General features: G+C 37.6%; 6 protein-coding genes across 7 annotated transcripts; 3 read left to right on the forward strand and 3 right to left on the reverse strand.

The window, feature by feature from the left end:
* Window positions 1-5032: 5032 nt before the first annotated feature.
* LOC127130176 (uncharacterized) lies at window positions 5033-6571 on the reverse strand. The gene has a single exon (XM_051059241.1). It carries the CDS (start codon window positions 6569-6571, stop codon window positions 5033-5035), a length of 1539 nt encoding a protein of 512 aa, XP_050915198.1.
* A 658-nt stretch (window positions 6572-7229) lies between these two features.
* Window positions 7230-10473, reverse strand: LOC127125961 (elongation factor G-2, mitochondrial). 2 transcript variants are annotated; one of them, XM_051054821.1, is made up of 2 exons: window positions 8152-10473; window positions 7230-7416 (listed from the first exon to the last, which is right to left on the reverse strand). In XM_051054821.1, the coding sequence occupies exon 1, from the start codon at window positions 10405-10407 to the stop codon at window positions 8167-8169; it is 2241 nt and encodes a 746-aa protein (XP_050910778.1). In that variant the 5' UTR covers window positions 10408-10473; the 3' UTR covers window positions 7230-7416; window positions 8152-8166. The 2 variants fall into 2 exon arrangements, with proteins under 2 accessions (XP_050910778.1, XP_050910779.1); XM_051054822.1 differs by lacking the exon at window positions 7230-7416 and adding an exon at window positions 7507-7676.
* A 4048-nt stretch (window positions 10474-14521) lies between these two features.
* LOC127130177 (uncharacterized) lies at window positions 14522-15780 on the forward strand. Its single transcript, XM_051059243.1, has 2 exons — window positions 14522-15383; window positions 15599-15780. The coding sequence occupies exons 1-2, from the start codon at window positions 14522-14524 to the stop codon at window positions 15778-15780; spliced, it is 1044 nt and encodes a 347-aa protein (XP_050915200.1).
* Window positions 15781-21855: 6075 nt separating this feature from the next.
* LOC127129011 (uncharacterized) lies at window positions 21856-22906 on the forward strand. The gene is made up of 3 exons (XM_051058342.1): window positions 21856-22063; window positions 22169-22209; window positions 22340-22906. The coding sequence occupies exon 3, from the start codon at window positions 22354-22356 to the stop codon at window positions 22846-22848; it is 495 nt and encodes a 164-aa protein (XP_050914299.1). The 5' UTR covers window positions 21856-22063; window positions 22169-22209; window positions 22340-22353; the 3' UTR covers window positions 22849-22906.
* Window positions 22907-32114: 9208 nt separating this feature from the next.
* On the reverse strand, window positions 32115-32501 carry LOC127130178 (uncharacterized). The gene has a single exon (XM_051059244.1). The coding sequence runs from the start codon at window positions 32499-32501 to the stop codon at window positions 32115-32117; it is 387 nt and encodes a 128-aa protein (XP_050915201.1).
* A 2543-nt stretch (window positions 32502-35044) lies between these two features.
* LOC127129012 (uncharacterized) lies at window positions 35045-36287 on the forward strand. The gene is made up of 3 exons (XM_051058343.1): window positions 35045-35133; window positions 35210-35497; window positions 35568-36287. The coding sequence occupies exons 2-3, from the start codon at window positions 35231-35233 to the stop codon at window positions 36138-36140; spliced, it is 840 nt and encodes a 279-aa protein (XP_050914300.1). The 5' UTR covers window positions 35045-35133; window positions 35210-35230; the 3' UTR covers window positions 36141-36287.
* The last annotated feature ends 35802 nt before the right edge of the window (window positions 36288-72089 follow it).

A 72089-nucleotide genomic window follows, 5' to 3' on the forward strand; every position in this document is an offset into this window, starting at 1 on the left:
ATTTGTTTTAATTTTTTTTATCTTATTATTTGGGCTCCAAGCCCCTCATATGTTTAAATACTCCATTTTACTATTTCATAAAAAATTTTGTAAAAAATAATTAATAGATATAAATTTATTTTAATCGTTGAGCATTTAATATAAGTTGTGATAATTTGACTGTTTTAAATCTCACCTTTTTATAAAAAAAAATTGGATAAAAAAATAATTAATTGAATGTATATTTTTTTTCTCGTTCGAAATCAAGTTGTATCGCTCGCTTGTTCTAACGTTTGTCTTCCTCTTAAAAACAATCACCGCCAACCAAAGAACAATGTTTTATCCATTCTAAACGCGATCAACGAACAATATTTTTATCCGCGCTAAGGCGACCTACGAACAATGTTTTTCCGCACTAACTCAATCAAAATATTTTTTTTCTTTAAAATCAACCAACTCATCCGTTTTTTCTTCTAAAAACTACGTAACTTTGAATTCTCCATCGCACTGGGAGATACGTAGGAGTAAAAATCAAATCTTGTCAAACACAATAATAGTAAAATCATCTTTTCTTTTTCTATTTAAAAATAAAAGTTTTTTTCATTTAATAAATTAATTTTGATTCGCATTTAAAAATAAGGAGAAATCAAATAAATAAGATTAACAACGTTCTTTTGCAAAATTAATTAGAGGTAACCATTTTATTTAAGGGATGTTGTGGGGTGTTAATACATTTCCTATGCATAATCCACTACTAAACTTAAATTTGATCGCGATGACCATTTTTTTGTTCTTTAAGAATTTTATCGACGTTTTTCCTTCTCAAATAAATTTTGACGAAGACTTCATTATTATTTTTTGAGTGTGTCTGAAATATTTTAGATTGCAACAGCTGATAACTTTGCTTTGCTGGAAACATTTAAAGAATCAAACCTTACATAATTAATTGTGCACAAATTGTTAACTTTGCTATATTTGTTCCTCTATTATTGTTAATATCCAAATACTTTCATTCACTATATTTGTTCAACAATTTTTTTTCCTTTCCTTGACATACTTCACTTCCAGTTTTACAAATACTTTTGAGTGAGGTTATATATCTGAGTATGAAAAAAACTTATGTTTAATTTAGAAGTTGTGTAGTTTGATCTTTGAGACATATATCTCGTTTGGTTAGCATGTAAACCTTACTTAAAGTAGATTTTTTTTGAGAATATTATCGTTTAATAGTTAATCCGTTATTAATGATAATATTCTCGAATAGAGTTTAAATAGGGTATGTGAGTCTAAATTTTTTGTTTAGAACTATAGAGCTACCCTTTGAGAGGTCAGTAGCTCATAGATCTATCAAATTTAACTTGTGTAGGTCACACATAAAAGTATATATTTTTCTCTCTTCTTCTGACTCATTTTCCATACATACAATAAAAAGTCTCTTCATAAAGAGCAAGTGACATTTTCACATTATATATTGTGTCAGATATTTTCTCATGTATGTCCAAAAAAATCTAAAATTTCTCATTTTTGCATTTACACATATCTCTCATGTTTCTTTACCATTCATTACATTTACAAACATGCATTATCTTTGCATACTCATGAATCATTTATGGTCTTGTATAAGCAATTGCATGACGATCTTTTGTACATACTTATCTTCATATTTCCATTCATTCATGTCATGATTTTATCTTCAATAAAGATCACACGTGAGTAAAAAAAATAGAGAGCATTAAAAAGACTTTGTTTAAATTCTTGGGTAATGATGTTTGCTTGAAAAGGTGCTTATTTGTTCAAATTTGAGTTTTTAATAAACTTTGTGAAAGCCTCTTCAAGTTTTCTTCCTGATACTTTTCTAGTCTACTCTTAAAGTTCCAAATGTGAATTATCCTTTTGCAAAGATTAAGTGATTAACTGATACAGTCACATGGATAGGGTCTGCACTCGTGAAATAAATTGCCATGTGTGTTGCTGTTGTCTTTTTGTTGAAAAATATGATTCCTGCTAGTAGTAACCATTAGATCAAATTGAAGTATTTAGACTATGGGTCTATATAGATTTATTGTAATTTCAATCCCATCAAATTGAAGTTTTTGCAATTGTAATAAGTCAGAGAGAAACTAAACTTTATCAAGTGTTTGCAATTGAAGCTGTTATTATTGGAAAAATATTATTTCTTCTTTGTAGAGATCATTTCTTCGATGGACGGTGCAATTGTTGGAAATAAATCTTTTTTGTATTTAAGAAAAATGTGTGGAAATATTAGAGACTTGAATAGAGACTTGGTAGGTAGGAGAATTATTTATGGAAGATAGAACTTTATATTTTTGTTTGATACAAAAGTGTTGGATTACATCTCTATTTATAGTACTCTAAGGAGAACTCTAGACGCACTAATTCTAGAGAGTTCTCAACTTTAGACATTCAAAGAGTATTCTAGAAAATATTACAATCTTAAGAAATATTTAGATACTCTAAATACTACAAGACTTTTCTAGAAACATTACCCAATATAAACTAAGCCCAAATAACCAAGTCCAAAATCAAATAATAAAATTAGGCCCAAATCAAGTTTAATATTTCAACATCCCCCCTTAAACTTGATTTGTGACTCCAAGCATATTCCTTAGCTTCACGAAAGTTTTTAATTTGAGTGGCTTGATGAAAATGTCGGCAACTTGATCTTTAGACATCACATACTTCAATTTCATCTTCTTCTTCTCGATGCATTCTCTTATGAAGTGGTAACGAGTGTCGATCTGCTTACTTCTTTCATGAAATACAGGATTCTTTGCCAAAGCAAGTGCTGATTTATTATCAACACATATTTCGACAGGATCTTCTTGTGGCATTTTTAATTCTTTCAACAAATTCCTTAGCCAAACTGCATGACAAACACATGATGTGGCAACAACATACTCGCTTCATAAGTTGATAGTGTGACGATAGGTTGCTTCTTTGACATCCAAGTGAAAGCAGTATCTCCCATGAAGAATACAAAACCAGTAGTGCTTTTTCTATCATCCAAGTCTCCACTCCAATCACTATCACTATAGACAATAATCTCATAATTATTAGAAGAGTAATAGTGCAAGCCAAAATTTGTTGTACCTTTGATGTATCGAAAGATTCTTTTTTCCACCTTGAAGTGAGTTGTTGTTGGAGCTTCTATGTAGCAACTTACGACTCCTACAACATAGAGAATATTCGGCCTTGTACTTGTCAAATAACGCATACTTCCAACCAAACTTTTGTAAAGAGTTGGATCAACAAACTCTCCATTTTCATGCTTACTCAACTTGCTTCCACATTCCATCGGGGTGCCAACTGGATTGGCATCATCCATCTTGAACTTCTTAAGGACTTCTTTGGCATAACCTTCTATAAAAATTCCTTTGTCTTCTTGCTTTACTTCGATGTCGAGATAATATGCCATGAGCCCCATATCTTTCATCTCAAATTCATTTGACATGTCTTTCTTGAACTCTCCGAACATGCTTAAATTGTTCCCTGTGAAGATCAAGTCATCAACATATAAGCACACAATCAAAATATCTCCACTTTGCGCTTTAATATATATTGCATGCTCATATGGACACTTGATGAAGTTCTTGTCTTGAAAGTACCTGTCGATTCGAACATTCCAAGCTCTCGGTGCTTGCTTGAGTCCGTACAATGCCTTCTTCAACTTCAGGACTTTTTCTTCTTGCCCTTTTACTTCATAGCCTTGTGGTTGCTCGATATAAACTTCTTCTTCGAGAAAACCATTCAAGAAGGCCGACTTCACATCCATTTGATAGATCTTCCATTCATTTTGGGCTGCCAAAGAAATGATCAGTCTAATAGTTTCAAGACGAGCAACGGGGGCAAATACCTCATCATAGTCAATTCCTTGTCTTTGACTATATCCTTTCGCCACCAATCTTGCTTTGTATCTCTCCATGTATCCTTTTGCATTCTTCTTCGCCTTGTACACCCATCTTACTCTGATTGCTTTGTGTCCTTGTGGAAGTGTAGTAAGTTCCCATGTATCATTATTCGTGATTGACTTTATTTCTTCTTCCATGGCGTCTCTCCACTTTACGTTTTCAACTGCTTCTTGATAGCTTAGAGGCTCGCCCAAAAGGCAAAAAAGGTTAATGTCATTTATGTTTTCGGTTACCTCATAAAGCTCTTCAATACTCCTTAGTCCTGGTGTCCTCTCACTTGAGCTTGTTTCATCCAACCTTGGTGTCGGTGAGGCCGGTGGTGTAATATTTTCTTCTATCATTGGTTGTTCCATTTCGTCTTCTTCTTCAAAGTAAGGAAGAAAATTGTACCTGTCTTCTTGAAGACTTCAATCCCAACAATCTTCTTCTTCGAACTCCACGTCACGACTTATGACGATCTTTCCACTATTTGGATTATAGAGCTTGTACCCTTTGGAGCTTGAGTCGTAACCGACGAGTACATACTTCTCACTTTTATCATCGAGCTTTGTTCTCCTTTCATCAGGAACGTGAGTATAGGCAATGCTTCCAAACACTTTAAGGTGAGAGATCCCAGGCTTCCTTCCACTCCATGCTTCTTATGGTGTCTTCTCATGCACGCTTCTTGTTGGGGAACGATTTGTCAGATAAACTGCACATGCCACTGCTTCGGCCCAAAACTCTCTCGGCATCTTCTTGCTCTTAAGCATGCTTCGCACCATGTTAAGTATGGTCCAATTCTTTCTCCCTGCTACTCCATTTTGTTGTGGTGATCTTGGCACTGTTAGTGGGCGGCGGATTCCATGGTCTTCACAATATTTTTGGAACTCATGTGAAATGAACTCTCCTCCTCGGTCAGATCTCATGGCCTTAATGAAAATACCACTTTCTTTCTCCACAAGGGCTTTGAACTTCTTAAAGTTTTCAAACACTTCTGACTTCTCCTTCAAGAAATAAACCCATGTTTTTCTAGAATAATCATCAATAAAGAGGAGAAAGTATTTACTCTTGCCAAAAGAGTTTGGATTGATTGGTCCACAGACATCAGTGTGTATGAGCTCTAGCGGTTTTGTCGCTCTTGACGTTTATTCCTTTGGAAATCTTTTCCGGAATTGCTTCCCGACTAGACATCCTTCACATAGTTGGTCTGGGTGGTTTATACTAAGCAAGCCTCTCACCATTTCCTTTTTTGACAAACATTTTAGACTATCGAAGTTGAGATGTCCGAATCGTAGATGCCATAGCCATGAAGAGTTGGTATAACAAGTCTTGAGACACTTTGCAACATCATTTTGAATGTTCAAGAGGAACATTCTATTATTTGACATAGGCATCTTAGCAATCAAGTTATGCCTACAATCTCTTAAGAAAATACTATGTTCTTTCAAGTGGATGTCATAGCCTTTCTCTAATAATTGTCCCAAGCTCAAAATATTATTCTTCATGTTAGGAACATAATAGACATTGGATATGAATTGATGACTCCCATTCTTTAAGCGTATAAGAATTTTACCTTTGCCTTTGACCGGTATCTTTGAGTCATCTTCAAATGAGACATTGCCAGTTGTCGCTTCATTGATATCTACGAACATGCTCCGATCGCCACACATGTGATTGCTTGTGCTGGTGTCGAGGTACCATTTGTTTCTTTTCTCTTCAACTTGGTTTTGGCACGCGAGCAACAAAGTTTCTTCTTCTCTGCCTTTTTCTTCTACAAAGTTAGCTTTCTCCACAACTTTCTTCGAGAATCTACACTCAGATGCATATTGACCGATCTTGTTGCAGTTGAAGCACTTGATTTGTGATTTGTCACACCTCGACCATGAATTTCCTCTTCCACGACCTCTTGTTGCTTGTGGATTCCAACTTCTTTCTCCATTGTTAAAGTAGTTGTTGTAACTGCCTCTTCCTTCTCCTCCATGTCCTCGTCCACACCCACGATCTTGGCCACAACCTCGTCCTCTTTGACTCTTGTAATTCGCATAATTTGCTTCCTTTATGTTGAGTTGTAGTAGTTGCTCCATAGCCTCCTTTTGTTTAATTTTTCTCTTTTGTTTTTCTTCGTATGCTTCTAAGGAACCCATGAGTTGCTCAATAGTCATGGTCTTTAAATCCTTGTTTTCTTTAATGTTGGTAACAATGAAGTCAAAACTTGGATTTAAAGTGCGAAGTATTTTCTCCATGACTTTTACCTCATCAACATCTTCACCATTTCTTTTAAGTTGATTGATTACGGCCAATACTCGAGAAAAATAATCAGAAATTGACTCGGACTCTTCCATAAATAAACGTTCAAAATCACCTCTAAGAGTTTGAAGACGAATCTTTTTCACCTGTTCCACTCCTTTGTTGCAAGTTTGAAGTTTGTCCCATGCTTCTATGGCCGTCGTTGCGTTGGAGATCTTCTCAAATGTATCTTCATCCACCGATTGATGAATGAGGAAGAGAACTTTCTTGTCTCTCTTTCTTGACTCCCTCAATGTCTCCTTTACACCTTGGCTTAGCAAGGCTTCATCTTGCTCATTGAAGCCTTTATCAACGATATCCCACACATCTTGAGCTCTTAGTAGCGACTTCATCTTGATACTCCAATTGTCATAGTTGTTCTTTGTGAGCATCGACATTTGAAAAGGAAAACCTCCATTCGCATTTTTTTAGGACCTTGAAGCTCTGATGCCATTTTGTTGGAAATAAACCTTTTTTGTGTTTAAGAAAAATGTGTGGGAATATTAGAGGCTTGAATAGAGACTTGGTAGGTAGGAGAATTATTTATGGAAGAAAGAACTTTATATTTTTGCTTGATACAAAAATGTTGGATTACATATCTTTTTATAATACTCTAAGGAGAACTCTAAACACATTAATTCTAAAGAGTTCTCAACTTTAGATATTCAAAGAGTATTCTAAAAAATATTACAATTTTAAAAAATATCTATATACTCTAAATACTACCAGACTTTTCTAGAAACATTACCCAATATAAATTAAGCCCAAATAATTAAGTGCAAAATCAAATAATAAAATTAGGCTCAAATCAAATTTAATATTTCAACAACAACAACATTTGGAAATGATGTTAATCTTGACGATTGAAGTCATTTGTAAATTCAAGTTTCTAATTGACAAGTATCTTGTGTTTTTAACTATCTAGTATGTACATTGAGTTTCTACATAGCATTCAGTTATTAAAGGAGAGGAATTAAATTGTAAACAGTTCAGTTCAGTTCAACGCAAAATTATAATTTTTCAGTTCGGTTCAATCAAAACCAATTAAATTGAAAACGGTTCGATTCGGTTCTAACGAACCGTAGAAACAATTCGGTTCGGTTCACATGCAGTTTTGGTTTTAAACCAAACTTTGCGCACCCCTATAAAATTACATGGGTTTTTCTGCTTCAAAGCATGTGGGAAGAATATAGTGAAGACTAGGTGCCTGCATGTTTACCTCGACTTTTGTTATAACTTCCATCTGTAAACATTGTAACGTATTACTTAAACAATTTTTTTTATTAATTACACAAATACAATTAAATAATTGATTAATTTGTTACATCAGAATCGACAAAGGACACAGCAATAACCAACCCACGGCCATCATAGACGAAACATCTTTTCCAATATTCATTCACTTGTGTTTCAGCAGAAGCAACAAAGGACACAGCACTGGTTTTTCTTCATGATTCCGCGACTATCTTTTTTCAATATTCTCACTACTCAAATTCGAATAATCTACACGATGCATACAAAACCAGTGAATAAGAAACACATGCAAATGAAATTAGAACATACCATCATATATTGAAAAGATAAAAAGAATAACCAATCATTCAACTATTGACTTGACAGTTGACACTGATTATTGAATATGAACCAACCTATTTTTGCTTCTCCATCATAATTGGAATATCACTTTGAATAACAGTTTGAAGTTCACAATCAACTACTGCTACTGAACCTAAAAGTCAATGTTTGCTTATAAAAGAGAATGGAGGGAGTAACTAAATGAATCTACGAAAACTTAAAATTGAATATAATTCATGTAATTAATGTTACATACAAGCCTACATACCTTAAACCTTCTATTTATTTGAAGTTGCATAACTTACATCTTATAGAAGCCACATTACTCAGCAACTTTTTATATGCTTTCAAAACAAACCTATATCCCTAAATTGTTGTCACAATTCTATTTAGGACTGCGTACCTCAACAAGGCCAAATCATTCAGCTGCCTTATTGCCCTTGTATGTGTTTATCAATTGGGTTTGAACATCATGAGAAACAGCTGAATGTTCCTTATATTCCATTGTGAATTCACCCTTTCCCTGTGTCATCGAACGAAGAACTGTAGAATACCCAAAGATATTGTTAAGAGGGACATGAGCTCTAATGATAGAATCATCCCCATCTTGATCATTGCCAACAATCACACCTTTTCTCTTGTTCAATTCACCAGCGACAGCTCCTTGAAATTCTGTGGGTACTTTCAACTCAACAAGCATGATAGGTTCTAATATAACTGGTTTAGAAGCTCCGTAACACTGTCTAAAAGCACAGATAGAAGCCAGTTTAAAGGCAAGTTCACTGGAGTCAACAGCATGAGCAGCGCCATCTGTCAAGACAACTCGGAGATTGTCAACTGGATGTCCGATTAAGGCACCAGAGTTGGCAGCTTCTTTAAAGCCTTTTTCAATTGCAGGCATAAAATTTGATGGAATAGCTTGACCAACAAGCATGTTTTCAAATTCAAACTTAGCTCCAGGAAGTGGTTCAATATAACCAATCACCCTTGCATATTGTCCTTGTCCACCGGATTGCTTCTTATGTAAATAATCAAAAGTAGCACGTTGAGTAATAGTTTCTCTGAAGTTCACACGAGGTTTTCCAACTGAAGTAGCAATGTTGTACTCCATCATAATGCGTTCAATATAAATCTGTAAATGCATTTCTCCCATACCAGAAATGATTGTCTGCCCACTCTCCGGATCCAAGCCAACACGGAAAGTAGGATCCTCTCTCTGGAAACGGTTCAAAGCTTTTGAAAATTTCCCTCCAGAATCTTGCAAGACAGGTTGTACCGCTAATGACATCACGGGTTCAGGAATAGCCATAGAAGTCATTGTGTACTTAACTGACCCATCAGTAAAAGTATCTCCTGATGCACATTCCGGCCCAAACACCGCAACTATTTGACCAGCATGGGCCTCTTGAATGTCATGCATTTCATCAGAATGCATTTGAAACAGACGAGAAATCTTAATATTCTTACCTGTGTTGACATTAAAAATAAAACCACCCTTACGAATGACGCCGTCATAAATTCTTAGATAGGTTAACTGTCCCGACTGTGTTTGCTCCAACTTGAAAGCCAATGCTACAAGGGGTGCATCAGGACTTCCGGTAAGCTCAACCTTCTCTTCATTGTTAGATTGGTCAAGAGCATAATTTCTAACTTCAATTGGACATGGCAAATAACTAAGTACACCATCCAAAAGTGGTTGTACCCCCTTGTTTTTGACAGCACTGCCCATGAAAACCGGTATAAATTTCCGAGCTATGGTAGCCCTGCGAATTGCTTCGTCAAGATCAGCATCTGAAATGGTGTCGTCGCTGAGAAAAGCTTCGGCAAGTATATCATCAACCTCTGACACTGCTTCTATGAGTTGGCGTCTTTTATCGGCCACGAAAGCTTCCATGTTTGAAGGAACTTGTTTAACGACAACGTCATTGCCATGTGGACCTTCAAAATAGTAGGCCTTTAACTTGACAAGATCAATAAGTCCCGTGAATTCATTCTCCAAACCTATTGGAACTTGAACTGCAGCAGTATGATGGCGAAGCTTAGACCTAGCCTGGTTTAAAACTTTCCATGGATCAGCTCCCATTCGATCAAGCTTATTGATAAACGCAATTCTCGGAACTTGGTATCTTCTCATTTGGCGATCAACAGTAATGGACTGACTTTGCACACCACCAACACTACAAAGAAGAAGAATGGCGCCGTCAATAACACGCAAAGCCCTCTCGACTTCAATGGTGAAATCAACGTGACCAGGCGTGTCAATTATGTTGATCTTAGAGCCTTTCCAATTACAATAAGTAGCAGCAGACTTAATGGTGATTCCCTTCTTTCTCTCCAAAACCATACTATCCATCCTCGCACCACAGCCATCTTTCCCGCGAACTTCGTGCATCTTGTGGATCTGACCAGTGTAGAACAGTACCCGCTCCGTCAACGTTGTCTTCCCGGAATCAATGTGCGCTGAGATCCCAATGTTGCGAACCTTTTCCATAGACTCCTTCCACCAAGGCTCCTTATCAATTTTCGCCGCCGTCGCGCGAGCCACGTTCCCCGCTGAAAACTGTCGTGGGTGGAAAGTGCCACCGATGAGGGACCCCGCCGCTGTGGCGGAGGAGGAGCAGAATGCGTAAAGAAGACGTTGCGCGGAGAAGCCTGCCATGGTGGTGTGGTGTGGTTCACTTTAGGGTTTAACAGCATGGACTAAAACTACGTGCATAAATTTTTTATACACACCAAAAATACATTAAACCCTAAATTTTTTATACACACCAAAAATACATTAAACCCTAAATTTTTTATACACACCAAAAATACATTAAACCCTAAATTTTTTATTTTTAAATAATTACTAATTTTATTTTCCTTGTAAAAGAAATACTAGTATCTTGCGGGTCATAAATTTTTTTTATGCAAGCAGTTTTCCGGTCCTTTTGTTTTAGCTTTTTTAAAGAATGATTTTTATAGAGGAATATTTTTAAAAAAAGTTTTTAATAAATATTTTTGTAAAAAAAGCTTCAAATGAATAATTAATTTAAATAATTAATTTTAAAATATGGTTTTAAGTATTTCATCATTAAAAATTTGTTTCATCATTTTATTATAAATCTTTTTGAATCATAAAATTTTATAAAAAATCTCTAAGAAAACCTATTTAAAATAGTTTTTCATAAAAAATATTTTTTAGAGATACTAATTTTAAAAAATTGTGATTTTTATTAAGTTGAAATCTCTAACTTGAATATTTAAGTTATTAAATGTCAAAATCACTCTTTTAACAAACTCATCCTCAGGTGGAAAGTTTTATTATCTTTTTGTTAGCTCTTTCATTTGTTAACTCATTTTACTTTAGCTTGGGAATTTCCGTCTTCATATAGCTTTAAGACTTGAATACCATATTTTAACTAAATTCTATTGTGAAATAAAAAATAAAATTGCATGATATAAAACCTGAATACTTGTCTAGTCATCTCATAACATGTTTATATCTCATGGCTTGTTAAAAGTTTGTTTTCGTATAATAGATGTATAGCATATTTACTCGTCCACCAAGTTTAACCTTTGGCAGTTTTCTCTTAAAATGAATATAAGACCTGGAGTTTCGCTAGTTATATAATTGGTTGGTTATACTGATATGCTTTTTGTGGTTCCTCATTATGTAAAACTTCTACTCTTTTTTTAACAAGTATATATTGTTCAAAGAGTATTGCTGGAACCCAATTACATAAAACTCCCGCAATCAGAAAAGTTAAAGAAGCTTAAGCCAAAGAAAATAATTTTTATGTCAATCATAAAAATTACAATTATGATTGGGGAACCTTAATATTGAAAATAATCTCATTCATATTAGTTATAGCCCCTCCAAAAATAATGTCATTTCTTTTGTTCCAAATCAACTAGCAATATACCATCTCATTTTAAGTCAATCCTTCCAAACCAACAAGATTTGTAGCTGAAAAAATGCTCTATAATATTGTCTTGATCAATATGAGATATTGGATCGAACTCTAGTATGGTTGAAGTGTAGCTTTTTGGTTTGACAATTCAACATGACCTTAGCATGTCGTCGAAGACTGTTCACATGATGTAGTCGAAATATGTTAGGATTATTGGCAATGTCGAATTGCGCCTGTTTGTTATGCTCAATTGTTTAAGTTAGCTTGTTCTCTAAGTTATCTTGTGTAATGGGCATGTGTGTAAAAGTACATTAGTTTAATGTGTTAATTTTCTTATAAATAGTATACTAGTCTCTCATCATTGTATACACCCCTTTCTTGGTTATCACACCATAATTTAGGTTGACACCTTCATGATTATATACCTTTTATATTAATTTTTGGGTTGACACCTTCATGGTCATATACCCCTTTTCTTGGTTCTGACATCTGATCGGTCACCATTTCCATTGAATTCCCACCGTTAATCCGACATATTTTCATCACTTTGGTAAGATTTATGTTTGTTTTTAGTTGCTTCGGAGTCATTTATCATGTTTTGTTGGTTTGGTATCGCATTGCATTCGACTACAAGTTTATGTCAAAAAAAGATCTTGTTTATGCTTCGTTTGGTAGTGTCATTGTTACAGGCCATTGCACAGGTTTAAAAGTAATAATGGTGAAGTTATGAATACTCAGAAAGGCAAAAATATGAAGAAACAGCAGGTCAACACGGGCACCCGTGTGCCACAACACTGCCCGTGTTGTTGATCAGGCAGGGCAAAATGGGAGAAGAAAAACAGAAATCAACACGGGCACCCGTGTGGTGACACACGGTCGTGTTGTTTAAAACAGTGCATTAACACGGGCACCCGTGTGGAGGAACACGGCCCGTGTTGTTGCCTCTGTAGCTTGTGTTGAAAATAATTATCATGGAGAGCAACACGGGCACCCGTGTGGTGACACACGACCGTGTTGTTGGGCGCAACTTGGAAACCTTAACTTTTGCTTTGTGAACCGATTCTGCTCATTAAGGGTAGTTTGGACCTTTTGCTTGGAGGAGATTCATCTGAAGCTATAAGAAGGCTTGGAAGAGAAAGGAGAAGGGACTTTTTTGGGACGGACGAAAGAAAACATTGCATTGGAGAAGATAGCTACTACGAAGGATTTGAAGACGGCGAGATTCAAGGGCATCAACCATTGAAGATCAAAATCTCTTAATTCTTTGTAATGTCTAATCTTTACATTATGCTTTCTTTGAATACTATGAGAGGCTAAACCCCCTATGTTAGGGGGTGGTCCTGATTTGATCGTATGTTATGAATTTGAACAAATGATTTCCTTATTGCTATGTTATTTATTTCAATTCAATTGTGTGATGTTATTATGCTTTTGTATCGGACAAATACAAATTGATCTATGACTATCAATAACAGAATTGTGATTGTTAGGGTTTTTACACAATTAGGTTTATGATTGCATCATCTAGGACTAGTAACTGTTGTAAACCACCGCAAACCTTGATATTATTTATGATTAAAACCAATGATTAATTGAATGGACATTTGAGTAAGAATTGGTAGTTTAATAGTTTCTTCCTTAAGGGCTTAAGGAAGAACATTCTGAGGTTAGGTAATTGAATGTTTCATATGTATTAAGGAAATCTTGACTGAATTCATAACTGGTTAAATCAACCACTTCCCCTAGCATATTTTATATTAATCAGTTATATTTTACTGTTTGTTGTGTTTATTGTTAGAATTCCAAAACAACCAAACCATTATCTTTTTGTTCTGATAGAATCAAAATAAAATAAGTATTTCCTACGCAATCCTTGAGATCGATACTTGGAGATAAAACTCCTTATTACTACATCGGTAAAAATAGTACACTTGCTATTTTTCCGACCAACATCATTCCTTTTTCTTTCCCTTACCATGTTAGTCCCAGTTGCTTTAGTAAGATCCTTGTCATGTTAGTCCCAGTTGCTTTGACAAATTCATGTTTTCCTTCCCTTGCCTCGTTAGTCCTAGTTTCTTTCGCAAGCCCTTTCCTTTCGGTTTAAACACCACCCTAATCTTTCTCTCTTTCAGTCTTAGTCCTTCGAATTACGGAGCTATGACTACCTTATTGCACTATGAGAATATGTAGATACGAGGATGCAAATCCTTGACGAGCACTTTCTTCATCTCTCTTTCTTTCCTCTATTTTCTTCCTCTAGTTCCACGAATTACGAGACTCTGACTTCCTTATTGCACTATGAGGATACATAGGCATGGGGTCCTCGAGCACTCTTTTCCTAAGCCATTTTTCTGTTTTCCAGATACATGAAGATAGCAACACCCATCCAAGCAATAGAAATCAAAACGGTTCCCATGGAGTACCATTAATGTGAAGGGTGTTAATACCTTCCCCTTGCATAACCAACTTTCTTATCCGTTTCTCTTTTCTCTTAGGTTTTATCTATATTTTCTCTTCCCTCTTTTTGGGACAAATAAAGTTCGATGATGACTCTGTTGTATGTTCGATCGTGCGACGTGTTCAGGTATATTTCTGCTAGCTTCAGTGTGTCTGACCATGCCCTGTTGTGGTTGAAGAATCAGGAGAAGGTTCAATTTAAGAGAGATCCTTTCAAATTCATTAATTGTGTTATGGATGTGGAAGGTTATGCAGAAAAAGTCACTAAAAGCTGGAGGTAACCTTTGATAGATGTGGGAAAAGTTGAAAAGATTGCAAAGTGTCTTGAGGAATATGAGTAAGCTTCTACTGAACTTGAATCATAATATTCTCAAAGCCAGGTATGATATTTTGAAGGCCTAAAAAGAGCTCATTAATGATAAGATGAACAACCATAGGATTGGGGAGGTCAAGAAATATACTAAAGACCTTATCAAATGGAATGAGCTTGAGGAGAGTGTCCTAAAGCAAAAGGTTAAGATTGAGTGGTTGAGTTTGGGGGTGGAAACAACTCTTACTTCCATGCATCACTTAAATCCAAACATAATCCCAAAAGTATGTGAATGTTGTATAAAGAAGATGGAATCAGAGTTACAACATAATCTGAGATTGAGGAAGTTGTGGTTGGAGTACTATGAAGGGTTAATGGGGAAGAATGATAGTAACATGATTCACATTGATGTTGCAGCCATGAGAAATAATGATGAGTTGAGCATGAAGCAAAGACATAGTCTTATTGCCCCTATCAGTGAGCAAGAGATCCTAAAAGCTCTGAATGGTATTGGTGATATGAAGGCACCTGGCATTGATGGTTATGGTGCTAGATATTTCAAAGCTAGCTGGCAGACTATTAAAGGTGACATGATTGCAACAGTTATGAATTTCTTTGAGAATGAGAGATTGTACAAAGTTTTTAATATTACTATGGTTACACTTATTCCTAAAAGTGACGAGGCTACATCCATTAAAGATTTTAGGCCAATTGCTGGTTGTACTATCTTGTACAAGATCATCTCCAAAGTGCTTATAGCTAGACTAGGGAAGGTACTTGGTAGCATTATAAGTCCTTGTCAGGCTGCTTTTATCCATGGACAACAGATCTACAACCACATTTTGCTTTCTTATGAGTTGATCAAAGGCTACACTAGGAAGGGAGGTACTCCTAAGTGTATGATGCATTTGGACCTACAAAAAGCTTATGATATGGTAGATTGGAGAGTTTTGGAGTGCAACCTTAAAGAGATAGGTATGCCTAATCAATTTATTAGGTGGACCATGAAACTTATACCAAAGTGATGCAGGTGAGGAGAGAGACTAGGCAAGGGGACCCCATGTCCCCATTGATTTTTGTTATCGTCATGGAATACTTTAATAGCCTGCTACACAAAATGCAGAGGGATCCAAACTTTAACCATCATGCAAAGTGTGAGAAGTTGCACATAACTAACTTGACTTTTACAGATGCTGTGCTGATGTTTGCAAGAGAAGATTACAGGTCATTAGAGTTAATGATGAAAGCCTTAAATAAATTTTCTATGTCAATTGGCTTGATTATAAATCCTAGAAAGTGTAGAATCTACTTTGGGGGAGTTGACGAGAATACTAAGGATGATATTAAAAAGATGACAACTTTTATGGAATGACCACTCCCTTTCAAATACTTAGGGGTTCCCCTGACTAGTAAACAGTTATCCATACATCATTATATGAATCTTGTTGAAAATATTTTTTGGAGAATCAAGCATTGGAGTAATAAATTATTGAGTTATGCAGGGAGAGTACAACTTATAAAAAATGTATCTTTTTCCATTGCTAACTATTGGATGTAATATTTTCCTCTTCCTAAGCATGTGATTCAAAAGATTAAGGCTGTTTGTAGATCCTTTATGTGGGCAAATGGTTCATACATTAGAAGGAAGAGTCCAATTGCTTGGAAGAAGGTATGGAGTCCAAGGAAGTATGAAGGTATGAGTATTATTGAGTTGAACACTTGGAATAACATAACTATGATGAAACTATTATGGAATTTAAGTGGTAAAGCTGATAGTTTCTGGGTGAAGTGGGTGCACACTTACTATATAAAAAGAGATAGGCTGATGGATATGAAGAGCTATCCTAATTACTCGTGGATTATGAAGGCCATTCTCAAGCAAAAATAGAACCCGGTTAGTATGTAAAATGTTTGGAATGAAATGATGAACAAGAACATGTTTAGTATGAAGAATGTGTACATGAAGATGAGAAATGCTAAGTGTACATCCCGAAAACTATTTGGTTGGGTGAGGTATGAAACCAGAATTTCTAACTTAGCAGAGATATCTATTTTTGGGCGAGATAGGTCATGTAGGAACCTTAGACCGACACACATAGACCGAACCCTGATGTCGATTAGCCGGATTGTGATATGGTTGATGTATAGCCCGGGATTCTTAGAGGGATGAAGGTCTGTACTTGAAATATAATCGATATGCTACTTAAAAGTAAGAGGTCGGGTCATAGAGATCTCAGAAGCAGGCTCTTAGAGACATCCATATCGGATTCTAGAAGGGCTAACCAAAGATCAATCATCGGTTATGAAGTTAGGAGATTATCCGTTACAACACTCTTCCACAAATTATGGAGTCTTATAACATCCATTGAAGGGACGACTGTAACTATTATCCTCCTAATGATCATCAAACCCTACTTATGTCATAAAAAATAAATAAAGAGTCTCTTGAGATCCTATAGGGAGGGAGAGTAACCGTATAAATAATAAGGTCCTAAAGACCAAAAGGAGAGACATCTATACGATGAATAACATAGAAAGGATGAAGTTTATCATAAACCTTGGATCAGTAACAATGGTGGTCATGAACCTATTACCCATTACAGACACTTCAACCATGTATTTACGACCTTTTTGACTAGCATCAGAAAGATTACTCTTTTATTATTTTTTAGCAAAAACATTTGACGTCCACCTTGGGGCAGGAATATGTCAAAGATGTACGAGAAAAAGGAGATAGGGACGTGATGTGATGCATTGGGACAAAAATGTGATGCATTGGGACAAAAAGAGCACAAAGTGTCGGACAGAATGCCCGAATGAAAACTGTAACAGTTCCTCAAAGGCTTGAGAAGACACAGAGCTTGGATCACGAAAATTAAGTCACATCGACATCAAAACGGTGCCCGAACCAGTCGATCGCATTGCTAATGCCATCATTCAAAGATAAGTCACCTATATCCGACCTGGATACCGTCAATGGCTTCCCGGAATCGTCATTGATGCATCTTTGAGGAAGAAAACAGGAGATTATTTGGCACACTATCAAGAGCAAGAGCTAAAAAGTCTGACTACACTGAACGGATCTCGCCATAGTCGAAGCTTTAGATGATAATTATAATTGGAGCGTAGGGCTTTCCTATCGTTACACTTCTCGAAGTCAACAAGAACCACAGGTTTACATCACAATAGGTTGTTAAGTCGCGTTTCTGATAATTTCAAATTCCTCGACAGCAACATCAGAAGATAACAGTGGAAGCATTGTTAGCAAGAAGGGGCCGAATCGTAACCGTAATTCCATACCAACTTGCTTATTACAAACCGAAACTAAAAGATAAGTGATCCTCGTACATACGACGTAATCGTGTTGATTAAAATGTTGTTATATGTGATATTGTGGTGGTGATCACGTGTTATATGTGACTATGCTGTCGTGTGATAATAATGTAAGTGTTAAACCGTATCACACGGCTGTATAATGTAGGCTTATTAGTAAAAGATTGTCCACCTGTTTATGTTGAATACGGCTGCTACCGTTGTACCATATGTTTATTAGTAAAATTGTTCACCTGCTTAGGCTGCGTTTTATAATTTCTATGGTTTGAATTTTCAAAATGTTCTAAACAGGCAAATAACTGAAGCGGGGAGCACACTGATGTCAGCAGTATCCGATTAAAATTGTTAGCAGGGATAATCGAGCAATCACTGAATTGTGAGTCAAGAGGTGGAGACAGGACATTGGTCCAATTAACAAAGTAAAGGGCCTTTATGCTATAATGTGGTACATCAATTGGATCTCATGACTGATTTGCTTGATACTCATCCTCCCGAGTCCATTGCGAGAAGTCGAAAGGAGCAAGCTAGAAGTGTGGAGAAGAAGTTTTTCCAGATGCTAATTGTAAGGTGTGTTCAGCTACTTGTTCATCGTGCATACATCCTAACCAGGCAGAAGAGTTTTCTGATGAAAATGGACGCTCAGCGGTGGCTGGTTAGAGTTCTATGAATGAAGGTAATATACATTCTCTTAGTAGAAGAGCTTCTGAAATCGTGCAACTGGAGGTCAGTAAAACCAGTAATTTGCTTCGCATCAATTCAAGTCATGATCTGAAAATGTCGAGAGTAGACAGATCTTGATGAATAAGTATCAGGACACCAAACGTCATGGTGACAACACATCTTGTATCAGTAGAGCATTTGATGCCAATTTAGTAAATGATAGCCATCAAAGGATTGCAGACATAATAAATGTACCTTGTAGTTCAGCTTCAGCCAGTTATTTTGGGCAAAACGATATGGAATATTTTCATCTGTTGAGATGTTTTGTTTGGAGACCCCATCTTCTAAGGATGTAGACACTGACCATACTGCACCTACGATACAAAGGCCGCATAGACAATATTGAAATGATAAATCTCTTCCAGATAAGCCAACCTCAATTCACATGGAAAGGGACTCGAATTTTCATAATGCTCCATAGTGAACTGCATATATCCAAAAACCAAAGATTGTTGGTACTGATAATACCAAGGAGGTTGATCTAGTTGTTTCAGAAGATCCAAATATTGCTGCTCGAAACTCAATGGTCAAATAGAGTACTTTGTTGATGAAATTTTGCAGCATTTCATCGGATTACACACATAATGGTTATGATGTTATTGGGAATCTTCCGTTTGCGGTAACATATGAATAACCTAAAATAACTACCTTCCCTAAGAGCACACATTTGTACTCGGTCGATCAGGCACGGAAAAAACAACAGTTCTTTCCACAAAGATAATCCGAAATAAGAAGCTGCGCTATACTGCTACTGAAAATGTTTATGGCCCCTTTGGCAATGCAAATTTGTCTAATGAGAATGTAGTGCAGTTTAAGAGACCAATATTACGACAATTATTTGTGATGCTGAGCACCAGACTGTGTCAAGAGATCAAATGTTTCTTGTTTCAAAAGGTCTCTAGGTGAGAGTACCGATGAAGATATTGATGTTGCGCCAGATTCCTTTTCTGATCTTCCATCCAATTTATACCCTCTTGTGATAACGTTTGGCAAATTTTGTGCGGATACTGGATGCAACTTTGGGTAATTCTTACATTAACCATCAAAAGAAGGAAGTGAACTTAGAAAGGTTTGATTCTTATCTGATATTCACTGAGATAATGTCTTCCATAAAAGGAGGCGTAAAAGGAGCTGTGATAGGCAAGTTGAGTCACAATGACCAAGAGGCGTAAAAGGAGTTGTGTACTTTATCTGAGAGTCGACCATCGAGCTAGATCATCAACAAAACCAAGGGACTTCACACATGAAACTCTATATTATAATTAAACATTTTTATTATTTTAATTATTTAAGACGAGCTAATGTATCTTTCGTTTCTAAACTAATTTAGAATTTACATTAAGTATATGGGTGTTACTGTTTTTCCTGTGAAGACGGAAAACACCTCTTCTTTTTTAAATTTGTAAAGTTATGTAGGGTAGTGGTCGGAGTAGAGACCAGACAGAGACTTATCTCCAATAAAAGCAAGGATCGAGAACGACGAAGACCTCCACAAAGAAGCATAATCGGCTTCGGTCGGATAACGTTTAATAAAATCTCTGGTCTAACTGAAGTTTAAGCGCACTTGAAGTCTCTGGCATAATCGGATTCGGCCGAATAATGTTTAATAAAACCTCTGGCTTAACTAAAGTCCAAGCGCACTTGAAGTCTCTGCATAATCGACTTCAATCAGGTCTTGCAAAATAAAAGTCTCTGACCTCCATTTAACGTCAATCCCCCATGGCACTCTGAACGTCGGTCATGCAAAATAAAAGTCTGCGACCTCCATTTAACGTCAACCTCCCATGGGGATCTGAACATCGATCATGCAAAATAAAAGCCTCTAACCTCTATTTAACGTTAACCCCCCACGGGGCTCTGATAGTCGGTCATGCAAAATAAAAGCCTCTGATCTCCATTTAACGTCAATCCCTCATGGGGATCTGAACATCGATCATACAAAATAAAAGTCTCTAACCTCCATTTAACGTCAACCCCCCATGGGACTCTGAACGTCGGTCATGCAAAATAAAAGCCTCTGACCTCCATTTAAAGGTCAACCCCCATGAGACTCTGAACGTTGCTCATGCAAAATAAAAGCCTCTGATCTCCATTTTAACGTCGGTCATGCAAAATAAAAGCCTATAACCTCTATATTAACATACGTCCGCATAGATAGATTTATTTAATACGAGATAGATTTTATTTAAATATACATGTATGTTTGAAATGAGATTTTAAATTATAAAATGAATAATGATAATATAAACTCAATTGGTAAAAAAGAAGAAAAAAAATGCTCGTGGAATGAAGAAAGATTTTTTTTTTTAATAATTGAAAATAAGAATTTTGTATCTCAAATAAATATAATTGTTGATTAAAATAAAATATGTATTTTGTTGATACTGGCATGTAAGAAAAAGAGAAATTTTGACATTTTAAAATAAGAATTTTATGTCTCAAATAAAGATAATTGTAAATTAAAATAAAATATGTATTTTGTTAATAATGGTCCATGAGAAAAAGAGAAATTTTGATATATTAAAATAAAAATTGTGTCTCAAATAAAGATAATTAATAATTAAAATAAAATAGATATTTTGCCGATAATAACCCGTAAATTTTTTTTTTAATATTTAAAAATAAGAATTTTGTGTCTCAAATAAAAATAAAAAATAAAATAAATATTCTATTGACAGTATGATATTTAAAAAAAGAGAATTTTTGACCTTTAAAAATAAGAATTTTATATTTTAAATAATAAAAATTATTAATTAAATATAATAGATATATTTTTTTATAGTCTTTTTATAGTGATTGAAAAGTTAATTATATGTATGTCTATTAAGTATTACCTAATTTTATAAAATAAATTCTTAATTTTATTAAAATTTAAAAATAGATTAATTAATATTTTTAATAATAATAAATAAATAAAATTAATTAAATTTATCTTAAAAACAAAATTAAATATCAACATTGTATACATTCATACACCAATAAATATTTAATATAATAATCATATATTATAATTAAATATTTTAATATATAAAAAATAATTAGGAAAAAATAAAATAATTAATTAAAAATGATAAAATAATAAAATAAAAAGAGAAAGAAAAATGAGATGATGAGTGAAAGAGTGAGAAGTGTAGGATAAAATGAAAGTTGAAAAAGTATAAACTTATCCGTGGTAGCATTTGGTTGAATTAAGGTGAATTAATTGAAAGATTAAATTTTTATTATTTTAATTTTTTTTTGCAAGTCTAAAAAAAATTTAAAACTTTGTATTCATATTATTTTAATAAATATATATGTGAACATCTGCTTTTACATTTTTCCACCATATTGACTATTATAAACTCCTAAAGAGACTCAACCGTCGTTTAACCGCTTATAAAAGAAAATGAAAACTAACGGAATTCCAAACACACTCTCTTTTCATTTATGCTTATTTCTTTCTCTTCCTTCCAGCTTAGCCTAAGTATCGGAAACATACACATTGAAATATTCAGATGCACGCTCATCATTCACCTTCATTCTTCCGTTTTCATTCTCTCCATTCGACACACACTTGTTTTCCTTCAATAGTCCCAAGCAAACAAACACCCGTTCTTGACAAGGCAAGTGCAACTGCATCGTTTTCTTGAATTCTGATACTCACAAACTAGTAGATCTTGATGCAAATCTATTGCTGTTATCTTTATATTCTTTTTGGTGTTTCGCAGCTATCCAGATTTTCATCTTTTCATCTCATTCATTCAACAAGGTTAGTGCTATATTCTTTCTTGAGTTTATATATGGAGTATCATGACTTTGAAGTTTCAATATTATTGCTCTCATGTCATAAATTGAATGTTTATGAAATTGTAATTCGGCATAAATTGAATATTTTTCAGTATTGTCTACGAAAATGAATTTGTTGAAAGAGCCAACTAGGACCGATTATGAGGATTGGGTTGAGTCTTTTAAGAAAATGAAAGTCTTGGAAAAACCAACTAGAACTAGTACCAATTATGATGACTGGATTGAATCTGAAGAGAAAATCAAAGTCTTGGAAAAACCAACTAATACTGATTATGAAGATTGGGTTGAGTCTCTGAAACATTTCCTTAGCGTGTCTAAAGTGGACATGGCTCTCACTGAGGACGAGCCTGCCAAACCAACTGACACATCTTCCGATGCTGACAAGTTAAAGCATGACAAGTGGCTACACTCTGACAGAATATGTTTGATCACTATGAAGCGGTATATGGATCCAAAAATGCTGAAATACTTCAATGCTCTTTGTGATATTGAAAATGCCAAAGAGTTTCTTGAAGCTGTTGGTAAGAGAATTCGTGAATTGGTCAAACGGAGAAACAGAAGAAAAAAGAATGACCGAGAGAAACGTCACATTTGGGATTAGGGCTACTGTGGAAGTTGAGAGCATATACGAGTTGTTTTCTTGTAATGGTCACCTGCAGTGTAACATACTGGACTTTTGCAAAATCTTCATTCTACTTTCAGTTTCTTTTGTTCAACTTTGTAAATAAATTTGACATAATTGATTGTGTGCATTGTTTTCTCTGTGAATCCTATCAATAAAGTTGTCAATTGCTTTTGCTAAAAGTGCTTCAAGTTTCATGAAATTGACATAACATGTTAACTGATGTTAGGAAAAATATTTCAATTTAAATATGGAAAAACATTGTATTTTCAATAGTTAAATTTCCCTCAAACATGCTAGAATTTTGATCTACTTTGATGTCAACTACTTTTGAATCCTCCACATTTTTGGTCCCTTGCAATAAACCTTTATAATTTAATAACTTTATCAATTTATTCTCTATGTTGAATAACTTACTACTTACATATTTGGCCCCTAACTCTTAAATGAACTAATATAGTTTGATAAAGTTGATGACTTTTTTGAAATGTTTATAATATTAGGAGTACCTTTTTAAAAGTGGGCTAATACTTTTTTTTTGATTGAACTAATTTCTATGTTTTTTTAGTTATTAGTGTTATAATAATTTTTGTTCAATAACCAAAGGGGTAGCCACATAATTAGATTAAGCAATCAGAATGCATGTTGCTAAGAAATAAACTCTTCTATTTCTATCAGGCCAGTTCTTCTATTTCATTATTATTTATTTCTTCCAAATTCAAATACAACACAATAACGGTTGAAGTCAGTGGCTATTTACTTTATTTGTTTTTCATTTCTATTAATAAATCCTATGAATTAGGAAGTGGAGTTGTTTTGTTATTCTATTAATTAGGTTGATTTACTCTATTAAGATGTTCTCTCTTTATAGATAAATTGGGTTAATGTTTCATACCAAGTTTAAATGTGATAGTTGTGATGTAAGGGTGTTTGAAAGGGTCATTTGCTTTCATTCAATAGCAGAAGAGAATTTCCCTTCATATTACTTTGTTTTTCTATGTGATACTTAATATTTGGTAACAGAGTTCCATAAGGGTCCTTACTACATGAAGCAACACTCCTTTTTAAACATTGACAACTGAAAGGGAGCATTAGCGGTTTTGTGCATCCAACAATTCCAAAGTTTCATCATTGATGCATGTTGATGGAGAATTTTTTGAAATCGAAGAAATATTGGAGATTGATTTGATAAGAAATTAAGACACAATAATAGACCAATACACAACGGATAAAAAATTTCTCAAATTTGTAAGAACTTTGAGGATCAACAACAAATATAAGACGACAATCGAACAAATAAAAGCACAAAAGAACATCAATATTTTTAACGTGAAAAACCCCTCAATATGATAGTAAAAACCACTTATCGTCCAAACCAAAGAAATAACTCCACTATAATCAATTAAGGGTACAAGAGAGTCTTAAAGTGATTCACAAACTAGTGCTAACATCCGCAAATCACAAAGCAAACTAGCTTATAAATAATAATCAAAAGGTTGAATTTTTTTCCAAATCTACAGCTTCAGTGTGAAGCAGATAACTCTCACCTCAGTCGTTGTTTTGAAATTCTGAACGATCAAAAGTTAGATACATGTGCTACGAACATGCCCTTCAAATTTGAGCTCGACCAGACGGTTAACGAATCGGACATCGTCAATTTAGTGAGACTTGTTGTAGAAATATGAGAATGAGTTTCTCTCCTCTATTCTCTCTTTTGAATCCTTATTTCTCTCAATGTCTCTCAACCCTAAATTGATTCTCCCCACTTAAATAAGTGAGACAAATGAGCTAATCATATTTGGGTCTTTCTCCACATAAGAAGGGAGCTCAATCCCAACAAATCTCCCCCTCACAACTATATGGAGGAAATCTCCAAACTGATGATATCATAACAAGCTTCAAATTTCCCTCGCCAAACCGGATTCTTACCAAGATGAATAACGCTTTGACTATAAACAAATAACACATATTTGTCTTGAACAAAACCAAGCTCCTGCAAAAATAACCATAGTAACTATTTATATGCTTTGGTAATTGCAATAAACTCAACCCCTGTAGTAGATAATGCTACACACTTTTGCAATCTGGATTGTCAAGCCACAACTCCCCCTGTAAGTTTAATCATGTAGCCCAAAGTAGACTTTCTGGAATCAATATCTCCAACTATATCAGAGTCAGAGTATCCCACTAGAGTAGGCTTATCTCCTCCAAAATAAAACTTCGTAGAAGTAGTACCGCGAAGATACCTTAAAATCCATTTTACAACATTCCAATGCTCTCTACATGGGTTTGACAAAAATTTACTGACTGTACTAACAACATGTGCTATATATGGTCTTGTACACACCATTGTATACATCAAACCACCCACAGTAGACGCATAAGGAACATGTTTCATATCAAACGATTCATCTTCACTTGAAGGACTTAGATTAGAAATCAACTTGAAATAAGTAGCGAGAGGAATGTTTACTGCCTTAGAACTTTCAATTTTCAATCTTTGTAGTACCTCTTTCGATATAATATTCTTGTGACATCCAAAGTTTCTTCTCTTTTCTATCACATATGATTCTAATGCCAAGAATATGTTTAGCTTCTCCAATGTGTTTCATGACAAATGACTCTCCCAATTGCTTTTTTTAACTTGTTGATGTTAGAAATAATTTTCCCTACTGTTTACCATGAAAATTGGTAAGCAACCGCTGATTTTCCAAATTACTATATTTGGTTACTTACAGGATCGATCAAATTGATCCTAGGACATGTGCTAATTGTTTTTAAAGGTGAATTCTAATGAACATAAACACTTCGACGGTGTTCATACCAGTAGTAATTCGTTAAAAGATTCAATGAAAATATAAAATGAAAGAGGGAAAAAAGAATGTTGTAAATCGAAAGTAAATGGCAGTAAAGATAAACTTCTGGGTAAAATTACAATTCTAGAAATAAAGAATTGATTAAATTACTTCAAGTAAAAAACAATGGTGTAGCATCAAACATATATTTCTCAATTTACTATTTCGCTGCACACAAATACTTTGGTAAAATTGACAGATTTCGTACACACTTGAACACACACCAGATCCTAACACTAAGACCTCCTATTTATACTAATCGAAGTAACCTCTTCTAACGGCCTCTCCACCAAATCGAGACAAGTGATGCTTTGCATGCATGTAACTATTCACTATGCTTCACGTGTATTTTCAACAGTTTAGATAAGAACAAAAGTTCCCTCCTTTATTTGAATTTGAATCCATCGTCGAACCACAAATGGTGACGTCTCTGTCGAAAAACACCTTAAACTACTAAAAATATTTCTAAGTCCACGCACAATCATTACCATTTTCCTAACATGTCTTTTCAGCATATACCCAAATCTTATTAATCATCACGTTTCCTAGACTCTAGGAGATCATGGGATTAGGCATTAATTACCACCGTTCCACTATGTAATCCTGGAGAGACACGTGTCCCACTCACTTGTCAACCATTAATGCCGATTTGAACCATTTCTCTTCCAAAAAAACATTATAAAAGGCGCACTTCTCACTCATTTCTCTTTTTTACGCTTTCTGAAAACCTCAAGCACTTAGCTTTTTCATCTTCTTCCAAAAACAAACTAAAAACAAACCCCATATTTTATTCAAACTCTCAATAACAATGGCAACTTCAAGCAAAGTTTCCAAAGAGACCATCAAAGCTGCTAAGGTTTATATCAAATCCACGAAGGTCCCGAAAAAGATCTTAAATCTCCCCCCATTCGCCACGCTCCCTGGTCACGTCGAATATGGCCCCATTTACAGCCAGAAAGTATGGCCTATCATGGTTCAGAAGACCTTTTCCATCTCCTACCACGAAACAAGAGACATAATCCCTTCTTCTTTGGGAAGCCTTTCTAACCCCAAAACTTATAACCCTTAGGCTACACCCATCGAAGATCCAAGTTACCTTAATTTCTTATCAACCCAACCTCGTGGCTCGACAGTTTGGATTAGTTCAGGCTCTCCTAAAGTGTCTTTATGACAAGAAAATCAATCTTCTTTTTGACAATACAATCCACAATGAACCACTATTGTCAAACAAATAGCTCGATATATTGGTAGAACACATCTTGCTCTAGTTAAATTCGAGTCATGCTTCCTCTGTACTCCAGAATTTGAGAAGTGGTGGTCGAAATACTATGCTGAAGAATTTTATGATGTTTCTTCATTTACTCAGCATATTACTAAAACTTTCCTCTCTGTGCAGGAACAAGTTAAGAAAGGTACTTACACATACATCAAAGAAATCCAGGCTTTCCAAAACTACTTTGAAACTGTCTATAGGCCCGATGATCTTAGTCAAACCATTCGCGAGGCAGCTGTCATACTAAAGGAAATTTTTTCAAAGAAAATGGAGAACTTAAAAATCCCTTCGTACGTTCCTTCTAAGAAATGCTACGAAATGGATTTAAAAATGCATCATCTTAAGTTTCCTCGACTGCCAAATGATGATTTTGGAGTGGCCCTTGCCCCTCCATTCCCAGACTGGTTCATCTGTGGGGATTCTATAAAAATCCTTCGACAACAATCACAGACAAAAAGCCCAACTGGTGGTTGCGTAAGCATACTTTAGACAGTTTCAAAGGGCATCTTCATATAGGAATTGAAGATGTTCGCATCGAATCAGGTATATATGAAGGTGTGGAGTGGAAGGCCTTTTCGAATCACATCTCTTATTAGGATATTCACTATTGACTTGTAGTAACTGCTTCATTTTATTTCTTTTAGCTATTAGAGTTCCACCTAGGAAACCAGCAACCAAGAAGTTGGTCGAAGAAAAAGATGAGGGTGGCAGCAAGACCATTAAGGTACATCTTTATTCTGCCTATTACTTTTTGTTATATATAATGGTATTTCTAAAACTTCAATTTTTTATTCAAGGTGCTTGAAAATCTCCCCCTACTCCTAAAAAAATCAAAACAAAAACAGCTGTATCTCCTGTGGTGATAGAGTTAGACGAAGAGGATCTATCTCCCGTCTTAGATCTGACTCTTAGGAAAAGGAAGAAACAACCCAAGGTTGTCAAAGCCTCCATTCAGCCTTAGGAAAAAAATTCCAGAGTTATAAAACGACCTGCTGCCCTTTCCATTCTGGAGCCTACTCTTGAAGAAATGTCGAAGATAGCAGCAATGCAAGTCGAAAGTGACAACTCCAGTCCTGGAGTCGAAGGGAACAAGGTAATAATCATACATTACTTTTTTTTTTACTTTAACTAATTTATCTCTTAACCTTTGGCTTTTAGATGGCGCAAATGCTACCACACAAACCGCATGCAAATCTTCTTCTATATCAGATGTTCTCAACAGTGTCGGCGAACCCATCTATCGACCATCATCAGAGAAAAGCTCAATGAACAAAATTAACCAACCCATTGTTGAAGGGCTTGAGACTTCGCCATAAAAAAACACCACCTAACACTCTCACACCAGTGGTTCTGATCGCGAAGATGACTTAGGTCAAGAAACCCAAGTTGAGGTGAACAAAGATGCCATAGTGGTGGACTAAGAAGTCTAAGATGTCAATGTTTCTAAAGGTGATTCACCTGATGTCGAAGGTGCAGATAAAGATCCTCAAGGAGGAAATGACGATCAAGATGAAGAGGTAGAAGAAGTAGAAGTCGAGGAGCCTCCGATATTCGATGCTCTTGATGCTGCTGCTGATGAGGAGCTTGAAGACCAAGATGACAATGGTGAGGGGGGCCAGGGTGAAATAAACGAAGGACAACCTCAGGGCCAAACTCCTGCAACCCCCATAACTGAAGCTATTCCTGAGGGTACCAGATCTTTGACAAGAGCAACTGGGGGTCTCTCTTTAGAGGAATTAACAACTCTAAACTAAAGCCAACCCCTTGAGTATCTGAAGGTTATGCTGAGTCGAAGAGAAAGCTCATCTAAAAGAAGTCTTAGCACTTCTACAACCTTTGAGGATCAATCTTCGAGCAGAGCCGCGGATGAGGTACTCTAAAAAATTAAAGAGAAAATCTTTAAGGGTGACTTATTCCTACTCTTGATGGATGATCCTTCTGCCCTCTTATCTTTGAAGGCTCTCCTCAGCCAAGTTAATCTGTTGGATGTTCTCCTGAAGTTTCCAATATCATCTTGGAGTTGGTACCATGATAGAACAGGTTGTCGAGGATAATGAACTGCTTCCCCAAATTACCAAAGAAATCGAATGTGTAGGCATCGAACTTGCCATAAATGGTACCGGTTCAGACACGGGCATTGTGGCCGTGTTTTCCCCTGTCGAAGAAGAAAGGGGTGGTACAATATTGTTTGGATTTTGAGGATTTTGGTTATTTGGTGCATTTGAATTCACCATTCTCCTTGGTCTATCTTCGTTGGTTGTGGCCACTTTACCACTTATTAATAACATACAACGAATGTTTCAAAAGGGACAAAAGTGATTAAACGAAGAGAATTATAATGAATGAAGAAAAATTCACTTTTTCAAATGTTAGCGCTGTCCCACTGGGCGTGCCAATTTGTTTAGTAAATAATAGTTGATCTTCCAAATTACTATATTTGGTTACTTACAAGATCGATCAGATTGATCCTAGGACATGTGCTAACTATTTTTAAAGGTGTCTTCTAATGAACATAAACACTTCGACGGTGTTCATACCAGCAGTAATTCGTTAAAGGATTAAATGAAAATATAAAATAAAAGAGGGCAAAAAGAATGTTGTAAATTGAAAGTAAATGACAGTAAAGATAAACTTATAGGTAAAAGTACAATTTTGGAAATAAAGAATTGATTAAATAACTTCAAGTAAAAAAACAATGTTGTAGCATCAAACGTAAATTTCTCAATTTACTCTTTCTTTGCACACTGATACTTTGGTAAAATTGACAGATTTTGTACACACTTGAACACACACCAGATCCTAACACTAAGACCTCTTATTTATACTAATCGAAGTAACCGCTTCTAACGGCCTCTCCACCAAATCGAGACAAGTGGCGCTTTGTATGCATGTAACTATCCACTATGCTCCATGTGTATTTTCAACAGTTTAGATAAGAACAAAAGTTCCCTCCTTTATTTGAATTTGAATCCCTCGTCGAACCACAACTGGTGACGTCTCTGTCGAAAAACACCTTAAACTACTAAAAATATTTCTAAGTCCGTGCAGTATCTTTACCCTTGTACCAAGACATCTTCGACTAGAACTTCAAACACATAGTTTTGTCGAAACATCTTCACATGAAACTTTATTCTCTTAATTTATATGGGCCTCGAAATTGGGAGCTAACACCTACAATAATCATATCATCAACATATAACAACAGGATAATGAAGTCATCGTTAGAAAATTTTCTAACAAAGATGCAATGATCTGAAGTAGTCTTCTGGTATCCTTGGTCACACATAACATACTCAAACTTCTTATACCACTGCCTTGGAGCCTGCTTCAACCCATATAAACTCTTTCTCAATCTACACGTATGATCCTCTTTACCTTTAACTTGAAAACCATCAGGTTGTTTCATGTAGATCTATTCCTCCAAATCACCATGAAGGAAAGTCGTTTTCACATCCATTTTCTGAACCTCTAAATCAAGAGTAGCAGCCAAACTCAATACAGTTCTAATTGATGACATCTTTACAATAGTTTAGAAAATATCATTAAAATCAATACCCTTTCTTTAACAGAAATCTTTCACCACTAATCTGGCGTTATATCTTGGAGAGCTAGAGTTGCTATCATATTTAACTCTATAAATCCACATATTTTTCAAAGCCCATTTTCCTTTAGGCGGCTTCACTAAATCACAAGTGTGATTATCATGTAAGGATTTCATCTCATCATGCATTGCATCCATCCATTTTTGATTTTCATCATTTTCCATGGCCTCTTGAAAACACTCGGGTTCACCCTCACCAGTCAAGGTCACATACTCATCAGAATTATACCTTGTAGAAGGTTATCTTTGCCTGTTAGACCTCCTAAGTTGAACTTGAAATGATTCTGTAGCTTCACCAAGATTCTCATCCAGTGACATATCGCTCTCTCATTCACCATCATTAGTTTGAATATTTACCTCATCTCCAAGTTGTTGATCATTAACATAATCATATGGCTCAACATAATCACCACCAATAACATCCAGATTATGACTAGGTAACCGAACTAGATCAACATTAGACAAACTAATATCTTATCTTTCTTGGGTGTATCCTTCTCTACCTTATCAACTTCTTCAATAGCCTGGTCTTCCATAAACACCATATTGTGGCTTCGAATAAGCTTCTTTCCTACAAGATCATACAACCTGTAACCAAACTCATGAGATTTTCTGCTAATAGGAAAAGTCCACAAGAAGTTTGTAAAATCATCTAAGAATAAGACATAATATTTATGACCAGCAGAGCTTAAAATTGGAGATGTCCATAAATCACTATGTAAAATGTCAAAAGGCATCAAAATCGTAGTTTGAGAATAAAAAAATAGCAATTTAACCAGTTTGTCTAAAACACAATAGTCACAAACGATAGAAGAATTAAAAGGTTCACAACATATGAACTTTTTTTTGCGAAGGGAATTCAAAACAGACACGCCAGGATGACCAAGACGACTATGCCAAAGACTGGATGTGAGACCGGCAAAACTGGGAGGAGTGGTAACTGGATAAAGATCTCAACGACTGTCACATCTGAGAAGGGTGATCCCCGCTTGAAAATCAGAGACAGTAAACCAACAGGATCAAAGGAAACAGAAACATTATAGTCAGTGGTGATTCGTCTCACAGAAATTAAATTTTTAATAATTTTCGAGGCATGCAGGATATGGTTATGATGAAGTGGTTGGTGAGATGTGGTTATTTGTGTGTGTCTGGTGCCGTGAATTGGAATTCCATGGCCACTGCCAACAATGACTTTCTGATTTGAATTACTTACTGGAAAATAAGACGAGAGATTACCTTGTGATGAGGTTGTGTGAGATGTTGCGCCCGTGTCCATGTACCACTGATTGTCAAGAGTGTGGAGTGATATGGTGTGCATTGCAGTCTCAATGTCTGTCGGTATCTGAGATGAGGTAGATGTTGCATACACCTGAGGACACTGTCCTAGAATGCCTGGCTGCTTAGGAGGACCGACAGGGCGTGTCCATTGAGAGGTGGGATACTGACACGGTGGCATAGTCCATGGTGGTGGAGTCCAACCCCATGGTTGTCAGGTTGGGTACTGCTGTTGTTGTTGCTAAGGAGAAGCGGACAAAGGTGAGTGAGCGCTGGGAGCTCCCGATTGAGGTGCGCTATAGTTACCACGTCCCCCTCGGCAATCCTGGTTGCCACGGGAGCGAGAACGGTTGTCGGGGCGGCGGTTTCCACGCTGAGAGGTGTCTTTAGTAGATTTCGGCTGAGTGGTGTGCATAGCAGCATGAGAGCCTGTGTTTGCCATCTTAGCCATATCAACTTCTTCCAAAGTGAGCATGGAACGAGCCTGATAGAATTCCGGATGAGGGTTGATCTGGAGAATCAAAGTAGCAACACTGCGGTAAACTTCTAGGAGACGAGTGATCAGCTGAAGGACCAGACGATGATTGTTGACAAGGAAGCCGACATTTCTCAACTGATCAGAAAGCATCTTAAGACGCTGACAGTAAGCATCTTAAGACGCTGACAGTAAGTTGAGACATTGGGAAAATCCTCCATACGAGTGTTAGAAAACTTTTGCTCAAGAGTGACAACTTGAGCATTTTGGTTGTCCTGAAAAATATCTTCAAAGCGATTCCATGCTTCCATTGCAGTGGAGTTGAGTTATAGAATAGTGGTTAGCAAATCAGTAGAAACAGTGGAATAAACCCACTGAAGAACGGTGACATCAAGAGTGGACCATTATTCATGGTTGGTGTCGGTAACGACTGGTGGCTCTTTTCTGATAGATGGAACGATGTGATGCATGACTCGATGTGAGCGAGCATGGATGCGGAAAAACTCAGCCCAGGTACCATATTGATCTTTTTCCATCTCAAGAATAATATGAATGTGGTTCCTAATATTGGAGACAACAAGAGCGGGATGAAACTCTGATTTGCAACCTCGAAACGTGGTGTTCTTGGGCTGTCCGGAATCACCAGTATCGACGGATTTGTGGGTATCGGCGCCACTGTGTTCTGAATGGTCTGATTCTAAAATGACTGCAGGTGCGACGCCGACGGAGGGAACATAGGCGGAAGGCGAGAGAATAGGGTGGTTCTCGTGTTCGGCGGCGGCAGTACAGAGTACGGTAGTCCTGTTGCGGCGACAAACTTCAAGGAGGGAGAAGAAGCATGCGGCGGCGGACTGTAATGAGGAAGAAGAAGAAACGCATTTTTACGTATGCTTTTTTTTTTAGAGATCGAGATTAGTTATGATTGATACCATGTAAGATAATGGAAACCGTGTCCTTCTCATTTATCAGAATAAAATATATATTCATCAATGTAACATTTGATCAACTATTTAATTATGATACAACATAATTATAAAAAACTAATTATGACTAATTATAACAAAATATTCTATTCTATCACTACTAAGTTTAAGTTTAAAGATGGTTGTAACTCAGCAACTTGGATGTTCGAAGTCACTTCTTCGATAAAAGAAATTGAATTGGGGATTGATTTTAGGTGTACAAAAATTCAAAATTCTACTATAGAAAGAATTTTGATGGAAAAAGTATAACCTAACACTTTTCACCATTACAGTTTTCTTACGTGTAATGATTCTTATGGCCCTTGTTTTAGGAGAAACAAAGCTCTTATTGCAGAACTGAGCATTTCGGCTCCTGATTCTGATGATCTTCTTTTTCCTTCAAAGTACTCAAGGCCCCTTTCACTCAATGCAAGGCTTTGTTATGGAAACAGCATTGGTCTTGCTGGCGGAATCCGCGGTACAATGGATTAAGGTTTCTTCTCTTCACAGTTGCTGCCTCCATATTTTTCGGGTGCATGTTTTATGGCATTGGTTCCAAAATGTAAGCCGAAAACTAGAAAAGTGCCGTACCATTAATACATGAGTAATGAGTTTGGTTCTAAGAAAAAGTTCATATCAATAAATTGCAGTGAAAAGCGACAAGATCTCTTGAACACCATTGACTCAATGTTGATTACTGTTCTACTTATTGGCATTAAGAATGCTAATTCTGTACAAGGTGTAGTTGGTATTGAGAGAAGAGTCTTATATAGGGAAAATGCTGCTGGAATGTATTCTTCTCTCGCCTATTCTGTTGGTCAGGCAAGTGATTTTTTTGTCTTTATTCATATAAATTACTTACTTCAGTGTATGTGTTTTTTAATCTACTCTTCGTATTTTGATGCAGGCTCTAATTGAAATCCCTTATGTTCTAATACAAACATTGGTATATGTACTCTTCACATTTTTAATGTACTCTTCACCTCTCTATACTTTACCTACTACGGCATGATGTCACTAGCCATGACACCTCACCAAAACGCCACCTCTTTCCTTACTCGTCTGTCCTATGTATTATGGAACCTTTTCTCAGGATTCCTAGTCTCACCACCACCAGTAAGTTTTTACTTCCTTTGATGAAAAGTGCCTATATATAGTTCCTTAATTTTCATTTTCTTTGGCATGTGGTAAAAGAAAATTCCAATATGGTGGAGATGGTTTTATTGAATAAAAAGTACACACGGTTCTCCATTGTTTAATATTATCAGGTTCATTTTCTTTATCATTTGGGATTATAAATTATAATTACAGGAAAGTTGCTCCTGATAGGATTTATGGTCAGTTTTTGTAATTAAATTCTGTTGCTGTAAAGAAACTTAAAAAGATAATGTAATACAAGTTGAACAAAAGTGACAGAATCAGTTGCAATACAGTTAGAATGTATGAGTAACAAACAAAACGTGAGTTAGTTAATCAGTTTGGCAGTTAATTGGTTGAACAGACTTTCTAACTAACTAACTAAGTAACTTTTTGCTTCCTTTTCATTAACATAGAGAACATAGCTTGCTTATATATATAAATTCTCACAATTACATTCTCATCATTCATATTCATTCAACACACACTTACTCACTCCCACATAATCAAGAGTTCTTCACAAGGCAAGTGCTACTGAATCATTATCATCTTGAGTTCTTCTATTTACATATATATCTTTATCTTGAAAAACTCACTTTCTTTTATTTCTTTACACAGCCATCCAGGATAAGAATTGTGAGGGAGAAGAAGAAAGAAACCAAACTCTCAATCTCACATTGAGCAAGGTTAGTTCTATTTCAAAATCTATATCTTTCTTGTATAGAAAAGGAAATGATGATTTTGTTTTTATGTATGTAACAGATCCAAGTGGTGTGTAGAAAGATGGAGAAAGAAATGAAAAAGAGATCCAAAGTCAAAACATTCACTGATTTTGATGCGGATCGTCAAGCGGGCCCTCCGATAGTAAGAGCACTTGTTGTGGACAATGATGAGCACATTCGAAAGATTCATGAAGATATTTTGAAAACACTTGGTGTGGAAACTTGTTCAGTGGAAACTGGCCAAGAAGCCTTAGAAATAATTTCTTATGATCGGATCTATGACCTAATTCTGATTCGTAGGATTTTGCCTGTCATGGATGGACTTAAGGTAGCTACATTTGTATATTTCTTGTGGCATATGTATAAATGAATGAGATTGATTCGTGTGTTGTATGCAGGTGACGGAGATGCTGCGAAACATGGAGTACCCTACAACGATAATTGGGGTGACGCATCCGCTTACAGAATTAGAAAAGGAAGAATTTTATAGTGCAGGGGTAGATGGTTGCATTGATTATGAGATACCATTGAGAGCTAAAACGGTTGAAACACTGGTTGCAAATATTAATCCTCCCCGACCCTGGAAGAAAAGAGTTGAGTATAATGCAGTTTACAATACTTTTTTCCGTCCTGATTCAAAGTTTCGTCGTGGCCAGCTTTATCATTCAAGTTCTGGTCGTGGCTCAGGTTCAAGTTCTGGTCGTGGCTCAGGTTCAAGTTCTGGCCGTGGCTCAGGTTCAAGTTCTGGCCGTGGCTCAGGTTCAAGTTCTGGCCGTGGCTTAGGTTCAAGTTCTGGCCGTGGCTTAGGTTCAAGTTCTGGTCGTGGCTCAGGTTCAAGTTCTGGCCGTGGCTTAGGTTCAAGTTCTGGTCGTGGCTCAGGTTCAAGTTCTGGCCGTGGCTTAGGTTCAAGTTCTGGTCGTGGCTCAGGTTCAAGTGCTGGTCGTGGCTCAGGTTCAAGTTCTTGCAAATAGTTGATTCTGTGAATTGCTTCAATAAAGTTAGAATGTGTTTTTACAAACATGAAATGGCAGCTGATCTATATATAGTTATATGCTTGTGTTAATGATGAATGTAAAGACTATACAAGTTGTTATATTAGTTTTTTCTAAAATGTGATACTTAAAATCCAAATACAATACAGAAAAAATCATAGGTATATTTGCAGGAAATTGTAAAATTTCGCATTTACATCCGATACTATTATCTACAAAATAAAAATCACCAGAAAATTCAAGCTTAAATTCTACAAGAAATACTGCAGAAAATCCTTGTGTTCGATTGTTAATTTCCAAACGCACTCTGTTCCATTACCTTTGGATACTATCACATATATATATATATATATATATATATGAAATGTTAAATATTAACCAATAATACAAAAGTTGTTGCGAAAATTTTCAAGATGTATTAAAAAATGATTTCAGAAAATGGAAGGGATATTTTTTTGGATTTTTATAGGGTTTTAGAGAATACATGTTGTATACTCATACAGTATATGTTATCTATTGTTATAATAAAATTAAATCGATTAACTATAAAGCAATCTAGTATTGAGATTACGAGGAATCAAGTTTTAGTTGAAACAAGCTTTGACAATCATTAACAATTTGTTTCAATTAAAAACTTTCACCAACCACGAGACTTTGAGATGTCTATCACTTTCAAAATAGCCAAAAATTTTGCAATTATCGAAAATCTAGTGTGTAATTTCTCAGCATAAACAAGCAAAAAGTCTCCATTTTTGTTTCTAAAAATTCCACCACAAACACTAACATTAGTATTAGGACAATAGGCATCGTCACAATTACACTTATACCACCCATATTAGGGAGGCGACCAAAGGATTTCTGTGATGTTAAGAGCACGAGGCGGATGAATTTAAACCTCAAAGACTTTGATCAAAGCAAACTTGGCAATTCAGATGAAAGAAAAGTTTATAACATTGTTTTCGGATATCATTTTTTGATTCGGACTAAACTTGACGGAGTATCTTCTGTTGGTCCTCAGGTTATCATGGTTGAACTTACTTCTAGGTTATCATGCCTGAACTTATTTCTAGCATCCCAAATTTGGTTGATTGTAATAATGATAGCAACTTTCATCCCAAATCTGAAACCAGTCTTCTATTGAGTTAGAATCTGAGTAAATTCCGACCTTCCTCCTGAGCCAATTCCAAAGAAACTTTGCATAAAAACATTGAAAAAAAAGATGATTTGCACTCATCACAAGAGTTGCACAAAAAGCAAACAATATAGTTAATAGAGAAATAAATTTATTAACAGTCCTCACTAAAAAGATGTTAATTAATAGTTGATGTTATATATATATATATATATATATATATATATATATATATATATATATATATATATATATATATATATATATATATATATATATATATATATATATATATATATATCGTTTGATCGAGTGCAATTAACGGTTAAGATTTGTTGGGAATCCCCCAAAATCTATGGAAAATTTCAATCAATCTTGATGAACAAGATTGTTATCACCCACATAATGACAACGAAAAAGAAGAATAATGGAGAAATAAAGAAAGTAAAGAATGATGAAGGAGAAGAAGAATTAAAATTCTCTCTGCCCACAATGTGGAAAACTTGTTATTCACTTTGCAGCTGCAAAATACTATGAATACAATGTTATGAATATTCTATTCACTTCATTACAAAAATAAGGGTTACTCCCTCTATTTATAGATTTAGGTTAACTTGGACCTCAAGCCAAAGCCCAAAACTATAAAAGCCCAAAATAGCTAAGACTACTAAAATAGGCATAAGTCGAAATCCTGTGTGAAGCAACATGTTTCGACACTTCGACACACTAACACAACTCAACACACTAGATGATTCGACACTTCCTTACACTATCGAGCAACCTGCTTCGACACAAGGAATTATAATTCAACACACCACCTAATTCATTGTGTCTAAGCTATCTAGATTCACCATAACTCTTAGTCTTCTGAACACTTCGACATGCACTCCCTTCGTCATGATGTCTGCAATCTGATTCTCAGTTATGCAGTGTTCCACATTCATCTTTCCATCTCCTACCTGCTCTCGGAGATAATGGAACCTCATCTCGATGTGCTTGCTTCGACCACGTGTTATCGGATTCTTCGCAAGATTGATAGCTGACATGCTGTCGATCTTCATGGTAGTTGCTCCATGACTCTTCACCGTTATCTCTTCAACCATATTCGCCATCCATGTTGCTTGACATGCACAAAGAGAAGCAACTATGTATTCTTTTTTGCACGACGATAATGCCACCACTGTCTCTTTTCTCGAGCTCCAAGTAACTGGTGCACCACCTAGCATAAACATATAGCCAACTGTGGATTTTCGATCCTCAACATCACTACACCAACTTGAGTCGGTGTATCCCGCTAATTTACATTCTTTTCCTTCATCAGCTGCAGGAAACAAAATGTCATAGTCGAGAGTTCCTTTCAGATACCTTAGTATCCTCTTCGCCTCTACTAGATGTGATACCTTTGGGTTCTGCATGAATATACTCACCATATCTACACTGTATGCTAAGTCAGGCCTTGTATGATAAAAGTATCGAATTGACTTAATAAGTCTTCTATATTGGGTTAGGTCGACATCATCTTCATCTGAATTTTTCGACAGTTGTAATCTGGGCTCAGTTGGAGTCGAAGTTGGGTTACAATCTTACATCTCAATTCTCTTGAGTATTTCTCCTGCATACCTTCTTTGATGCATCATCAAACCTCTACCACTCTTGTAGAATTCGATGTCAAGGAAATATGAAATGTCACCCAAATCTGACATTTCAAATTCCTTTTTGAGATCACCTTTGAAGTCTTCGATCTCCTTCTTGCAGCTACATGTTATTAACAAGTCATCGACATAGAGACATAGTATAAGAAATTCACTCTCTCTTCTTCTTACATATACTCCATGTTCCCTTGTGCACTTCTCAAATTCCTTCTCCCTTAGAAAGCCATTTATCTTCTTGTTCCAAGCTCTTGGAGCTTGTTTAAGTCCGTACAGGGCTTTATGCAGCCTATACACCTTTCTTTCTTCGCCATGTTTCACAAACCCAGCTGGTTGTGCAACATAAACTTCTTCTTCTAAGGGGCCATTAAGGAATGCACATTTCACGTCCATCTGACACATCTGCCAGTTGTTCATGTTTGCTAGACCAACAACCAACATGATTGTTTCGATCCTAGCAACAGGTGCAAACACTTCATCGAAGTCGATTCCTTCTTTCTAAAGAAATCCTTTCGCCACAAGTCTCGCCTTGTGTCGAGTCACTTCTCCTCTGGGATTCAACTTCACCTTGTATACCCACTTCACATCGATTGCCTTCTTGTCTTGGGGCAATTCGACAAATGACCAAGTTTTGTTGACTCCGATTAACTTCAACTCTTCATTCATTGCTTTCATCCATTTTGAATCTTCCATGATTATTAATTTGAGGGGGAGTTTTGGTTAACCTCCTCACGTATTGGTCAGCCTAGGGTCTGGTTGGCTGTTGACCTGTGTCACATGGATTCTGGTAGTTGTGTGACACATTTGCAAGGAAGAATTCATCTCTCTCATTCCTAAGGGTGAATTTAATCAGGGAAGTTTTTCAAAACTATTGAGGTGCTTGCAAGCAGAAGATGTTGACACTAGAAGAGTATTTTCAAAGTATTCTTATGGTAGAAGTATCTGAAAGGAATAGTGGGACAGGATTTAAGATCAATGTCTACTTGTGCCAAGTACAAGTATTTAATTGATTATCCTTGGAGCTCAAGATAACTGATGTTTTTAAAGATGTTGGAACATCTAGTCTTCAAGACCCTGTGCAGAATCACAGGAAGGATAGTACACTGGAGTATGATCTATCACTTTGGTGGCAGCAAAAGCATATGATCTCTGAAAAGGTTTTCTGGCAAGAAACATGTTCAGCCTTGACGTGTACAAGAAGAAGAAAACATCATAGTCCTGATGGTGGTTACTTGGATCAGTTTACTTCTGATCTAGGTAAGGAAGTGCATTGGCTAATGCACATTGTGGAGTTAAGAATAAGTGGCAGCATTCTTGACATCATGGAAACAGCTTTGCTTGAGGAAGTGGAATCCTTGGTATAGCTAAAGGGACATGTCGCATCCGCGAAAAACAACCGGCGGGCTGAAACAAAACAACACAGAGCCGCCACCGTGCGTTATTTATCCCAAAAGAGGGAAAGGAAACGCTCAAAGTAAACCTGGGAAAAGCATGGTCTCGCGACCAAAGAGAATGGGATCGGGAGTCGGTTATGCGAAGGGAAGGTATTAGCACCCCTACGCATCCGTCGTACTCGACGGGATCCACGCTCAAAAGAAAGAAAAGGTTGCTAAAACAAACATCACACACACACACTGAAGACAACACAGGTGGAGGAAGAGGGGAGAGGGCTCGCTAGGATATCACATCCTATGCCTACGTATCTCGTCTGGAACGAGAATCAGAGCTACCGTAGTTCGGCTCACGCACGCCGAAACAAAACAAACACACAGACGCTGAGACGTCAAAGCAAACACACAAAAAGGCAAACATGGAACCCGAACGCCAATCGCTGGACTTACATCGGCTTCCGAACCAAACAAACCCACACTGGAAACCAGATGCCACTTGATGGACTTATACCGGACTCCAAGCACACAACAAGAGGATACGGAATGCCAATGGCTGGGCTTACATCCATCTCCTACACACACAAGAAGAAACAAGCAACAAGTTACTAAGGAGTCGGGAACTTGGGCCTAGCAACCGTCAAGCAAACACACACAAAAAGAAAAAGGGTGAACACACAGCCTAACAGGGAGTCGGGAACTCGAGCCTGATAGCTGTCAAGCAAAACACATACAAAAAGAAAAAGGGTGCCCGGAGAGACCTCGCACGGCCTCCTGCCTACGTACCTCATCTGGTATGAGGATCAGGGCGACGTAGTTCCCCTGAACGGGAAAGAATTTCTCACCTAACCAGATACAAAGGGAGACACACTACTAGGGAGCTGGACTCGAGCCTAGATGTTATCATGCATATCATCCCTAAGTTATGGTTTCTATCCTAACTTGCACAGGCAGCAAGCTAATCCTAAACAGGCAAAACAATCAAAGCAAACAATCACAAATAGCACACACTATATCCAGACAAAGTGGGCTCACACAAGGGGTTAGGCTGCAAAAGCAAACCAACTGTATCAGGTGATGTTAGCTCTTAACCCTAACATTGAGAGTTAGGGTGAAGCCAAATGAAATGGAAGTGAAGATAAGACTTCACAGCTCTTATCCCTGGCCAGGGAGAGCTTTAGACAAAGAAGTGTGGGTCCAGAAAGTGGGAACCCTTCTACACTTATGACACTGACTCAACTGTACAACTGTACATAGATCTTGGGTTAGGATCCACAAGGCATCAACATGTAATGTGAGCCAAGGGAAGACACACAGAATAGCAGGAGGTGGACTACACACCTCTTGTGTCTGCCAATTGCCTTAACAAAGGTCTTTTCCTGCTTGGGGACAAAGATAAACAAGCACAAGCATTGCCTCTTAAGGAGGACTTCAGACAGGTGCTTGGCCAAGTAACAGGCCAGGTCTTCCAGACTACATGGAGTTAGTGATTCTACCTCAATTGGTTAACACAACCAAGCAGCAGCACAAGCAAGTTCAAAATGAACTATAGCAACTAAGGTACCTGAAATCAATCCAACATAATCAGTATACCAGACAAGCAAAAGTCAAACAGAAAATTACAAGTCCACAGCACAAACAGATAACAAGCATCAATGCACAAAGGTGCAAGCCACAAGGCCTAAGCATAAGTCTCAATGCCTACAAAACAAACTCAAGTTAGTCATAAACAAGCAATAAACCAATCCCAATTGAGTGCACATCATCAAGTATAAGCAATTGTGCTCTTTGACCTGAAACAAAGCTCAAATGTGAGAACACAAACCACTAGTACAAGACTAGGGTCAAAATAGGATCAATAAGTCAAAACAGAACATGAAACTTATCCAAAATCAAGATCAATCAATTAATAATCAAATCCAATTGGTCTCATGTTCATATCATCAACCATTATCATTTCATGAGGCAAAGAGTACAAAGCATGTAATTTAGAACCTCATAGGACCAAACAGAAAGATCCAATTCAAATTCAATCAAAAATAATTCAATAAATCCCAGGAAAATTCATGGCTAAACAGCACTCATAACATGATATACACACCACATTTCAGGCCATTTGGACAATTGGAAGCAAGTTAATTAAATTCATCAAGCCAAAGCATACTCAAACAAGCTCATACAAGGCATTAAATCATGCATCAACTTCAAGCAATCATAAAACAGAGTAGGAACATGATAAATGAACCAAACCAAAACCATGACAAACTTCAATGTCTCTATAATCACTCCACAAAATTTCAAGTCCATCCAATTAACAACACGAATTTCACAAAACATCTAAAATCATGACTCTCAAAAGGTCCACCTTTGGTCAAACAGAAAGGAAATTCTCAAACAAATAGGAAATGCATTCAAAAATTCCAGGAAAATTCACAAGACATCCTAACATCCCTAAGCATCATCATGCAAAAATTCAGCTCATTTCAATTTCATATGGCATGGCAACAAAAATCATGAAGTTAGACAAGACATGGTGTGACACAAATTGTCATACCTCTAATGATCAGGTCATATCTCTCAAACCAGGAATGATAAAATCACAAACTCAAGGCCAAAATATCACTTAAGGTCTCTAGATTACACATGGAAAATTTCAGCTCCATCCAGTTAAGCATCATCATTTCATGATCAAAATACCAAGCAATATGCAAGAAAGAACATACATGAACAAACCCTAGGCTATCCAAAAAACCACATGTGCACAATTTCCACAAAAATCACCAAAAAATAGTAGAGATTACAAGGATCATGGTGGAAAAAATCTCATGTGATTTGGATTAATGGTTTGTGAGTTATGAATTTTTAAGTGTGGAAGAAAATTAAAAAATGATGTGAAATGGCATGTGAAACATGTAAGGCATATGAGAAAAAATGGAAAAGGCAAAAAAGGAATTGCCATAGCACGGGATCGAAGTGTGTCCACGTTCAAAAAGTAGCGCGCTACAGTACCACTAACACCAATCAGCATGGCAAACACGCGAAATGTGGATCAAACAGCCAATTCTGGAAAAATTCAAATGTTCTTCATGCGTTCATACCAAACCCTAAGCTCAAGAACTTTTTGTCACGAAAATGGACAAACCATACACCATTGGAAAGATCTCACAATGCACAACATGAATATGACATCAATTAACCCTAACTCTTCCTAGATTAACAGAATCGAAGCAAAACATTATCATGCATCAAAGTTCAAATCAATGTAACTCATTCATTTCTCAACCAAATTCAATGATTCCAATTGCAAATCACTCTACTAAGCAAGATCTATCCAAATCATATATCAATTGCAAGAATCATTAAATTCGAAAACTCACCTTCTTGGATTGGCAGAAGTGAAAACGCGCGTTTCAGGCTTGAAGAAGCAAAAACAGCAGTTCTATGATGCTAGTATTGATGAATGGAACAAGGTTTGTGTGTTGATTATGCACGATCTAGCTCAAAACTTGAATTGCCATGGATGAAGCTCTCTTTAACAGTCCAAAATTCAGCTTGAATTCCACTAGTTCTTGCTCCAATTAGCTTAAAAAATGCTCAAGAATGAAGGATATGTGAAGATCCATGCAAGGCCTTTGAAGAAAAATGAAGAAAAGTTGAGAGAAGAAGTTGAAGAATTTTGTGATTTTCAGATCTAGATCTGTTAGAATGAAGTGTTAATCTGAAAAACAGTTAGGATTTAGTTTATATATGCATTGTTAAACATGTTAGTAATCATGATTAGTGTAATTACAATGGATTAGTGAAAATCAAGTTTTCATGCTAAATGGCAATTTGGTCAATTCACCCACACATGTGCAATGCAATGTAACAATGCCAATTTCTGGTTTGAGCAAGTTTTAAAACATGTTTGTGAGTTGATGCAAGTGGAATCATGTGAAAACAAGGCTTATTTTGCAAAAACACATTTTTCCCTCCAAAATTCAAAATAGGTTCACTTGAAAAATGGACTTTTTATGTGATGAGTTTTCATGACAGGTAATGCTTGTTTTGGATAGAGGACATCAAAAGAATTTTGCTCAAAAAAGTCTCACTCCATTTGGCCTTGTGAATCAAAAGTTATGCAACTTTGAAGTTCAACTTTTCTTGACAATGATCAATCCATAACTTGCCAACCACAAGTGAGAAATTCATGTTCTTGGACTTTTTGGAAAGGTGAGAGAAAGATCTTCAACTTTCATGTTGGACAAAATTTCATTTGAAGCATTTTTGGACATGTAATTTCAAGGAGAAAACCTTTCCATTTTTGGCAATTTTGAATTACAAGTCACTTTCTATTTTTGGAAAGTTTTCATCTGACTTTATTTTCTTCATTCTTGATGTTTGAAATGTCAAACGAAACTTGTTTATACATGAATGAAGTGTATCTAACCCTCTCCCACCTCCAAATCCATCAGTTGACCTTTGGTTGACTTTTCTGACTGATAGATGAATTTGCCATGCACTGATCAACTTGAGCTTCATTCTCCTGATGAAATGGCTCAAACATGAAACCCTAGCTTCCATAAGCTCAATATAACCATATGATGATCCCTCATCCCCATTGAAAACCTCATCTCCTTGACAAGCCCTGATTGGCACAATGCAGCTGATTAGGGTTGACCAGAGGTCAAAACCCTAATCCCAAGGCATCTGATCAAGCATAAGGAATCTCTTGGTGATAACAAGACCATGATGATGATGATGTACCATTTCAACCAAGATGAAGATCAATATCCTTGAGGAATCAAGAAACCCTAATTGATGCACAACCCTCAGATGGCTAGTGATCAATTCATACAACCCTCAGCTTGCATCTTAACCTCTTTACCTTCTGATCAAGACCTAGAAGGATGACTTTCTTGTTGTGGCCATATGATGTGCAAATATGCAATGCCTAATGACCTAAAAATGAAATGCAATATGCTAAGCTAGTCCCAAGAGAGGAGGGCAAATTTTGAGGTGTTACAGGACAGTTTCTAACTGGTCCTTCTGAAGACTCATGCATCAGAGTGTCTGAGGTCTTTGGAGAAGAAGTAGGGATTCATCAAGGTGTGAGCTTGGATGACTTAACTGCAAACCTGCAGGATGGAGGATGTTTACTCAAACTTGGTTCCACAATCAAGTCTATGAGAACATTGAACTCTTGTTCTATGAAGGGAGGAAGTTCTTTCAAGTGGCAGAAGAAGAAGCTGAATTCAACAGCTAGATGTCAAAACACAAGGTTATGACATTTGGTTCAACATCAGAATCTTAGTTGGTGAAGTGGCACATCAATTTGAGATAAAAGGGTCTACTGGGTTGTAGATTGGATACTTCAAGAAGCTTGAAGGTATAGTCTCACTTGGAAGGTCAGAATATCTTTGGGAGAAGTCTGATAAACGTGGAGAGGTCAAAGAATGGCATTTGACTTTTTTCATATGAGGATTCATGAAGGAGGTAATCAACCAGTGGCAATTGGTCTATCTCAGAAGTGAGTTCGTAGGATCAAGATAATCAACTTATGGCAGCTGATTATTCTTGAGGAAGGTCTGAGACAAACTACTTTGAGCAGTAAAATAGTAAGTTGAAGACATAATGAGGTGTTTCCTTTTCATCTCTTGGAGCTTGTTGCTGGAGTTAAAGAAGATATGCAAGCAGGATTGTTTCAGAATGCCACATACAAAGACAAGGCTTTTGATATTGGTTGTACCTGCTGGAGCTTATATGGAAGACATATGCTGCAGGATTGTGTCAGTTGACATTCTCATTGTCATGGTAACTGATATGGCTGTACCTGCTATAAAAGGAAACTGGATTATGCAGGATTTTTCCAGATGTCAGACCCGATGTCATGACATCCTGTACACAGAACATTCAGTATGAATGTCTGGTGTTTTGTGATTGCACAATTGGTGGCAATCATTGGTTGATTGAAGATATGGCTAGCTGGCGCAATCTATCAGGGATATCAACCAGATTTATTTATTTTCCAAGGAGATCTTTACAGTTGATATGAAAAGATTTAATTGGAAAATATATTGAGGGTTTTCAAGATGTCCAATGCCTCTATAAAAGGGGACTTAGAAAACCTGTTTGAAAGCACAACCAAGACTGAGCGAAATTTAGAGAGAGAGCTAGGGTTGTGTCTGGTTTCTTGTGGATCAAGCTTGTGATTCAGTAATATCTGAAGAATATCAGATGGTGTTATGTTGTTTTCTGTTCTGGTTAGAAGAGAGATTGTCACAGAGTGTGGATGTGTTCATCCAAGAAGGTTGAACAGAGGGCGTGCTCTTGAAGACATGAAGATGCGTCTTATTTTTTCCATTCATCAAGTGGTCTGGGTTCTCCTTGAATCAGGAAGTTTGTAAAGGTCCAACCTTGGGGTGTTGGATATGTCCATCTCCAAGTTTCAAGAGGAGAGTTGGTTGTTCATGACAGGGGGAGTTCTGTCTTTGCACTGCAAGTAATCATCAAGCTTGTGGTCTATGTGTTCTCAGATAATAAGGTAGGGTACCTTGTTAGTTAGTGGGATGATATGGTGTGTGTCAAGGCTGAGTGAGCAGAAGAATGTCTGACCGGATGTCATGACATTGCCTTGGACAAAACTGTTATTTCCTTCTGAATCTTCAGTCATAAGGAAAATGGAAGAGGTGCACAGGTGGTGTTGATATAGCAGATGTCAGTGTGGCATTCTGGCTGGTACAGGTACTGGAGTTCAGTAGCTTTTATGGTTGGTGAATGCACAGTTTTAGGGGGAGAAGAAGTACCCTTGTGCATTGTGCATTTGTGTGTCTTACTAGTTGCATCCATAACTAGTAATTCTGTTGATTGTTGCACAGTTTTAGGGGGAGGAAAAGTACCCTTGTATATGTGTGTATTACTAATAGCCATAGCTAGTAATTGTTTTCTGCTTCTGCTAGTGATTAAACTACTGGTGTGTGGTTTAAGTGCTGCTAGTTTGCCTTGTGAACAAAAAGGACAGAGTGTTCACAAGATGTCATATGTGATGTCTTAACATAAGATATCCTATGTTCCTACTAGAAGTTATATAAGGAAATGTGGATGTGTGGTGCCAGATGTCAAGCTACCACTGGAGGTGAGAAAGTGGTCTTAGGGAATGGTGATAGGGAGAATATATGGAGAATGCAAACAAAAGCAGTATCAAATGTTAAGACATAGCTTGTAACGTGTCTGACAGCATTTATGGAATAGTCTTGGAACTGCTGTTTCTGGAAACAGTCAAGAGCTGTAAAAGGTATTCAAAGATTGCTTGGGATATTGGTGGTGATTCTCTGACTGATTCTCAGCAAATATTTATGAATCTTGACCAAGCATTTACTCCTACCGTTAATTCCTAAGCATGGTCTGGCCTATTTAAAGGATGCATCAACACTCATCTTCTCACAAGAGCGACATTCCATTCCCTCTAAACCATGGGGTTTGTTAAGATCTGGGCATACTGCTCCTGGATCTGGTTTTGTGAAGGTGTTATATATAAATGTTTAGCTAAAAAGGGGGAGAGAAACATTGTTCTGAAGATGCACCAGAAGCAAGCAACATCTGGTAGCAAGGAGAAGATGGATTCAGACACAAAAGTCACTAACTAGGTATATCAGTTGTGTCTTGTGATCTGAGTTAAGAAGACAGTTGTGTCTTGTGATCTGAGTTACATTACCTATGTACTCAGTATTACATATTCTTCAGGAAGCCCTCCTGTTGAGGGGAAGGGTTGTGATGCAGCTGTGTATTATACAGCTTCTTCCTCATGTACACCAACAGTGGTGGTGGCATTGGGGCTGTCAAAGACAAAGAGGGAGTGCAGACCCACATTGGGATTATTTGTTTTAGCTAAAATTTGCCAAATATGTTGGGTTGAAGAAATTCAACATCTGGACCAACATGTCATGTAAGATGTCACGACATCGGGACTGTGACATCTCACATGTGTATCAAACTGAATCAGTTAATTCTGGTTTGGTTTGTGATTAATTAGGAGATCTGGTGAATATCCTAACTCCCATGTGAAGATCTTGAAGATTCAATAAGAAGATTTGATGAATATATTGGTGAATATACAATTTCTAAATATGAAGATATTTTAGGAACTAAAAGATTGATTGAAGACCTTGATTGGAGCAGAAGATTTCTGCCAGCTCTGTAACAGCAAAGAAGAAGATTTCTGCGATTTTTGAAGGCCCAAATCCAGTTGGGTGGTTAGGTTATAAATAGGAGATTGTAACCTAGGTTTTGTAAGCCTCAAACAATGTAAAAATTAGGGGTATTTGTGAGGTAAACCTCCCAACCTGTGGGAAGGTTACCAAGTGTTTCTCAGTGCTTGAAAGCATGAGATTATTTGTAACTCAAAGCCTGTAGGCAAGAGTGGTTATGTTCTTGAACGAAGCTGTGAAGCAAGTTCAAGTTGTTTAAACATTACATGGTACTTGTAATGATAGGAATGGAAACTGGAGGTTTCTATCTAGGAGTGCTTAGGTATAGATTGCATTGGGTAGGGATTAAGTGAGGAGTTGTAAACGGGGGAGTTTAACTCTGAATTAATACTGCTAATAGTGGATCTTCTTCCTGGCTTGGTATGCCCCCAGAGTAGGTAAAGTTGTACCGAACTGGGTTAACAATTACTGGTGTTTTTACCTTTTGTACACTATATTCTGTCAGTTATAATTCAGTCTGTTCCTAGTTTGTTTATGAGGGAAATAACAGACTTGACACATAGCCTGCAGTCTGATTACAAAACTAAATGTTATGACATTCATTATTGACTGCTGTTACTGATAGACTGATTGGTCTGTTACAGTTCACCCATCTGTAATATTGTGACAGGTGATGTTCAAAACAATGTTGAGACATCATGCTGATAACTGGGCAGGATCAATAAACATAAGGGCTATGTTTGGTTTCTTCTGTGTGTGTGCACTAGATGGACAAAACTGGATGTTCTTATTTCCATGATGGTTTATTATCAGATGTCTAGACATCTGTGACTGAGTGCATATCAGTACTGGTTTTTAATTGTTATAACTGTCTTGCTATATTAGTAACAATGTTGGATCAGATGTCATGACTTCGTGTAGAACATCTGAACTCTGACTATACCAGAATTTCACACCTTGTATACCCCACTTTACATCGATTTCCTTCTTGTCTTGGGGCAATTCGACAAGTAACCAGGTCTTGTTAACTTAGATTGACTTCAGCTCTTCATCCATTGCTTTCATCCACTTCGAATCTTTTAATGCCTTAGCTACACTGATAGGTTCGACAAATCTGTGTAGAAAGCATAATGTACCAACTCACCTTCTTCATTCACCACACCATCTGATTTAATAACACATTCTTGCAACCTTGCAGGCAGGTGTCTTGTTCTTTGAGGTCTACATGGGTCTGCTTCACCTTTGTCTTCTTCATGTCGAACTTCTCTTTCGACTTCACTAGCTGGTTCGTCATAAAAGATTCTCACTGAATCTTTCTTGACATTATCAGTCCAATCCCACTCCTTAAGCTCATCTATGATTACGTCCCTACTGATCACCACTTTCTTATTCACTGGGTCTAACAACTTGTTTCCTCCAGTCGAATGATATCCTATCAGCATCATCTGACTCGACTTGTCATCAAGTTTTCTTCTCAACTGATCTGGAACACGTCTATGTGCTATAGATCCAAACACCTTCAGATGACTCAAGCTAGGCTTGACACTAGAATAACATTCTTCTGGTGTGATTCCTTATAGCTTCTTAGTCGAACATCTATTCAGGATATATGTCGCAGTCGACACAACTTCTCCCCATAATTTTTTGGGTAGATGCTTGCCTTTCAACATACTTCTAACCATATTCATGATGGTTCTATTCTTCCTTTCTACGACTCCATTCTGTTGTGGAGTGTAGGGTGACACCACCTCCTGCACAATCCCTTGTTTCACACATAATACATCAAAATCTTTTGACACATATTCTCCATCACCATCAGTCTTCAAAATATTGATCTTTCGACCGTTCTGTATTTCGACCATAGATTTAAACATGACAAATACCTCGATCACTTCACTTTTCTTCTTGATCAGGTAAGACCACAATTTCTAACTGAAATCATCTACGAATGTAACAAATTATTTGTTACCTCCAATCGAATCCACCTAGAGATGACCACATACATCAAAGTATATGACTTCAAGAATTGCCTTCGACCTGCTTCTTGCATCCTTACTGAATTTGTTCTTATGCTTCTTCGCTTGCACACATTCTTCACACACTTCGTTTGGAATGTCGATTTCTGGTAATCTTGAAACCATATTTCTTCTCTTCAAATATCTGATGTCTTTGAAATTGAGATGTCCAAGTCTATAATTCCATATCTATTCATCTCTACTGGCTGCTGTTGTAAGGAACTTATGCTCCATCACATTAAGCTCAATCTTGAAGGTTATATTCTGAGACATTGGAGCCTTCAAGATCAACCTTCCATTTTTGAGTCGAGAACTCTCATCATCTTGTCTTTGATCGACACCTTGTAGTTATTTTCGACTAATTGGCCTATGGCGAGCAAATTTCTCTTCATGCCTGGTATGTACAACACATTTGAAATTACTGACCTCTTGCCATCTTTCCTCATAATCAGAACATCACCAACACCTTCAGCTGCTAGAGTGTTGTCATTTGCAAATTTCACCATGTTCTTCATTGAGGCTTTATGTTGACAAACCAATCTTTCCTTCCAGATATGTGTGATGAGCATCCTGAGTCCAAGTACCATTGGTCCTTGAATCTCCCTCCATCTCTTGTTGGAGCCATCAGCAATGTCTCTTCTTCTTCATGTTTCGCCAGCTTTGCATAAGTTTCTTGATTCTTCTGCTTTTCTGGACAATCACTAGAATAGTGACCATACCTTTGACAATTGTAACACTAAATGTGACTCTTGTCTGGATTTTGACCACCACCTCTTCCTCTACCTGCAACACCACCTCTATGGTTGCCTTGGTTCTAGGGTTTTCTCTGGTTCTACCAGTTTCCTTCTTGCTGATTTTGACCAGTCGAATTGTTGTAACCTCCTCTGCCTTTATTGCCATTCCAACTTCCTTTTCCTCTTCTTTATTTTGTTGATTGAGCCTACAAAGCCATATCACTCTTTTACTTTCCTGCAACTCTTTCAACCATTCTTTCTTCATGAGATTCAAGCGTCCCTTGAAGCTCTTCGTTTTTCAATTTTGATAAATCTTTTGATTCTTTTATGGAGCCAACGACCTCAAGATCTTTCCAACAACAGATCTTGATGTCAACACTTCTCCACATACCTTGATTTGACTCACCCGTTTTGTAACCTTGGTGAAAAAATCAGTTATGCTTTCATTGTCAACACTTCTCCACATACCTTAATCAAGAAACTTATGCAAAGCTTGCAAAACATGAAGAAGAAGAGACGTTACTGATGGTTACAACAAGAGAAGAAGAGAGATTCAACGACCAGTGGTACTTGGACTCAGGATGCTCATCACACATGTTTGGAAGAAAAGATTGGTTTGTCAACATAAAGCCCTCAATGAAGAACATGGTGAAATTTGAGAATGTCAACACTCTAGCAGCTTAAGGTGTTGGTGATGTTCTGATTATAAGGAAAGATGGCAAGAGGTCAGTAGTTTCAAATGTGTTATACATACCAGGCATGAAGAGTAATCCGCTCAGCATAAGGCAGTTGGTCGAAAAGAACTACAAGGTGTCAATCGAAGATAAGATGATGAGAGTTATCGAATCAAATGGAAGGTTGATCTTGAAGGCTCCAATGTCTCAGAATAGAACCTTCAAGATTGAACTAAATGTGATGGAGCATAAGTGCCTTGCAACAACAACCAACAGAGACGAATGGATATGGCATTACAGACTTGGCCATCTCAATTTCAAAAACATCAGAGATTTGAAGAGAAGAAATATGGTTTCAGGATTACCAGAAATCGACATTCCAAATGAAGTCTGTGAAGAATGTGTGCAAGCGAAGCAACATAAGAACAACTTTAGTAAGGATGTGTCATACCCCAAAATTTGCCCATCAATATTTCAAGACATTTTTCAAGGCATTCCGAATCATTTTTATGACACTGATCTCAAATGGACAAAAGCCCAGCTCGCGAACGACCCGATCCAGAAAATGGCCCAAAACTGGCCTGTTCGCTACGCGTTCGCTACCAGCTCGCCTAGCGAACGTTCGCTACCAGCTCGCCTAGCGAACGTTCGCTACCAGCTCGCCTAGCGAAGCAAACGTTCGCTACCAGCTCGCCTAGCGAGGCTGACAGACAACAAAAAATTTCGGGCTTCGTTCTGAGCCCATTAGGTCATGAAAAATGGCATTATAAATACCAGCACTTCAGTAACGAAAGGGGGACGAAAAACAGAGGAAGACGGACGAAAACCCTGGCACGGAAACCCTAGAGGCTACTTTAGAGAGTTCCGAGTGAAGAAACCCTGAAGGCCGCTTCCCCGCCCCGAAGCTACCGCCGCCCAACTCAATCCGGCTCGCCAATTCAAGGTTGCAATTCGATTGCAAACAGGTTTGCATTACTATTATCGTGTTATTTTCTTAATTTGCATGTGATACCGCTTTATGTTCTTAACTTGCATGTGATAATATAATTGAATTCATAAACATATTTGAGGTTTTGCATGTGAATTTAAGTGTGCCTGGATATTGTGAATGCTGAACCATATAATTATGTGTTGGATGCCATAAGCCATGCCGCAGGTTGAAGTCATACTGTTCTGAAATTCAAATCCCGCAGCCGCTCGCTAGCACATCGCTAAGCGAGCACGCAGCGAGTGTTCGCTAGACCTTCGCTAGGCGAAGCAGAGGCGAACAAGGGCAGCCGCCAATATTTTGTTTGTTATGTCTTATGCGTATCTGGTCGATTCTATATTAATTATACACTGTTTTCTTGTTGCTGTTTTTCTTTTACGGTGTAATCCTCGATTGCACCCGGATTTGGTATGCTAACCCGTTTGTTGAATTTTGCAAAGGTTCATATGTCCCAGAAAAAAGATCGCCGTTTAGGTCTTCCACTTTATTTGTGGGATACCCTTGGGGAGACTCACCCTAAATTGCTTAATTAATTTTAATGTGTTAATTTTAATGTATTAATTTTAATGTATTAATTTTAATGTATTGATTTTAGTATGGACTTAATTACTTAATTGACTTTAAAATATGACCTTTAAATAAGTGATCTTGGACCCCCCTTTTGCCTTACGATATTACGGTATTACGGTCATGTCCCGCGAATGTAGGGATACACTTAGCAAAGACCCTTCGGTTAAATCATCATAAAATAAATCATGGTCCCTCGGATGTTGCCTTCGAAATTACGATTTTGTCCCTCGATGACCCTTCGGTGTAGCCTACGGTTAAATGATGATCGTCCCTTCGAATGCTAAGGTATCCTTACAACTGTTGCCTTCAATGACCTATCGATGACCCTACGATGACCCTTAAACATCCAAAGGATAAAACTACTTACTTCTCAATAGTAAGGACAGTTTTACCCTCATAAGGATAGGAAACGTTCATAACGACCTTAGGAAGGTATAACTCTCAATTACTGGATCATAACCTAAAATACTTTTTACACCTCACACATTTCCAAACTATTTTTTCTAAACAATTGCAAAACTAAACGGGATAACCACTTTGTATACATTCATACAAGAATCATTACAAAGTTAAATTCTCTTTTCAAAACCTTTTCTAAACCGCTTTCAAAATCAAACGAGATAAATACTTTGTATACATTCATACGAGAATCATTACAAAGTTAAATTCTCTTTCAAACATTTTTAAGCAATTCACCAACACTTTTTCAGACAAAAATATAAGTGATCCAGCAATTAAGAGCCCATGGATAACCATGGATACAAAGGGTGCTACTACCTTCCCTTTGTATAATGTACCTCCCGAACCCAAAATCTATTGAGGTCTTTCCTGTTCTTTTCCACCTTTCCTTATTGGATAAAAGAAAAGTCGGTGGCGACTCTTGCTATCCGCGACATTGCGATAAAAAGCAAAACACCCCAAGTCAGTTCACCGTATGACAGAACTGGCGACTCTGCTGGGGAATACTTACAAGAGAGGTTACCTTAAAAAACAAGATCACTTATTTAAAATTGTCTGATTTACTTTTAAGGGATTGCTTGGGTATTCTTGAGTGAAAGATCCTACACCCGGATCTAGTGTACCTTAGGTAAGTAGCAATAGATCATCGCGACTATCCGGCGTATACTGGAATGGTTAAAATGATGGCTACGGTTAATGTGACACTTTGGTTGTCCTGATGGTCCTCATGTTATTTGAGGAAAAATTTGGCTTCCGCGTGGTGTCATCAAAGCATTAACCAGACCTTTAGAACCCTAATTGACTCATCCTGGCCATTAGAAAGTAGTGAGATAACTGACTTCGGTTCCGACTGGGGTTGGTTGAGACTCGATACTACACTCTTTGAGATTGGACTTTAGGGAAGCTTCGGTCAACCACTTGGTGTTGCACTGAAGTGGACTTAAAGAAAGGTCAATGATTTGAGATCCTTCTAGAACCCGGTTACTATTCTAGGACAGGTTGAACCAACCAAACTTCAGTGGGGAGGGTACTTACCTATGGAACTCATGCAAGCCTTAAAACCTAGGGATGATGGTTGTATGACTTGCTTGTGCTTGTTGTTTACTTAACATCATAACATCATGGCATTGTACTAACCATTTCGAGGACTTAGGGATTTAACTTTGCTCTGTTTTGTAAAAAAAAAAAAAAAAAAAAAAAAAAAAAAAAAAAAAAAAAAAAAAAAGAGTTCCTTTTTTTGTTGGTTTACGTAAAGTTAAATTCCAAAAGTCCTTGAAAACATTTCATACATTGCATAGCATAACATAACATTGCATAACAGGTACTCTAAAGGGATCAATGTTCTCACGGTTTTCCTCCAAACAGAAAAATGGACCTCGAACAAATTGTCAAAGACCTCCAGGCTCAGAATGCTCAACTCCAGAAGATAATCTTGAACTTATCCAGGGGGCAGAGGGAACTGAAGGCTCTCTTGCTCGAGAAGAAAAAAGACAAGAAATCTGTGAGGCACACTAACCCGGGAAGAAGGCAGTTTACGAAGATCAATATGACTTTAGCACAGGCACTGCAGGGTATGCTAAAAGCAAATTTAATCACTCTCAGAGATCCTCCTGCAAAACCCAACACTGCTTCGCCTCGTTATAATCCCAATGCCAGGTGTGCATATCACTCCGATAGCCCCGGGCACGATACAAACGATTGTTGGCTGTTAAAGAATAAAATTCAGGACATGATCGACGCTGGGGAAATTGAATTCGAGCCTCCGGAGACTCCTAATGTCATCACTGCCCCTCTGCCTAATCAAGATGAGACTGTCAATGCTGTGGAGGATACTGATAGCGGTTGTGACTTGGATAGCTGGATTCTCCCAACAATTGGTGACAGACTCGATAGTTGGAAGGCTGAAGACACTATCCCGATTTCCTTTAGTCAGGAATAATTGTTATTGTTGTTTTAGTGTTTCAAAGCATTGTGCCTAGGCCCGGGGCATAATAGCTAATTTTTCAAGGGTTTTGTCATTTTCATAAGCATATTCATATTCAATAGATCAATGGACTTTTTGCATTCAAATATTGCGCTCTTTATCTTTCCTGTCATTTTTCAAACAAGCTATGTTTTCTTGCACACACCCACGTAACAATTTGTCGATCCATATCCACTCTGGATCCTGTTGGTAATAGTTCTACTACTGTTCATTATGACTTTGAAAATCCGATCTACCAGGCCGAGGATGGAAGTGAGGAAGATTGTGAAGTCCCTGGAGAACTTGCCAGACTGGTACTACAAGAAGAAAAGACCACACAGCCGCATGAGGAATCAATTGAAATTGTAAATCTGGGTACTGAAATAGACAAGAGAGAAGTCAGAGGCTTCTTGGGACCCTTGAATTACATTGCCCGATTCACTCCACACTTGACTGCTACCGGCAAACTATCTTCAAATTACTAAAAAAGAAAAATCGAGAGATGGTATGGAATGATGAATAACAAAATCAGGAAGTATCTCCAAGAACCTCCCATCCTGATACCACCAGTTGAAGGAAGACCCCTAACTATGTATTTGACCGTGTTAGAAAATTCAATAGGGTGTGCTGGGGCAACATGACGAGTCTGGTCGAAAAGAGCATGTCATACACTGCCTTAGCAAAAGGTACCGACTGTGAAACAAGATACTCACAGCTCGAGAAAGCTTGCTGCGCTTTGGCTTGGGCTGCTCGCCGACTAAGACAGTATATGTTGAATCATACCACTTTATTGATTTCTAAGATGGATCTTATCAAATATACATTCGAGAAACCTGCTGTCTCCTGAAAAAGTTATCACTGATAATGGTACTAAACTGAACTCTACACGCAGTTCAAAATAAAGCACCATAACTCTTCTCCGTACCGGCCAAAGATGAATGGCGTTGTGGGGACTGCTAACAATATCAAGAAGGTCATGCAAGAAATAACAGTAACATACAAAGACTGGCATGAGATGTTACCTTTTGCTCTTCATGGTTACCGCACTTCGACAGGGGCAACCCCTTTCTCTTTAGTCTATGGAATGGAAGCCGTTTTACCAGTGGAAGTTCAGATTCCCTCTCTAAGAATTGTGAAAGATGCAGGCTTAGATGAGGATGAGTGGATTCAAACTCGACCCGATCAGATAAATCTGATTGATGAAAAGAGACTTGCGGCTGTTTGTCATGGGCAGATATATCAGAAGCGCATGACCCAGGCATTCAACAAAAAGGTCAAGAGACGAGTGTACCAAATCGACAACTTGGTTATCAAGCGTATCATTCTACCACAAGGTGATCCCAGGGGCAAATGGACTCCCACATACGAAGGGCCATTTGTAGTAAGAAGGTATTCTCTAGTGGAGCCATGATGCTTGCTACAATGGATGGCGAAGAGTTCCCGCATCCCGTGAACGCAGACATAGTCAAGAAAATACTACGCATAAAAGAGACCCGCTAGGTCGACGTACCTAGGCAAAAGTAAGGGCATCCCGGCGAACCAAAAGGGTTCGGGCAAAAATTAGGGATAAACATATAAAGACGTACACCCGGCAAGTCGAAAACCTGAAAAGGCGGCTTGAGCAAAAAAGGGTATCCCGGTGGACTGAAAACCTGAAAAGGCGGTCCAGGCAAAAATTAGGGATTAAAGCGTATGACTATGCCTCATTCTCTGTCTGCCTCAACCAAGTTCAAGGGACTGAACAAGCCAATCACTTCTATCCGACAGCAGGAGATGAGATGCTTGAAGACATAATGACAGTAGTGGAATTAGAATCGACAGGATTTTTCCTCATAGCTTCTCTTCGTTTGCCTGACAATTTCCTCTTACTAGGATTTTTGTCTCCTTGTACACAAATTGCCTGTTTATAGGCCCTCTTTCAAAATCAATACAATTTTATTTCCAAAAAGATGCTTTTGTTTTACTTTCTCTGTTTTGCTTGCATAAACGTCCATTGATTTAATTTGAATTGATATGTGCATTTGAATATGATCAATGTTTATCAAAATACATGCATAAAATAACAATGGCAATTACTAAAGGACTTCAGGATCGAGGAGAAGGTCTAACCAGGCTTTCCAATGGATCTGTTGCCAATTCTATTCCCCGGCTAAGCCAGTTATTCCCCAGAAGAAATGGGCATCGCTAGACTGGTCATCTCTTCTACCCCCAGCCAGGCTCTGTTGAATATCTCTGCCATCAGATAAATGTCAAATACCCCCAGCTAAGAAAGGGTCATCAATACAAATATCTCCGACCAGAAGACTGAGATTTATTCCCCCAGTAGAGTCCCCTGGAAGAACATTTCAGACGCATAGTGCACTCATTACATCATTTCACATCACATACCTACATACAATTTTCATTCCGCATCATATACATTACATCATTTCATAACATAGCTCGCATTTATTCCAGACGCATAATTCACTCATTACATCATTTCACAGCACGCGCATGCATACGACATTTGCATCTCATGCATCATGACATGGCATGAAGCTAACTTTATTTTTCAGGTTAATTATCCTCTTGATACAATCAAAACAAAGGTCCATTCAGACGGACAGCTTTATCAATTACATTCAGAAGTCAACTACATCTTTCAGATACTCCATGTCAACATTCATTCTGACATCCTCCTAACGATGGCATTTATGAGCTCATCCCAGACATTTATTGCAAGTACAACATATACAGATATCATCAGATACAGCCTAACATACGGTTCATTCTGATTCAGCCCAACATATGATTCCTTCAACTATTTCAAGACGGTCTAATGTGCGACCCAATTAGACCTTTGTCTCCTCAGATGCTACCTAGTGTACGGTACATTTCTGAAGTGTAGTCTAGTGTACGACTACCCCCTTTTTTTATCATCAGATTCAGCCTAATGGACGGCTCATTCTGCTCAGATACGGTCTAATGTACGACCCAATTTGACCTTCGTCTCCTCAGATGCTACCTAGTGTACGGTACATTTCTGAAGTGTAGTCTAGTGTACGACTGCCCCCTTTTTATCATCAGATTCAGCCTAATGGACGGCTCAGTCTGCTCAGATACGGTCTAATGTACGACCCAATTTGACCTTCGTCTCCTCAGATGCTACCTAGTGTACGGTACATTTCTGAAGTGTAGTCTAGTGTACGACTACCCCCTTTTTATCATCAGATTCAGCCTAATGGACGGCTCAGTCTGCTCAGATACGGTCTAATGTACGACCCAATTTGACCTTCGTCTCCTCAGATGCTACCTAGTGTACGGTACATTTCTGAAGTGTAGTCTAGTGTACGACTACCCCCTTTTATCATCAGATTCAGCCTAATGGACGGCTCATCCTGCAACTCCAATACAGTCTATCATAAGACCCATTTGGATCTTCAACTACTCCCAACACGGTCTAATGTACGACCCAGTTGGACCTTCACTTCTCAGGTACTGCCTAGCATACGGTCCATCCTGATTCATCTCAACACATGACTCCTTCAACTCAGATACGATCTAGCGTACGATCCATTCTGACCTTCAACAACTCAGATACGATCTAGCGTACGATCCATTCTGACCTTCAACAACTCAGATACGATCTAGCGTACGATCCATTCTGACCTTCAACCACTCAAATACAGTCTAATGTACGACCAAGTTAGACCAGATGCGGCTCAAATACAGTCTAATGTACGACCAAGTTAGACCAGATGCTGCTCAGATACAGTCTAATGTACGACCAAGTTAGACCAGATGCGGCTCAAATACAGTCTAATGTACGACCAAGTTAGACCAGATTCTGCTCAGTGACAGTCTAATGTACGACCAAGTTAGACCGTTAAGTCCTCATTCTCCTCAGATACAGTCTAATGTACGACCAAGTTAGACCTTCATTTCCTCAGATGCTACCTTCGGACAGGTACATTTCTGAATGGTAGTCTAGTATACGACTACTCCCTTGCTCAGGTGCTACCTTCGGACAGGTACATTCCTGAATGGTAGTCTGGTATACGGCTACTCCCTTGCTCAGGTGCTACCTTCGGACAGGTACATTCCTGAATGGTAGTCTGGTGTACGGCTACTCCCTTGCTCAGGTGCTACCTTCGGACAGGTACATTCCTGAATGGTAGTCTGGTATACGGCTACTCCCTTGCTCAGGTGCTACCTTCGGACAGGTACATTCCTGAATGGTAGTCTGGTATACGGCTACTCCCTTGCTCAGGTGCTACCTTCGGACAGGTACATTCCTGAATGGTAGTCTGGTATACGGCTACTCCCTTGCTCAGGTGCTACCTTCGGACAGGTACATTCCTGAATGGTAGTCTGGTATACGGCTACTCCCTTGCTCAGGTGCTACCTTCGGACAGGTACATTCCTGAATGGTAGTCTGGTATACGGCTACTCCCTTGCTCAGGTGCTACCTTCGGACAGGTACATTCCTGAATGGTAGTCTGGTATACGGCTACTCCCTTGCTCAGGTGCTACCTTCGGACAGGTACATTCCTGAATGGTAGTCTGGTATACGGCTACTCCCTTGCTCAGGTGCTACCTTCGGACAGGTACATTCCTGAATGGTAGTCTGGTATACGGCTACTCCCTTGCTCAGGTGCTATCTTCGGACAGGTACAGTCCTGAATGGTAGTCTGGTATACGACTACTCCCTTGCTCAGGTGCTACCTTCGGACAGGTACATTCCTGAATAGTAGTCTAGTATACGACTGCTCCATCTTCAAGCAGATTCAGCCTAACGGACGACTCATTCTGCAACTCAGAAACAATCTAGCGTACGATCCGTTGATCCGTTCTGATCTTTCATCCCCATCAAAGTCATCCGCCTAACGAACAACTCACTCTGGTAGTCAGATATGGTCCAGTATATGATCCATTCTGATCCCTTATCCCCAGCAGTATATAGCATACTCTGACTCCCCAGCAAAGTCAACAGCATGATGGATGATTCACTATACGGTCTAGCGTATGACCCGGTATGACATCCATGTCTTCAGACATCGTCTAACGTACGACGCAATCGGAAGCTCGTCATCGAACTACCTGGATGGCATCTTTAAGCCCATCCCATCGAGACTAATGGACAAGCGCAAATTTTCGGGGCATTCTAGTGTTCAATAATCTTTCACCTCCAGACCGCGAACGACACATACCATTCTACTCTCTCGGTTCAAGAATATTGAACAGGGGCAGCTGTCATACCCCAAAATTTGCCCATCAATATTTCAAGACATTTTTCAAGGCATTCCGAATCATTTTTATGACACTGATCTCAAATGGACAAAAGCCCAGCTCGCGAACGGCCCGATCCAGAAAATGGCCCAAAACTGGCCTGTTCGCTACGCGTTCGCTACCAGCTCGCCTAGCGAACGTTCGCTACCAGCTCGCCTAGCGAACGTTCGCTACCAGCTCGCCTAGCGAAGCAAACGTTCGCTACCAGCTCGCCTAGCGAGGCTGACAGACAACAAAAAATTTCGGGCTTCGTTCTGAGCCCATTAGGTCATGAAAAATGGCATTATAAATACCAGCACTTCAGTAACGAAAGGGGGGACGAAAAACAGAGGAAGACGGACGAAAACCCTGGCACGGAAACCCTAGAGGCTACTTTAGAGAGTTCCGAGTGAAGAAACCCTGAAGGCCGCTTCCCCGCCCCGAAGCTACCGCCGCCCAACTCAATCCGGCTCGCCAATTCAAGGTTGCAATTCGATTGCAAACAGGTTTGCATTACTATTATCGTGTTATTTTCTTAATTTGCATGTGATACCGCTTTATGTTCTTAACTTGCATGTGATAATATAATTGAATTCATAAACATATTTGAGGTTTTGCATGTGAATTTAAGTGTGCCTGGATATTGTGAATGCTGAACCATATAATTATGTGTTGGATGCCATAAGCCATGCCGCAGGTTGAAGTCATACTGTTCTGAAATTCAAATCCCGCAGCCGCTCGCTAGCACATCGCTAAGCGAGCACGCAGCGAGTGTTCGCTAGACCTTCGCTAGGCGAAGCAGAGGCGAACAAGGGCAGCCGCCAATATTTTGTTTGTTATGTCTTATGCGTATCTGGTCGATTCTATATTAATTATACACTGTTTTCTTGTTGCTGTTTTTCTTTTACGGTGTAATCCTCGATTGCACCCGGATTTGGTATGCTAACCCGTTTGTTGAATTTTGCAAAGGTTCATATGTCCCAGAAAAAAGATCGCCGTTTAGGTCTTCCACTTTATTTGTGGGATACCCTTGGGGAGACTCACCCTAAATTGCTTAATTAATTTTAATGTGTTAATTTTAATGTATTAATTTTAATGTATTAATTTTAATGTATTGATTTTAGTATGGACTTAATTACTTAATTGACTTTAAAATATGACCTTTAAATAAGTGATCTTGGACCCCCCTTTTGCCTTACGATATTACGGTATTACGGTCATGTCCCGCGAATGTAGGGATACACTTAGCAAAGACCCTTCGGTTAAATCATCATAAAATAAATCATGGTCCCTCGGATGTTGCCTTCGAAATTACGATTTTGTCCCTCGATGACCCTTCGGTGTAGCCTACGGTTAAATGATGATCGTCCCTTCGAATGCTAAGGTATCCTTACAACTGTTGCCTTCAATGACCTATCGATGACCCTACGATGACCCTTAAACATCCAAAGGATAAAACTACTTACTTCTCAATAGTAAGGACAGTTTTACCCTCATAAGGATAGGAAACGTTCATAACGACCTTAGGAAGGTATAACTCTCAATTACTGGATCATAACCTAAAATACTTTTTACACCTCACACATTTCCAAACTATTTTTTCTAAACAATTGCAAAACTAAACGGGATAACCACTTTGTATACATTCATACAAGAATCATTACAAAGTTAAATTCTCTTTTCAAAACCTTTTCTAAACCGCTTTCAAAATCAAACGAGATAAATACTTTGTATACATTCATACGAGAATCATTACAAAGTTAAATTCTCTTTCAAACATTTTTAAGCAATTCACCAACACTTTTTCAGACAAAAATATAAGTGATCCAGCAATTAAGAGCCCATGGATAACCATGGATACAAAGGGTGCTACTACCTTCCCTTTGTATAATGTACCTCCCGAACCCAAAATCTATTGAGGTCTTTCCTGTTCTTTTCCACCTTTCCTTATTGGATAAAAGAAAAGTCGGTGGCGACTCTTGCTATCCGCGACATTGCGATAAAAAGCAAAACACCCCAAGTCAGTTCACCGTATGACAGGATGCAGGAAGTAGGTCAAAGGCAATTCTTGAAGTCATACACTCTAATGTATGTGGCCCTCTCCAGGTGGATTCGATTGGAGGTTACAAATACTTTGTTACATTCATAGATGATTTCAGTCGAAAACTATTGTCTTACCTGATCCAAAATAAAAGTGAAGTGATCGAGGTATTTGCCAAGTTTAAATCTATGGTCGAAAGACAAAGAGATCGAAAGATCAATATTTTGAGAACTGATGGTGGTGGAGAATATGTGTCGAAAGACTTCGATGCATTATGTGTGAAAGAAGGGATTATGAATGAGGTGGTGCCACCCTACACTCCACAACAAAATGGAGTCGCAGAAAGGAAGAATAGAACCATCATGAATATGGTTAGAAGTATGTTGAAAGGTAATCATCTACCCAAAGAATTATGGGGAGAAGCCGTGTCGACTGCGACATATATCCTGAACATATGTCTTATGAAGAAGCTAGAAGGAATCATGCCAGAAGAATGTTGGTCTGGTGTCAAGCCTAGCTTGAGTCATCTAAGGGTGTCTGGATCTATAGCACATAGACATGTGCCAGATTAGTTGAGAGGAAAACTTGATGACAAGTCGAGTCAGATGATCCTGATAGGATATCATTTGACTAGAGGATACAAGTTATTTGACCCAGTGAATAAGCAAGTAACGATCAGCAGGGACGTGATCATAGATGAGCTTAAGGAGTGGGATTGGACTGAGAATGTCAAGAAAGATTCAGTGAGAATCTTTTGTGACGAACCAGCTAGTGAAGTCGAAAGAGAAGTTCGACTGGAAGAAGTCAGAGGTGAAGCAGGCCCAAGCAGACCTCAAAGAACAAGACACATGCCTGCAAAGTTGCAAGAATGTGTGATTACATCAGATGATGTGGTCGATGAAGAAGGTGAGCTGGTACATTATGCTTTCTACGCAAATGTCGAACCTGTCAATGCAGTTGAGGCATTGAAAGATTCAAAATGGATGAAAGCAATGAATGAAGAGTTGAAGTTAATCGGAGTCAACAACACTTGGTCATTTATCGAATTGCCCCAAGACAAGAAGGCAATCGATGTGAAGTGGGTATACAAGGTGAAGTTGAATCCCAGAGGAGAAGTGACTCGACACAAGGCGAGACTTGTGGCGAAAGGATTTCTTTAGAAAGAAGGAATCGACTTCGATGAAGTTTTTGCACCTGTTGCTAGGATCGAAACAATCATGTTGGTTGTTGGTCTAGCAAACATGAACAACTGGCAGATGCGTCAGATGGACGTGAAATGTGCATTCCTTAATGGCCCCTTAGAAGAAGAAGTTTATGTTGCACAACCAGCTGGGTTTGTGAAACATGGCGAAGAAAGAAAGGTGTACAGGCTGCATAAAGCCCTGTACGGACTTAAACAAGCTCCAAGAGCTTGGAACAAGAAGATAAATGACTTTCTAAGGGAGAAGGAATTTGTGAAGTGCAAATCTGAACCTGGAGCATATGTAAGAAGAAGCAAGAGTGAATTGGTTATACTATGCCTCTATGTCGATGACTTGTTAATAACAGGTAGCTACAAAAAGAAGATCGAAGACTTCAAAAGTGATCTCAACAAGGAATTCGAAATGTCAGATCTGGGTGACATTTCATATTTCCTTGGCATCGAACTCTACAAGAGTGGTAGAGGTTTGGTGATGCATCAAAGAAGGTATGCAGGCTAAATTCTCATGGATTTGAGATGCAAGATTGCAACCCAACTTCGACTCCAGTTGAGCCCAGATTACAACTGTCGAAAGATTCAGATGAAGATGATGTCGATCCAATCCAATATAGAAGACTTATTAGGTCACTTCGATACCTTTGTCACACAAGGCCTGACTTAGCATACAGTGTAGGTATGTTGAGTAGGTTCATGCAGAAGCCAAAGGTATCACATATAGCAACAACAAAGAGGATACTAAGGTATCTGAAAGGAACTCTCGACTATGAAATTTTGTTTCCTGCAACTGATGAAGGAAAATAATGTAAATTAGTGGGATACACCGACTTAAGTTGGTGTAGTGATGCTGAGGATCGAAAATTCACAGCTGGTTATCTGTTTATGCTAGGTGGTGCACCAGTTGCCTGGAGTTCGAGAAAAAAGCCAGTAGTGGCATTATCATCATGCGAAGCAGAATAACAACTGTTTCTCTTTGTGCATGTTAAGCAACATGGATGGTGAACCTGGTCGAAGAGATAACAACGAAAAGTCGTGGAGCAATTACCATGAAGATCGACAACGTGTCAGCTATCAATTTGGCAAAGAATCCGATAGCACATGGTCGAAGCAAGCACATCGAGATGAGGTTCCATTATCTTCGAGAGCAGGTAGCAGATGAGAAGATGAATGTGGAACACTACAGAACTGAGAATCAGATTGCAGACATCATGACGAAGGAAGTGCAAGTCGAAGTGTTCAGAAGACTAAGAGCTATGGTGAATGTAGATAGCTTAGACACAATGAATTAGGTGGTGTGTTGAATTGCAATTCCTTGTGTCGAAGCAGGTTGCTCGACGGAGCAAAGAAATGTCCAACCACCTAGTGTGTTAAGTAGTGTTAGCTATTTTGAGCTTTTATAATTTTGGGCTTTTATAGTTTTGGGCTTTAGCTTGAGATCCAAGTTAACCTAAATCTATAAATAGAGGGAGTAACCCTTATTTTGAAGTTTTCCACCGTTTGTGAGAAGAGAGAAACTCTGCAAAATTATATTACTCTTCTCCTTCATCGTTCTATACACTCTCTCTTTCTCCATTGTTCCTTTCTTTTCATTGCTATTGTGTGGGTAATAACAATCTTGTTCATCAAGATTGATTGAAATTCTCCATAGGTTTTGGGGGATTTCAACACTCCTTTCATGGTCTGTTAACTGAAGTTGACGTGACATCCAACATCGATTTTTTTTTGTGTGACTAAACATACATGTGGCAGTGACAGCGTGGCAAGATGCTGACGTGACATACCAAATGGATAAAGTCAATATCATACGTGCATAAAAATTGATAGCTAAAATTATAGTTAATCTATAGCAAATTCATTATAAAATTCTGATTCTAAAAATTGCAGACGTTCATTGGGTGGATTTTCATCAATATTGTTTATTTTTTTATTGGATTATCCTTGATAATTTTAATGCAGCTGCTATTATAAAAATAATCTTCATGCATGATTTCCTGCTCTTTGTTTGCAATGCAATAATTTGCAAAACATAGAAAGCATACTATTGTGAAACACATTATATGATCTAACATGTCAACCTTTGTGAAGAGGCAAAGTCAATAAAATATAAAGCCACAATCATTTCTGTACTTCAAAATTGCATTCTAACCCACATGTTAATATTTTTACTTGCAAAACATATTGTAACAGTAATCCAGTTAAACTTGAGTGAAAACATGATCATGTCAAAATAGTTTCATGGTTTTCAAATTCTACAATCATACCGAACATTCAATTGAGTTTTACTAACACACCATATATAACCGAGTATATCTTATATAGTATTAAAGATATGTTCCCTTCATCATTTTCTACACAGGAAATATCTATAAATGCAAATGTGGTGCCTTATGTCCAAGACATGGTTAAAATGCAAATGCAGTTCCTTCTACTATATTAGTTTATTATGTGTTTAATTCTCACATCTAATAAACTTGACAGCTTGTTCAAAGTTCATAAGTGCATGTTAACACCTACAAATTTCCATATATGCATTTTGAGATAGATAAATAACACTCTTTTATAGTTGTTAATATCTTATTTCTTATTTTTGGTTCTTTATTTTATACACTAAACATGAATGATGGTCCTAATTATGATTAAAGTTTTTAATTATGAGTTTGAGTAATATCAATTTTACTTGGTCAAAGGTCCTAAGCTAACTATAATTATGCATAACTTAAAATAAAATATGTAGTTAATTTTTGAATTGAATGAATGATGACCGGCCCAACATTCAACCCTCACTGCATATGCCGTGTGTCACCTCTCAAAATGTCTCCTTTCAATTTCAATATTTCCCATAAACAAGCAAGAGATAAATTAGCCTTTTTTTTTCTTTCATTCTTCAATGAATACAGTTAAAAATCAAAATAAAATACTGGTTTTGTTATAAAATACAGATGATAAGGATGTTCCAGGTTAAATATACGGGGTAATCCGGAAGAATTCATGATTTTATTGTTACAACTTTTTTGTGTACCTTTTTCATGGGATTTGTATCTATACAAGATACCCTTCTTCTTACTGCTAGTTATTTCATCAGACCTTTTAAGGTTGTTTCAGTTCTGGATTTTCTGATGCATGCTGATTTCATTGGTAGCTTAGCCATTCTATACATATGTACATATGTATAGATAGGAAGCTTAGTCATTGTTGATGCACAAGGTGATATAGATGAACAAGAAACAAGGAACAAGAGAGAGAAGAGAGAATAATAACAAACTTCCACTATTCTTGAAATGGTTATAAAATGGTTGCACTGATAAAATACACATACTGCAAAAATGAATAAAAATACAATTTGTTCACACCACTCACTTGCTTAAATACAAGTGGGACTTTAGGAGAAATACTAAAATACCCTCTAACAAATTTTGTCTACAATTTTTTTCAAAATATTAATTCTAACATCATCCCTTAATTCATATTCAGCTTTAACAAAAATTAACAACACAAATTTCATCCCTTAAGCAGAGAAATTGATCAGTCTTGATCACCTTCGTCTGAACATTTGTCAGTTGATTCTGTGTGCTACAGTGCACAACTTCTAGCACTTCATTATGAACCCGGTTTCTTAGAAAGTGATACTTAGTCTCAATATGCTTGCTTCTCGCATGCAGCACTGGGTTCTTGGCAAGATTCATTGCAAACTTGTTATCAATCATTAGCTTCAGAGGCTTATTTACCTTGATCTTCAGATCATGCAGTAAACTCAGAAGCCACACAACTTAACACACAGTCACAACACCTGCAATATATTCGCCTTTACAGATTGACAAAGCAACAACTGGTTGCTTATTGGAACACCAAGAAATAGGACTTCCCAGAAACTTAAACAAGTATCTAAAAGTACTTCTTCTGTCAACTATGTCTCTACACCAATCAAAATCTGATTAACTCAGAAGTTCTGAGCCAATTTCAGCACCAGAAGGAAATAAAACTCCATACTTCAGAGTTCCCTTTATATACCTTAGAATTCTGCCAACAACTTGGTAATGAGACCACTTCGGTTTATTCATAAACTCACTCATCATTTCAACTGCATAACAAATATCAAGTATGGTATTACAAATACCTCAGAGACCTTACCAATTGCTTGAACGTTGTCGCATCACCATCATCACCATCAGAATCCAATTTCTGATTTGTATAAGCATGTGTGACAACAACTTTACAATTCAGCAGTTCAAACCTCTTCAGAAGCTCAAGTTCATATTTCAGCTGATGTAAAATTATGTCTTTCTAAGAGTACATAATTTCCATCCCTAGAAAATAAACCATATTTCCTATATCAGTTATCTCAAACTCATTCATCAGCTCCTTCTTGAACTTAGCTATCTCATGTTCACAACTTCCTATTAGCAATATGTCATAAATATACAGACACACAAGAGTCATACTGCCTTCAGAAGTATGCTGAACATAGACACCATACTCCATCTCACATTTATGAAATCCATGTTTCTTGAAAAATGGATCAATTTTTCAGATTTCAAGCTCTAGGGGCTTGCTTTAGTCCATACAAGGCTTTGTGTAATATGTACATCATCCCTTCCTGATTCTTTTTCTCAAATCCAGGAGGTTGTGACACATAAACATCTTCTTCTAATGGACCATTCAAAATGTAGATTTCACGTCTAAATGCATCAGAGGCCAATTCATGTTAGTAGCTATCACAATCACCAACCTGATTGTTTCATGTCTTGCTACAGGCGCAAACACTTTAAAGTAATCTAACTCAGGTTTATACAGAAAACTTCTTACAACTAACCTTGCTTTGTGTTTGCCAATTGATCCATCTGGCTTTAGCTTCACCTTATAAACCCATCTCACGCTGATGGCTTTCTTGTTCTTTGGAAGTTCTGTCAGCTTCCAAGTTTTGTTTCTCTCTATGGCACCAAGTTCTTCTTTCATGGCCTTCAGCCAAACTTTCTTCTTGAGAGCTTCTTCCGTACTCACAACTTTATAATTTACTATCATGGCACACTGGATAATTTCTCCTTCAGAATATACTTCAGTATCTTGCAGCATGCCTAACTCTGCAAACTTGTTCAGAACCTTCTGATTCTGGAACAACATCAGATGTTGGAACTCCAAAAGTATCGACTTCAGAAACATGACCACCTTCAGAATCTGGAATATTCCCAGAATCTGGACTACCACTAGAATCTGAATCACCGTCAGAATCTAGATCATAATCAAATTCTTCCTTAGAATCAATCTCGCTTTCTGATTATGATTCACTCTCATAATCATTTTTCAGACTCTAACTCATCTTTAGAATCATAATCAATATCTTCAGAAGTTAACTCTGCACCGGAGTTGTATTGAGACTTGCTCCAATCCCATACTTCTGACTCTTTTACAACAACATCTCTGTTGACTTCAACCTTATTAGTAAATGGACAATAAAACTTATAAGCATTTATACTTTGATACTCCACCAGTAACATCACATTGCTTATATCATCCAACTTCTTTCTAGTAGCATCTGGAATGTGTTTATAACAAACACAACCAAATACTCTTAAATGACTTCTTATCTCCAGTCCACCTCTCAAAAGGAACAATTTCCTTTATCTTCTTGGTTGGACACTTGTTGGGCACATATGTTACAGTGGAAACAGTTTCTCCCCACAAAGTGTTAGGAAGCTTCTTCTCCTTCACCATGCTCCTTGTCATATCAATATCAAATTACCAAGTTAATTCTTGCATTTTGATATGCATTTTCAGCGGCTCCAATACTTTTTCCTATTTTGTATTGAGGGGAGCAATCGTAGCCAAGGAGTTAGGCACGTGTGTTGTTCAGGTGTTTGAATTATCTGTGAAAGGAGCTCCTTGTGGATATTGTGATTTGTGAAGAAGGTGAATTGGTGTTCCAATAGGCATTGTAGAGATTTCTTGACGGCGAAGGTAATGGCTGCAACTCTCTAACATATGTGGAGGATCATTATAGTTTCTTGTAGAAGGATTGGCTGAAAAATGCAACTCTTTATTTAAGAGTTGTCTCATTAAATTATGAGAGTAGTAATTTTCCTATCCCCAATCTGTTGGAAATTATAAACAATAATTTTCATGCTTATGTTTCAATATGACAAAAATGGGCAATTGAGTTAATGACAATAAATGCATTATAAATAGTCCTACATAGAAAGTGGAGCTAACATTAAAAGCATTTATGAAGACTGTGAAACATTAAACTCACCAAAGGAGCCACAGAGGATAAGGTGCCACATGGACATATATGATGTTCCCAAGCATTATGCCACATCTCACATCCAAATAACCCCTCTCCGGTGTAGCCACCGACGACACCGACTCCGGCTTCGGGACCGGGTCCGAGGGCGTGGGCATAGAGGCGCTAGTGACAGCTTGTAGGCAGCACTTGAGGACTTACTTCTTCAGGACTTTGGTCATTGCTTACAGTTTGAATTTCGATTTCAAAGTATACAACACTTCATGAAGTGGTGCATTGTATTATCAAAGGTGAACCATTGCAACATATGGTGAAAAGGTGTTGTTTCATCAAGAGATGCAAACTTGTGAAACGAATTCGAAAATCATTCACTCAAAATCTGCACATCCTCTTAAACATTTCAGGCACACTTCCTTGCATTCGAGTTCTTCACTTGTCTTGTGCAGACTCGATTAAAAGGCTGAATTATCTTGGGTATTCTTGCTTTCCGACTCTAAGACATCAAAGAGAATGCTTGAAATACTTTTAAGGAAAGTGACTTTGTTCATAATTCAACCTGGATCCATTTAATCTTGTCGAAATTTCTAACAGTCTTAAGAGTATTTACGCAATGGCTTCCGACACTACAGTTTCAAGCATCAAAGTTATGAATCATGATCATGTCAAGTTAGATCACTTTGATAGAACCAACTACGCCAGATGGCAATACAAGATGACATTCCTACAGAATGCCCTGAAGGTTCACTATGTCTTAGATCCCGACTTAGCACCAATTCCTGAACCATCAGAAAATGACTCTGAAGAAGTCAAGAAGGAGCGCAAGAAACATAAGGAGGACGAACTGCTATGTTGTGAACATATTCAGAATACACTATCTGATCGTCTCTACGACCTATATACGGATAATCAGTCTGCAATAGAAATCTGGAAATCACTCAAATTCAAGTTCAAGGCTGAAAAGGAAGGTACAAAGAAGTTCTTAATTTCTAAATATTTTGATTTTAAATTTATAGACTGCAAGTCCATTCTTCCCCAAGTGCATGGGTTGCAAGTCCTCGTAAATAAAATTAAAGCGGTGAAAATAGACATCCCTGAGACCTTTCAAGTCGGTGCAATAATTGCAAAATTGCCACCTTCATGGAAAGGCTACAGAAAGAAATTGTTGCACAGTTCTAAGGATTTTTCTTTGGAGAAAATCCAGAAACATCTTCAAATCGAGGAGGAATCAAAGGAGAGGGAGAAATCAAAATCTACGGGTCTTTCTAAAGCCAATGCGGTGACCACCAAAGGAAAGAAGAAACATGATGGCATAAAGAGTCATCTTGGACCAAAAAAGGGACATTACAAGTTCAAGAACTATGGCAGTCATAAGGGTCCGAAAAAAGGATGTTTTATTTGTGGAAAACCTGGACACTATGCTAGAGATTGTAGGTACAACAAGTCAAA

This window comes from Lathyrus oleraceus, chromosome 3 (genome assembly GCF_024323335.1).
Source record: "Lathyrus oleraceus cultivar Zhongwan6 chromosome 3, CAAS_Psat_ZW6_1.0, whole genome shotgun sequence".
NCBI lineage: Eukaryota > Viridiplantae > Streptophyta > Magnoliopsida > Fabales > Fabaceae > Lathyrus > Lathyrus oleraceus.

Bases quoted from the DNA above. Each gene is read 5' to 3' on its own strand.
- LOC127130176 (XM_051059241.1), bottom strand. From the start codon at position 6,571: ATGTCGATGCTCACAAAGAACAACTATGACAATTGGAGTATCAAGATG.
- LOC127125961 (XM_051054821.1), bottom strand. From the start codon at position 10,407: ATGGCAGGCTTCTCCGCGCAACGTCTTCTTTACGCATTCTGCTCCTCC.
- LOC127130177 (XM_051059243.1), top strand. From the start codon at position 14,522: ATGAACAACCATAGGATTGGGGAGGTCAAGAAATATACTAAAGACCTT. The intron at 15,384-15,598 runs GTATGCCTAATC...TGACTTTTACAG, and splicing joins GTGCAACCTTAAAGAGATAG to ATGCTGTGCTGATGTTTGCA.
- LOC127129011 (XM_051058342.1), top strand. From the start codon at position 22,354: ATGAATTTGTTGAAAGAGCCAACTAGGACCGATTATGAGGATTGGGTT.
- LOC127130178 (XM_051059244.1), bottom strand. From the start codon at position 32,501: ATGCTTTCTGATCAGTTGAGAAATGTCGGCTTCCTTGTCAACAATCAT.
- LOC127129012 (XM_051058343.1), top strand. From the start codon at position 35,231: ATGGAGAAAGAAATGAAAAAGAGATCCAAAGTCAAAACATTCACTGAT. The intron at 35,498-35,567 runs GTAGCTACATTT...TGTTGTATGCAG, and splicing joins CTGTCATGGATGGACTTAAG to GTGACGGAGATGCTGCGAAA.